Consider the following 70,292-nt stretch of genomic DNA (forward strand, 5'->3'; position numbering starts at 1 on the left):
GCTTCGCTCTTTTCTGTCAGCTTCACTGGCTGGCAAAGATAGGAGGGTGGAGTCAGGTGCCACTTGGAGCGAGTCATTCTTTATCTTTGTGAGTAAGACAATAGATGAGTCTGCTGATTGGATTTGGAAATCTGGACAGTGGGTGAGGACTGGATCCTCACCCACACAAAAAAACTTGTTTTTCAAGTATATTGTTTGAAATCATGCTGCAAAGTAAACTACATGGTTCTATGGGGTGGCAATGTCGGTTGGTGGTGAGTCCACTACTCGTTGAAATATCTCAAAACCAGTTGGATGGATGACGATGTAAGTTTGCACAGATTTCCACGGCCCTCAGAGGATGAATTTCACTGACTGAGGAGATCCCCTGACTTTGACTTTAGAACCACTAGCAGTCTAAAGTATTTACTTAACCTGTAAAATATCTCAACATTACTGCATAGATAAGCGCAAATTCAGACATTTCCAGCTCCCGAATGATAAATCCTTTGGCGATCATCTGACTTTTCTTCCAGCACCACCATGAGGTTGACTTATGTGATTTGAAGTAAAATTCCTCCCCTTCAAGGATAAATTGTAACTGACCCCAAAAAATGTTTTCCATTTAGAACCATTGTGAGGACAAACTATAACTTTCACCAAAACAATAACTATTGATATTCCCATCAGCCTTAGCTGTGCTTTGTGTTTCGTGATAATCAGGATATGTTAGCACGCTAACACACTAGACTAAGGTGATGAATATGAGAAACATTAAACCTAATAAACATCTCAAAGCATCACAAGCTGCTAGCACGGTGTGAGTTTCCTTGAATCTCCTTTCAGAAATGGACACATCCAAAAAAAAAAAAAAAATACATAGCATGACAAATTCCCCTCCTTTTCCATCAAGGAGATCATTTTGTTTTAATGACAGTTTGTCTGAGACAGCCTCCTGACAGCACGGCCATAAATCAACAGATCACACGTCTGCTTCTCTCTTCCTCACCTTACCCCGAAGACACTTTCCTCCCCTTCAAGAAGGTGAGTCATCTTCCACCAATCAAAGAGCAGCACAAATAATCACTCACCTCAAACCTCCCTCAATTTTTGATTTGCACGTTTGATAAATGGTGTCTTTTCCCTGCTTTAATTGCACGCTCTTTTCATCATAATTTTATGTTTGTTTCCTGTCGTTTTCGTGGAGATGGCCGCAAGCACAAGGGCTATAATTTCTACATCAAGGAAGTTGTTATGAATGACTAGCAGGTGGAATATAGACAGCAGAGTAGGTCGTTCACCGCTGAACTCACCTGGCAGGTGAATTTAGGAACTGATATTGACAAGCCATCACACTGAAGAGGCGGACGCTCACACATGCAGACACAGAAACACACACACACACACACACACACACAGTGGAAAGCACGAACGGGAGATAATTAGGGTAATTTCTGTTTGAAGTATTGTGCATTGCAATAAAAATAGAACAGATAAAAGATGAGACAATAATAGATCTAAAGAGGACCTTGACTGAATGTTGTTCCAACAAAGAGCATTTTGTTTGACACAATTCATATTGTCTACTAAACTGATATGCTCTTCCAACTTTATGAGACAGGGAGGAACATGATATAAAACAAAATATGCGAGACATGCATTATTTTCATGAACACTTCACACCACGACGTGCAGACCATTAATATTATTGCATTCTTCAGATTGACTGGAGTTTTTTTTAAGGAGGGAAAAATAAGGAATAAATCCGCTGATGATGAATTATGCCGTGTGTATTGATATATTCCTTCCTTATATAACATGCAAACTGTAGTATCTAAAGTGAAAGAATACTGAATTCAGGTCACAGCGCAGCAGGAAATCTTTCTTTTCATGTGAGATCCAGAGGGGTCACTCTTATGAACTCATTAGGAGAGAAATGCTAATGGAGCTCTGTTTTTTTCTCTCTCCGCTCCTTAATTCTATCTCTTTTCTCTGCACTTCAACGTTCCTGGTTATTTTAACAACCGTGGCGGCGAAACACCAAGCCTTGCTGGAGAATATAATGTATTTTGATGTCAAGAAAAAGTGTGTAAGGTGGTTGTGACAGCGTCGTCATTAGGGAGGCTGTCGTCCGCCACCTTGTCTTCAAGTCGCTAAACTAGAATTATTCTAGCATACAAAGCCTTGTCTTTATCCATGCTGGGTTGTTACTGAGTATCGTACAGCTGCAAAACCATAGTCATTAAAACTGGGTTGAAAAAGAAAATCTATATGCTCAGTGAAATATGTACATCCGTGTTGTATTCTAGTGAACAAATGACCCCTCCTCACTTTTCTGCAGCAGAGAGCGTTAAATAATAAATATCTCACTCACACAAGACTTCCACAAACTCTCTTTCCCTTTGCAAGGCCAGGATGTGCTATTTAGGTTATTCTGTCCAGGCTGTGCAGGAAACACAATCCAATTTATACCTTAATTTACTTTTTCACTCGTTCCTTTAGACGCCAATGGAAAACTGTAATAATTAACATTTGTAATAATAGGTTAAAAAAAAGAGTCAAATATGGGTGTTGTTTTATTTTTCATATGAATTACATAACATGTATACATTGAATATTATTTTTAAACTAAGTTTCAGTGTACAGAATACCTATTACCTTATCTGTGCTTCCTAAAAAAATGTAGTGTCTGTTGTTTTTTATTGCTCTATTTTCCAGAATGTCCACATGTTGATTGAACGCTTTGTCATGTTGATTTTAGCCTCATTGTCCCCGACTGCCCGTCTGAAGGAACTATGATTAATTCAGAAAAATCTACTTGTTTTTTTAGTATTGTTTTTTGCTATTTTTATAGTTCCATTTAATTTCACCAAAAAAGAAAATGGGCAGAATGGACAGAATAGTCCATAAAGAGTTATTAGACCAAATAAGGAGGTTTGTTTATTTTTCATATGGGACTATTTTGTTATTAATTTGTTTGCAAAAAGAAAAAAAACATTAATAGACAAGAAATGCACATCATGTTGTCTTGAATGGTGTCATTAATAATATTTGGGGACAGTTCTAAACTTAAAAAAACAGAAATTTTATTAAACTGCTGCATAGAAAGTATTGCCATCCCCAATCAATACATCTAATCAATCAAACCAGCTGTAAAACTTCAGCTGGAGCCTCATAGAGCACAAACAGATGTGGTTTAAAATCTTATTTATAATCAATTCTCATCGGAATAGGAAAAGTGATAATACGATGTAAAGTATGTTTTTGGAGCTGTTAAAGAAGGCCGAAGGTCTCAAACATACCATCAGGGTTAATCTCCTTAACAAAGTCGTATTTATTGTATTTTATAATATAGAGCAATGCCAATAAGCTAAAGCCAAAAATCAAACGTGAATGATTTAGTCTTGTGATGTATTCAATCTGTTTCATTTGTCACAGTTTGGATCTCTTCACCTCGGCCCTGCAGGCCTGCACTGTCTCTTTTTAGTATCTTAATAGGCCTACCAAAAATCGTTTTTTTCCAGATTCCCCTTTTCCTCCCAATTTTATGATTAAAACCATATCCAAGGTGAATGCTGTTAAAGACACAGAATAAAAATATATTTCAAGGGAATGAATTTGTTTCTAGCGTGGTTTTAGGGTGGTGGTGGATGAAGGTAGCATCATTTCAGATTGTGCCAAAAAAAAAGGGGCGGATAATTAAATTATAGAAGTACTGTAATGAAGCAGAACCGACACTTTGCACCATGTAGGAAGGGAAACAGCCAGAGTTTATACCTTGTATCACATTTTTCTTCTTCAATTTTTTTGGCTGGAAACAAGAAATATACTGTTGACGTTTTTTTCTTCTTCTTCTTTTATTGAAATGTTTGGTTGTTCGGGTCTGCCTGTGTGAAACATTTCTAATTAACGCTCTCTCTTTCAGTGCTGTATTTACGCGCGTGTCGGTGCCTGTGTCCCGCGTGCGTGCGTGCCTGTGTGTCGATGTGAGTGTGGGCGCGTGTGGGAGCGCGCGCTTTCCGCTATACTCTGGAATGCAGCCAGTCTCGGCTCTTTTGAATCCAGCCTCTGCTGCCTTTGATCTTTTTTTCTCTCGCTGTATCCTTACCCGGAAGAGAACCCCTTCTCTCTCTTTTTCTCTCTCTTTTTTTCCTCTCTCTCTCTCTCTCTCTCTCTCTCTCTCTCTCTCTCTCTCTCTCTCTCTCTCTCTCTCTCTCTCTCTCTCTCTCTCTCTCAGCTGGGATGAACGCACACGTGGAAATGTTGGCCCGGCTCCATACTCGGACCAAATTTAGTCATACAAAGGCGAGGGGGAGAGCGAGGAGGAGGAGGAGGAGGAGGGAGGAAAGGGTGGAAGAGGGAGGAGGTGGTGGTGTGGGGAAACCGGGCGGGGGGAGTCGGGGATGAAAGAGCCAGCCGCCGCAAGATCAAAGGGAGCCGCGGCTCCGCCCCGCTAACCCCACCTCCGCGCTTTATAAAGATCTGCCTCCCCATCCCAACTTTGATTCTCACGCAATCTTTCACTGCTCAGACTGACACAGAAAGCACAGCACTTCTACTGCTTTTTTTTTGTTTTGTTTATTTTCCTTTTCTCTTGAAATGTTTCTAGGCTCAAAGTTCAAGTTCTTCTTTTTCTTTTAATAATATTTCCATTGCTTTTTTTTGTTGTTTCATATTTGCTGTTATTAGTTTATTAAACAATGTACTTATTGTGTATTTCTTGAAATGCTTTATGGTTATGGTGTGCCAATCGTTACTGCCCAAACTGGGTATTTAGATATGCTGTGTTTGTGCTAATACTGAATAAAAATAGAACATGTGTCCTTTTCAGCATCTCTCCATAGATCAGATGTGTGTCTGAGACTTTATATAAATCGAGGTAGCTGCACGTGTAAAAGCTTTGGAACCCCATCAGTATTTCACATTTAGTCACATTGTGTTGTTGGATTGCAATAACAAAACATGCAATATTGGAAAATTGAAAGCACTAGAAAACTGAAAGCATGCCCATGGTATTGCAATACAAAGCAATTTAAAGAGGTAATAATAAAAAAAAAGCCCCCCCCCCCCTTCCCCTCTCTCTCTGCCCTCCCTAAATGTTGCGGAACACAAAAATAAATAAATAATAAATATATATGATTCTTTTACATTGATGGAAACGTTTACCCACATACACACATCTTACTCGTATTTTTAAAATGGAACAAACCCCAACATATCTGTTTTATTCTTCTAATGTGGAAACCAAGGTTGTTGGGTATTACTACAGAAAATAACACTATTGCCAATTCTTGCGTTCATATTAAATTTCACCTCTCCTGTGTCGGCCTAACAAGTTTCAGCTCGTCTTGTGTTTTTTTTTTCTCGTCTATTTTTCTGTTATACTTTTTGTTATTCATCATGATTGTTTTAACCCATCGCACAGCGCGTGTGTCAGCCTCGCCGCGTCTCTCCCCCCTTCTTCTTTTTTTTGTCTTCTTCTTTCCCTCCTGTCTGCCCATTTGTTGTGAGCTGTGTATAAATCTCTCTCTCAGGAGGAGTGTCAATCGGTGCGGTGTCAATCAGAGCTTCGGCTTCCCTTTCATCTCTCCTTCCTCCCAATGACTGGAGAGAGAGCGAGAGAGAGGAGGAGGAGGAGGAGGAGGGAGCACGGCTACATTACCAACACACACATACACACACTGGTTACATTACACTGTGGAAGCAGTGTGGGAGCAGTGGGAAGTCGGTCCACGGCGGGTTTTTTCCTCTCTACCTTCTTTTCTGATTGTTTTATGACTTCTGCTTTTATCCCTCCTGCGTCGAGGATGTATTTCGAAGCATGAAAGCGGCGTACTGCGTTGCTTGTTGTCTTGTCTGAGTGTTACGACTGTGTTTTCTTCCAGTTGCACATCCATCAGTTACCTTTTCACCTCAAGACGGTGTTTTGGTTTTGTTAGCCTACTTTTTTTTTTCTTCTTCTTCTTCTTCTTCTTCTTCTCTCCACTTTCAAGGACGACGCAACGCAGCTTCTTCACTGGACCACGGAGGAAATATTATTTATCACTTTTATAAATGCACTTTTTTTAAACGTTGAGGCATTTTTTTTTCTTTTTTCACTGGACCATATCCCTCGTCGGGTGTGTGTGTGTGTGTGTGTGTGTGTGTGTGTTGACTGAAACACTAGTGATGAGATTTTAACTCGTGGTTCGTCTTCCTTTTTGATCCCCCTCCCCACCCCCTCATGACATTGAGGCGTTCACTGGACTCGCATTCTGAGCCTTTACATCTGAAGTTTAGCATATCAAGTTGTCCGGGTCTGAGTTTTCGGTCCTTCCAGTTGAAACAGTCGAGGTGAGAGAGAGAGAAAGAGAGAGAGAGAGAGAAGGGACGCCGGCAGCAGCTCCTCCTGTTGCTCCGGTACAAACACACCGGCAGCGTGTTTGAAACGCCGCTTCCTCTCCGAGACGGAGACGCTCGCGCTCTCGGTTCGGGGGGATTTCTGTGGGACTTTTCCCCTCTGTAGTTTCGGACGGTGCTGGCGCGCGCGTGCGCGCGTGTGTCTGCGCGCGTGTGTTGTCTTTGGTTTTTCTTGGTGAAACAAACAAGAGTTTTTTGTTTTTTTTTTAAAAAAAAGAAAGAAAAATATCCCCCCAAAAATGCCACAGTTATCAGGCGGCGGCGGAGACCCGGAGCTGTGCGCGACGGACGAAATGATCCCGTTCAAAGACGAAGGAGACCCGCACAAGGAGCAGATCTTCGCCGAGCTCAGCCACTCGGAGGAGGAGGGAGACCTGGCGGACATCAAGTCGTCTCTGGTCAACGAGTCAGAGAGCAGCCCCAACAGCAACAGCCACGATGTGAGTACCGGTGGTGTGGTGAATGTTGAGGGAGAGAAGACGGTGGGTATTAAATGTGACCTCCATCAGAGAGGAGAAACAGCCCTGCATCCGGCCAGTAAACAAAGTTGTGTTGTGGTTTTAATCATTTAAAGACCGAGTGTTCATCACATGAATTACTCAGGGTTTACCTGAAGCTCACAGCATTAAAAGATGATGTGAGCTTTAAAGAGAATTTCCTCCTGTGAGACCTTGATCAGTTTCATAATGTGTTAAGCATCTTTATCATAAAGATTTATCTCAGATTATAGAAGGAAAAAAACAAGCTAAGTTTAGGTGCATTTATAGCCTTGACTGCACATTGCATTTTAATTGTATTCATCACGGTACCACTGCAGTCTCCAGACTCAGGTGCACCAGCTTCACCTCCAGAAACCTCCTCTGCATGTTACATCTTAACCACCCACTTTACATTTTTTTTAAAAAACATAATGTATCTTAATGTATACATGAATGTCTGTGGCAGTTATAGTTCATTAGTGTGTAGTAAAATATGGAAGCCAAAAACAAACTGTGAATATATAATTTAAGATGTAGGCATTGGGGCCTTGTGTGCTGCCAGTGACAAGTGGGCTAATAGATGTTTTTGCAGGGGTTCACGTTAACCTTCGGCAGCTGTTAACACCAGACTGATTGGCTTAAAAGCTATTGACAAACAAGATGATTCATTTATTTCAAGGGTCACAAAAGGACAACATCAACATTTTTTTTGTTACCAAGATGTGAATCTTTTTCTAACATCATTGTCGTATTTCATAATTGTCGTGCTCGTTTAACGGTACCCCAATTTATGTATTTTTGCATCCTTTGATGTTGAGAAAAATATTGAACACATGTACAGCTGCATTAGTTTTTCTCATCGCTTACCAATCAGATTATAAGGAGGCATCTAGAAGAAAATCTAAATAATTGTGTTGTGTAAATGCAAATAGAATCTTAATTGAAGAATTTAATAATGATGAATTTTTAATGTTTCCAAAAATGTTACTTTTTTCCTGTGCTTGCAAGATGCCATTTTATACACCCACATAAATACGCAGGGTAGTCATTCAACATCACAGTTTAAATTAACAATAATAATATATTCTGCATCCATCTACCCGTGCACCAACCTCAGGATGCAGGCTGCAGCTTCCCCATCACGCAGTTAGTCGCCTGTTTTTGTCATTAACCGCAATGTTAATGAAATTGTGGGCACATCCTGAACCAGACTGTACACATCCACCACCAAATGTCCTAGAGACACACGAGACAGAGGCTGAATGTTAATTAGGAATCCAGTGAAGCTCCCTCGCTCAGCTTGAAGCCATCCTGAGGGGTCTGAACTCTAAAAAGAGGTCCTCTTCCCAATTCTGATTCGGAAAAGAGAAAGGAAAACGGCTGTGCGAAAAGCAGGGGATTTTATTTCCGTCAAGCAAAAACTGTCTCCACCATTTTCTCTTTTCATGGGATGATTTTACTTCACTTTGAACAGAGGCTTTTAATTTCTAACATAAATACACATAAATTGAAAGTGGGCCTATGGTATTGAAAACAAGTTAATTTGTAAGCTCCTTAAGGACATGAAGCTTAATTAAGTGGTTCTTTTGAAGCTTTGATGCAGGCTGCTCCATCACCTCTCCAAAGATGGGTGTGTGAGAGTGTGTGTTTCTGTGTGTGAGAGTGTGTATATGTGTGTGTGAAAGCTTGTTCTGCTGTGGTGACGAGCAAAAGGGACGGTATTTGTCCCAGCAGTGTTTGTGGGTGTCTGACTGAATCAGCATGTTTTTTTGTTTGTGTGTAACTGTGTTTCAAGTCCATCTTAATTGATTCACCATCATTTCCATTTTATATTCTTTTTTTTTGTATTTACAGGCAGCTAGAATGTCCCAAATACAGCAAGATTCATATCATGAAAAACACAGAGACCATTTGGAGGAGGGTAAGTGACGCCGCCTCAATCAAGAGGTCATTATATCAGCATGCTTTATAGCTAGCATGCCATTTAGATGCAATACATCCTCAGAAGGATTCAACTGCAGCTTAGGAAGTTGAGGTTTCGAAGGAGAAGAAAAAAGTGCGACTTCATTTTCCCCCACACAGAAGTGATCAGTCACACTTGTGCACCGTTGATCCCCCCTCTTATCAGAGCCCCTGTTGTTTTTTGCTGCACTCAGACAGATAAGCTCAAATCCAAGTCTAGTCAGGACACGCTGTACCTCCATGGACACAGCTACCTGTTACCTACCTCGCAGATGAGGGCGCCCGCAGAACCAAAGACACTCCAAGAGGAGGATGAACATACACATTTCCGATTCATTTTACAGAATGATTATAAAGGAACAATCCGACAAAGGAAGAAAATAAAATAAAAAGCACTTTTCTGTCTCTTGTGTTCCTTATAATGCACCCCACCGCTCCCAATAAACTAGTTCCCCACATACATCAGCTCACTGGTCGCACTGTTGCAGGCAACATGTTGCTGCCGCTCGGGGCTCTTTGCTCTCTGGGTATTGTATTCTGACTTCGCGACTGCATGTCATCATTAGGGCTTTGAGGAGGAGTGTGTCTCCTCTTTGTTCCCCTTTCACTCCCCGAATAGGATCCCCTTAAACCAAACACTGGCTTTCCTCACAACAAGATCTGTGTTGCCATCAGGCTGTATACCAAAAACACTCCCAACCCCCCGGCCTTATTACTCCGCGCTCAGTTGAGTGGCGAGTGGCGCTGCATTGAGGCCTCTTGTATAAAGCTCCCCCTCTTAGGTCAAAGGCACAGTGGAACTGTTGGGGCGTCTCCTGTTTTGACACAGTCTGTATGTTCTTCTAATTGGTGCTAATTGGCACAGAGGGGCTCCATTGTTCCTCTGTATAATACGACCTCCTCTCCAAGACGGGAAGAAAGGGTGCAAACAAAAGGCCGAGGCGCAATGGGGCACGGGTTAAAGCGATCCACAGTGATATCATTACGGCTTCAAAAAGGGGCAGGAAGACTTTGTGTTGAGCGTTATTATTAATACCTGTCTGATTTATTGACTGAACAAATTTAGAATGTGTAGGATTTGTTTATGTGTTTGGAGCTCCGGTTTTGTGAGAAATACACATAGTTTTGATGTTGAACAATGTAAAAATGGCTTCATAGGAGCCTTTTGCAAACATGCAGTAAATTGTCACTTTTTTTAATTTTTTTATCAGCAAAACTCCATGAACTGTACAGTAAAGGGCATCCGTACCAGGGCTACCCGGGCTACATCATGATGAGCAACATGAACGACTCCTACATGAACAATGGCTCCCTCTCGCCGCCCATGCCCAGAACGGTCAGTACCAACTCATTTTCTTTTTTTGTGTAACAATTAACTTGAGCCTGAAAACTAACATGTCAAAACATCTTTTTGCTTGAGGCTGACGAAACAAAAATGAGCAAAATGCACAAAGGAATCGACCTTTCCCAATTTTGCGTGACAAGTATTTATAGTTGAAAATAAATAGCTGACACTTTTAATTAGGAGGGAGAAAACCTCTAGAGCCAGTGTTATTTGGCAGTAAAGTTGAGGCATGACATTTATTTTCTTTGGTGGGTTAAGGTTTCTGTTTTCTAGTTGGAAGTCGGTAAAGTCAAACTGAAAGTGCTGGTCTGAAACAACACATTTGCTTTGGCCATCAACACACTCTTGCACAAACCTGCGGGATGATGATAGACCTGCAGAGAGGTGACGTCATGATGCACCTGCTCAGGTTAAACGGAAGTTCAGGCTCTGTTTCGGATATCACTTGTCATGTAACAAACACACAGCGCGCAGACTGAGGACGAAGACAGAAAGCCACCTGTTGCTTTACCTGTCCACAGAGTCTCACGTCTAACACATCTGAGTTATGATCCTTTGTTTTCCATGTGAATTATGTAATACACATCAAATTAAATACCATTAAAGAGTCTCAGAAAATAATATTACGATACTTAATCAATTCAGTGCTTAATTAAATGATATGGTATTGTATAAATCTAATTTCTATTGACCCATAAAAAGAAGACATTGTTAGCGTTTGCTGCTTTTAAGCTTCTGAACTAAAAGCATTTGCTTATATTTCATTTTCTGATTAGAACTGTTCCGTAGAAGAAAAAAAAAAGATTTTCAGATAACTCTGATAACTTGTTATGTATCTGCATTGTTCATTTTTTAAATGTTTGATACCAAACATTTGTTAAAGAATAGTTAGATAAGGCTGATAAAAATATTCTTCGTAGCTGCAGCACAACATGAGGTTAACGAAAGGTTAATTTTTCATGGCCTCTTTTTTTAAATATAAAAAAATAAAAATAGGGTGATTATTGCTTACAAAAAGCTCTTGGGTCAAAATGCATGCAGTGCAATATATTACCAACTAAACATTTCATATTAACGAATCGGTTGCTATCAATTCAGTGTTATAACAGAACATTTAGTTTGGAACAATTTCATGAGGAAAAAAAAATCTTTGTTCTGACCAATATCATTAATCTGAAATTATTAACTGGGGATTCAAAGTAATGAAATAATTAATTAATAAAAGACAGCTTTTCAGATAAAATGTATTGACTGATCAACTAACAAACTTAAACCTCACATTATAATATCAATATAAAAAAAAATAAACCCAATGTTCATAATGTTTGTGTGGCGGAGTATCTTTGTACAATATTTTCCCAGAAGTACCAGCATTGTTGACGCCGTCTCCTTAACAACAATACGTGACTCTTGGATACTGAACGCCTGTCATACTTTCCAGAAGATTAACAGACGGGATATACAGTATTTCTCATCTTGTTAAAATCTTAAGTGATGCATGTCTACATGACCCGAGTAAGCCCTCTAATTAGCCCAGCATGACTGAGGAGGCCTAAAGGCAACACTGCGTCTCCGAGGCTGCTCTGCACTGGAGTTTATAGTACCGTCAAGGGGCGGTGTGTGTTGTTGCAGATATTGTCCCTGTAATGGTATCAATTTCAGGCCAGCTGCAGGTCTCTCACTGGCGGCTTCCTGTGTCTGTCCCGTTTGCAAATTTCTCCTCTCAAGGCAGACATGAAGTGCAGGGCACATCGGCAGCTGTCCAGTCTAATCTGCTTCTGTCCGAGTCCTCGTATCGCACTTGTGGTTTTGATTCCTTCATACAGGAAACACTCACACAACTTCTGGGTCGTTTGTGCTTTTGCAGCTCACACGCGTTAGTTTCATCAGGGTAAAGTTGTGAAATGTGAGCGCCGCGCTATTGTAAGAATGGGCTCTCGGAGGCAGATGTGATTGTTGGGGGCAGATGCCACATGCTGTGTGTAAAGGAACTTCATTCACACGCAACTCTATCACGGGATGGTGTTAAAATTGCATTGCTTTGCCTCTGCCAGAGTTGGAGAGGGTGAAAGTACACAACATTGTCGCGTAAACGGGATTACCTCATGATTTGCCCTCGTCAGTTGACAAATAGAGTTGTTGATGAAAAGCGGGGTAGGATGCTTTTCAAATTCTCCGTTTATGGCTTGTTTTCTGGTCCATTTTTATCGGTTATTGCATTGTACGCAGCGAAAATCTCGTAGCAAAATCTGCGTGGAGACCAGCTGACGGTATGAGAGGAAATTACCCCTCACTGCAGATGAATCAGGCCAGGCAGTTAGACAGCATACTAACTGCCAAAACTTTTAAAGCCCCGCTTTCATTTCATTTACCATGGCTGCTTTTTTTTTTTTTTTTTTTTTCACCCAATCTCCCCCCTCGCCCTTTCTTCAATAAAACGGTAGTCATTTTATATACGTTTCTCTCACTTATCCAATAAAAAGAGCCCCGGCTTGGTGGAGGGATCACGGAACATGAGTCTTCTGGCTTTCTCACTGATGTCAGCTCGCTGCGTCTGCTGCCGGCCACCGCAGCCACAGTATCTGCAGGCCTGGGATCGGTTTTCACTGAGATCAAAGGCACATTCTCCCTTTCATTCTCTTCCATCCCCAGCTCCACTGCCACCACCCCCACCCAGCCCCCAATCCCAGTAGTTTAGATTGATTTCCATTGACCATGACATTCCTGCACATGCCGTCCAGTCATGATGGAGCTGTTGGGAGTAGCTGATTGTCAGCAGATTTTAGGGCTTCTAGCTTGATCGGTCGCCTCCACCGCGAGAGCTGAGACTCTGGTGTCAAGACGCCTAATGGTGTTCAGTTGCGTATTCACGTTGACCACTTCAAAGAGTCGGCGGTGTGCTATGGATACCCTCATGTTTACGTAATCGTATAGCTGCTTTAGGATGTGGAGTCTGCGGGGTATCCAGAGCATAAAGTGGAATGATTTGGAGAGTTCATCTCACGAGGTAAATCTTTTTCTTTGGAAGGAGCAAAAAGGAGCATTGTGTGTTCACTGAACATGATGCTTGTGAGTTGTGCTTTAAAGTAACTTTGGGTTTATATGCACACAAAAAGAGAGTTTATGTTAAAGCAGATAATTGGGATCTATTTTTTTTTGTGTTTTACTGAGTTTAAATTATGTTCGGGGTTAATGCAAAAGAAAAAAGGGTTACTGTTACTCTCTCACAGCATTTTCAGATCTATCAGATACAACAACGAGACCTGTCTATGTGTTATATATGTCTTTGTTAGATATGTTGATGCTTGAAGATCGGAAAGGATCGTTTTCTCTCTGGCCTCTGTGTCTTTGTGATTGTTTATACTGACAAGTGAACTTGCTTCTACAATGGTGGTCGGAATCATCATAATACCCGATAACGGTATTTAGATAATGGTTGCTCAGTATAACTCTTCAGATCATTTAGGATGTCATCACTTCAGGCTGTATGTGTGGAAGAAGAGAAGTTCAGTGCTTTGGTGGCCTTTTTCTTATCCTTCAAATAAGTGTCCTGCAGCCTCTCAAACTCAAGCCAGGATGTGGAAATGACAGCTTCTAAATAAAGATCAACAAGCTTGTGATGGCCAGTACATATTTTTAAATGAGCTGAAATCTATTTTCAGATTCTGTTGTCACATCAGTGTTCAAATGTTTTTTTTTGGTTAAAATCACAAAAAGCCCTGTTTTACATCTCTGAGTTGAAAGAAACCCCACAACCTCTCAGCTCCTGACATCTTACCGAAACCTTCAAAATAAACTTGAATGCGTGGTTGACGAGATAAAGACACAACTGCCTGTTCATGTTTGTGAGACGTTGACAGTGCAGCGATGTGCTCCAAGGTGTGTCACCTGACTGCGAGGATGTGCTGGTGATCTACAGCTGTGTTGCAAAACTCTCATGGTCTTGAGCAACAGCTTGAGGAAAGGAACGGATAGAATCGCTGAATTCTTTTTTTTTTTAAAGCCTAGTTTTGCTGCTATGGTGGGGGGAGTTAAGAGAGCTCCCTCTCCTTTTTTTTCCCTTTGGACCCTCAATTGCAGATCCTCATGGCGAGAAGGAGGGTGTGTGGAGGGGGTGAAGCGCTGTACTTTCCTTTGATGTAGTGAGAACGTGACGGATCTGCTAGCCAGTGTCTCGCAGCGTGGAATCACTAACCCAGGCTTACCTAACGGGATTTGGTAGGACCGCTCTGGTGTCCCTCAGTGCCATGTGTGTCCTGAGCTCATGCCCCCAGCACTACCGTGGAAGATCCCTGTTAAAGAGAACACTACATTTACCAGCAGCCCTCCATGTCCACACATAATGTTCTAGATGACAGCTTATGGCACCTTGTGTAGTTTTTCCTAGTCTCACGTGATGTATGAAGGTTGCCAGAGCTGATTGCAGCATTTTGTCTTTACGTAGCTGGACTATGATCATCTGATCATTTACTTTAGTGCAGTACTGTTTATCTAAAAAAAAAAAGAGTCTAAAACTAAACTAAGTTAAATATGATGATATGATCATATATAATTGCCTCATATAATCCCGGACATCAAATCCATACATATCAAAGAGTCCCGCTGACATTGATGTCATCTGCTGTGCAGCTCTATCGAACAGCGAAATGTGTGTGTGTGTGTGTGTGTGTGCACATGAAGGACAGCAGCAGGGACCTCACACAGAAGAAACACTTGGCGTCTCAGAGTCTTTGTAGTGCCGCTGGCGCTGGGTCGTGGTGTTTTATAAACAGCACCATTAACGCCAAGGTCTCCTCTCGTCCTTCGCTGTATGGTGATGCTGGTTGACACATTGACTCCATATGCACGGTGCTAATGACGCCATGTGGCTGCAATCACCTTATCAGTGTGTTTCATCTCGTGAAATGGAGCTCAGCAGAGTGATTGTCTACCAGGACTAAGAGATATGCATTGTTGTTTCAGATGAGAGCCACAAATATGACAAATGAGGTCTAAGTTTCTGGATTTATTTTTCTTGCTAGTCTGAGTCCATGCTGAGTGATGTGAGCAGGTAGGTTTATGCTCAGATATTATCAGATACATCTGCCATAAGAATAAAAGCAAAGATGAAACGCGATAAACAAAGTTCAAATGAAGAGGTCAAAGTGCTGAAAATGTGTGTGTTTCCATATGTGTGTGAGAAAGGCAATCAGGGGTGTCATGGTTGTGAGCATGACGTGCAGATGCACGCTTAGCCCCAGTTGAAGTTTATTTTGGGCATGTGTTACTTCTCAAAGCGAAGCACTCATAGATGATGGCACTTTCTTCGCTCCCCGTCCTCCCACTGAGTTGGATGGAGCTTAACCAATCAAGCAGCGCTGCCTGGAGCCAGCCAGTCAGGCTTCCATGGACAGGCCGCCGCTCAAGCCCACAACACCTGCTCAGAGGACTTCACTCTTCACCAGCAGCCTGCCACTGATCTCCAGGGGTCAGTGGACGGGCTCGCCAAGGTTATCCCTGTTGCCCAATTCTGTTTGAATGGCCTGGGTGTGAACTTCCTGTCAGGGCGGATCAAAAAAGGAGACTAGAGGGCGGTGTATGGAGCGCGACTGACGTAACTGTTGGTGATGTTATGACTACGCTTAGTTAAGTTATATGGGATGGTGGTGAAGTGGTTGTCACTTGACAACATGTGTTGTTGTTTGTTATCGCCCGAAAATGTGTCGAATGCCCCTACGGCGCACGTTTGATTAACTGCTCGGGTCAACCTCTGATCTTCGATTGACGCGTGTCAGTAGTCCCTCAAAGACGATCACAGTCTCCTCGCTGTTCCCCGACACGGTCATGAAATGAGTAAAAACATGAATAGCTTTATTGACTTCATCCCAACAGTTCGTAGGTCCATATAGAGGCGAGCAGTGTTCCAGCTAGTAAACGGCAGCAAGGGGAACAATAGGACCACAGGAGTGAAACATGGGTGCAAATCCAGCCGGCTGTGTCCAGACTTCAGAGAAGCTCAAACAGCCCTCACTTTGTCCAGCTAAGAAACAGAGCTATGATCAATAGCTGCTCTGTTTTGTATGAAGTCGGCCAGTCTCTGGCGCGCTCTTTGCCTCCCTCCTTGTCTTTGCTGTTCCATATTTTTCAGAAGCTCATTATTTCTTTCTGTGGGTGTGAGTGCTAAAGAGACTCACATGCAATGTGCATCTGACAGCGCTAAAATATTAATGGTCCCCAGTGTCGGAGGTTGGTAGAGGGCCTACATAGTTGCAGTACAAAGGGTGCCTTCTCGCCACCAGGCTTTATTAACAAAGCTGTTAAATGAATGGATGTCTATAGCTTTCTTCTTGCCGCCTTTTGTGTTTTTTAGGGCGCTAAACATCATCAAATCACTTTCTCTTTGTGTAACAATTTGCAACACATACACCAAACGGGTGTTCCATGGAGACTCAAACATGCACACAAATGCATCGTGTAAGAGCTACACTCCACTGTTGCGCTTTCTGCAGAGAGGAGGGCTTTGCCATCCGTTGATGTTGTGTGGTCTCGGCCATAAAAAAAAAACAAAAAAAAAACACAGTTCTTTGACGGTGAAAAAAGCCTGTCTTTAATTTTTGGGAAACCCATAAAAGTTTGTCGCTCCTTTCATATTGGCTGCAGAATTGAAAACAAATGCTACATTCTCCCCTCCTCTCCTTTGAACTGGCCAATTATGGAGTTGTGAAAATAAAAATCAGTCTGTAGATCTCTTTACCCCCCCCCTTTCTCTCTCTCTCTCTCTCTCTCTCTCTCTCTCTCTCTCTCTCTCTCTCTCTCTCTCTCTCTCTCTCACACTCTTTCTTCCTCAGTCACTTTCTTTTTTTTTTTTTTTCCGCCTCCCCCTTGTTTTTGAAGAAACCGAGGGGGATCACTGATGTCAAAGTCAAAACCAAGAGCATTAAGAAAACTGGCGAAATGCAATACAGCTGCAATCCGACATGACGCTAGAAAATAGGGCTGAGGAGCAGAAAGCCTCTCTCCCGTATTCCCAGGGCGCGCAACTGCTCCCGGCCTTGGCTTTGATCTCTTCAAAGCCTCCTGCCTCCTACTAGATGGAGAGTCTTGGCTGCCGCTCGTGAGCGCTGGAGAGAGGCAGGAAGGGAGGTGGGGGTATTTTTTTGGGGGGGGGCGGGCGGGGGAGCCGTCGTCTTTTCCTTTCCAGGGCTAAAATCAATCACGGTGCCGAGGCAATTATGTGTAATTCAACCCCAGCCAGATTAGTGACTCCTGTTACCTGAGCGACCGGAGCTCTGTAATCTGTGAGACACACCGGCCTCACCGGCAAAGGAGTAGCCAGGAACAGGCCGGGGCACTTGAGGGAAAGGAGGGGATTGAGGGGCGAAGGGAGAGGTGCTGAAAAGCGGGCTGCCATGCTGCCGTCCAGCAGAGCAGAAAATCTGAGTACAATAGAGTGATTACACTTGCAGATGTAGCCGCGTTTATGACGACGTGGATACGGAGAACAGAAAGAATGACGAGCGCTGATGGCCACGGAGCTTGATAGTTAGTGTGCTAACTAGCCAGGCCTCTTTTGTGTCGAAACATGTGGGTAACGTCCCCACCGCTGTGCTTCCAGTCCTCCCCCACCATCCGCCACCCTGTCCCCCCTCCAGTGCCATATCTCTATCCCTCATGCCCTCCATGAGGGCTCCGAAATGCAAGCTTGGCTAAGGCTCCTGCCCCAGGCGCCCAATTTACTATGGCTGGAGAAAAACTCAGTGGCCCCAAGTCACAGAGGAAAACAGCAGAGCTGAATGTTGCTCTTTCCCTGCTGCTGCAGTTCGTCTGATCTGTGCAACTGTTTCAGTGTCTTAACACACAGCAGTGTAACAATTTACACCCTTCTGTTTTTTTATGTGGCTTACTGAGAAGATTTATCCCAATTATGTTTGCTCCTAGTTTAGGCAAATCTAGAACGTGGTAGGAGTTTGATGCTCATGACTAATACCACTTAGCGTACGTTATGAGATTATTTATTTGTATGACTTTTTAGGCCTCTGATATTTTCATGTGGGGTTAAAACCAGTGCTTGGAAGGAGGGCAGAGGGCAAAGGATGAAGTGCTATTCCACAATATTGATATTTAATTGTAAATATATAATTACCTTGGCTGTTATTCTTCCCTGTGCTCAGTCTGTATGCGCTGATGTCACAGGGATGAGAACAAGGCTTTGTTTTTCCCCCTCAGCAGTCACTTGATGCAGGATGATGAAACCTACAAAGATATCTAGCAAGAATGTGTTTGTTCATCTGATGAGCTCGTCTAGCGCTCCATGTTTCTTTTGATCATTGGACTACTCGGTCGGTGATTGAAGGCACTTATTTCCCTTATGGGATGTACTCATTGAATAAATTACATATATCGTCCTGTAATAGAACGTAGATGATCAGGACCTTGATGTCTGCGATAGTTTTAACAAGGCAGGCTGACAGGCGAGTGGAGCTGACTCTAAAAATATAAAGGTCACGCCGAATGGATTATGTGGAATCAATGGAGCCACCGTCCAGCGCAGCAGGAGCCCTTAAATCCACTAGCAGCCATAACCCCTCGGCTCAGGGGCCAGGTGACGCTTTTCATGTCCTCCAATGGAGAGACATCACAGAGGCATCCTCCACTTTGAGCTGCCCGTCATCAAACAATGCATCAAAACATCAAATCAATCCACCCCCACTGTATCTGTCTTTTGATATGAAAGATGGGGGGAATGGAAGCGCCCACTGCTCCCCCTCCCGCACCCACCACCAACACCACAAATCTACATCTACCGCTACTGAAGCAACGATAGAGTGAAAAGGTTGTGCTTGTTTGAAAAGTGTAACAGTAGTAATCTGACCTAGGGTCACAAATCCACACCGGGACAGTTTTACATGGGTCCATTTTATGAAAGGGTGAAAACAGGTTATTGCAGTCTCTTGGATTACAACTCTGGGATTACTAGAGCCAGCACTACCATGTATATATCGGTTATTCAAGCTGTACTTAAATTCTGCTGCCTGTGATTGCAAAGACGTGTGTGAACATGGTTGAACACAACTTGACATGTTATTCTCATGAGGGCACAGTGAAGGAACGACACATGCTAACTGTAGAGTTATATAGCAATTATCTGAAGGGCTCAGGACTTCTTCCTACACTATCATAAAATCCTACATTTTACATGCCTTGGTTTAAGATTTCAAGTTACAGAAAAATACATTAATGATATACATTCATGGTGGCCGAGTATTGCAGCCGACTTTTAGTATTTCCTAAAATATACTGTTTAATATATTTGATATTGGGATTAATGAATATCAGATTTTTTTCCAATGACTCAGAAAGTCTATATTACTAATAATTTCCCCAGATCCAAAACTTATATATTATCATTGCTTGTTTTACGTGTCACATTTTTTTTTAAGCCCGGGGATATATTTTAAGCTCAGGCCCTTCAATCTAACATTGCTTCTTCATAGTCAAATGAGATTGAATTAAAACGTATGAGCAGTCCACAATGAATATATCTATTATAGAGTTGAATTACAACCACGGTGTGTTCATTGTATGGCCTACCATTCTGTTTTGTAGCATCAGGTGCACAAGTGTGCCCTGCAATGTTGCCGTAACCATATGCCCTGAGCCTGAGGAGCCCCCTTTGTGCTTATGAAATGTACTATTACCATTTGTTTAGAGGTATCAAGGGATAAGCAGACGTTGTCCGTTGCCATGTTGTACACGGTGATTGTTTTGTTTGTATTAAAGCCCCCCGAAAACCCTGCCGCAGATCTAATTGACGGGGCTGAGTTTTCATGTGACCGTTCAGATCCTCGGAGAGGTTCTTGAAGTGTTCGCTGCTTCTCTGGGGGATGGAGAAAAGCCATTTGTTCGGAGGGGGATCAGATTTGAATAGCTTTGTGCTTTTCATTCAGATCGTAACAGGGGCGTGTGCGCCTGGCTGGAAAGAAACCCTAAAATGTGTGGTTTCATTAATGACTAATTCCAGGCTGAAAGGCAGTTGTTGGTAGTCTTTACCAGTTAATCCCTTAAAACGTGGAATCACACCCAAACAGTGGGCTGCTGGTTTTGTTGTACGGCCTCTAATGTGAATGAGCCGAAAAGTGTTTTACAACCATGAATGCCTCTTAGCATTATAACCAGGAGCGAAACGTTGCATGATTTGTTACTATGGCTATAGGTAACCAAGACAATCTTGGTCCACTGAAAGTCCACCGCCACTTCAATTAATCGATTGGTCGATAAGGGAGGGGGGGATAATCGGCACATTATGTCTCGATTAACGCACTTGGCCACCATCTGCACTCTACCTAGTAGCCTCCATGGACATATATACATTAAATACAAAATATATATCCAAAATTATATTATTATTTTTTTTTCTAATTTAATGATAATAATAGATTTAAAGTTGACCAGCACAAACCAGTCCAGATTAATTGAATGTCCAAATAGAATAAGCCATCTCGAGGGGATCCAGTTATATTATAATCAAACGATTACATTATTTATTGGACCAAACCTATTGAAATATGACAAATCTGATATGTTCACACTTAAAGCCTACATCGGCCACACCCTCCCGTCCCAATAAGAGAGCCGATACGCCCCGCCCAACCCCCAAAAATATGCATTGATCACCTGATCCTGAATCGCTACAGTAGCACATATGTCAGGACTGAGAGACGGAGACAGAGACACTGAGGACTATGGTTTACTCTGAGGCGCTCCTCGAAGGTCCTCCTGAGGGGATCCACAGCTGCCACAGCTGGAGCGATCGAGGGCTCTCTTCCTCCCCCACCAACAGTAGTGGGAATATCTACACTAAGTATTTGTTAAAATTATTTGTGAAAATGTTATTCTTTGATGTTGAATAGCAACAAAACAAGGAGCCTAACACTTGAAGAAAGACATGAATTATCTGCCTCTCTCTCTCTCTCTCTCTCTCTCTCTCTCTCTCTCTCTCTCTCTCTCTCTCTCTCTCTCTCTCACACACACACACACACACACACACACACACACACACACACGCACGCACACGTTGCTCCCGCCCCGAAAAGAATGGATTATGAATGAATGAATGGACTTGCTTGTTAATGTAACACAAGCGATTGTCCAACCGATGAGAATTAAGTCAGACAAGAGCATATCGAGCAACCGACCAGAGGGTGTCGGCGCCATTTGTAACAAAATGAAAAACACAGCTTTGTCTGGCAGCTTGTCTAATTATGTAAAAAGGTTATTTTGGAAGTGAAGGGAGACCGAAACATGAAGAGCTTGAAGCGCAATCCTTCATTGAGGTGGCAAGAGCATCGACCATGTGACTACAGGGTCAAAGGTTCAGATCAAGGCCTGTACACAGGTGTCAGGACACCTGAGGCCACAGGGCTCCTTGTGACCCTCAGTTTTCAAAGCATTACATAAATCTAGACATTTAACCCTATCACAAGAAGTTTGTGTTCTGTTGACACATTTTTCTGTGCATTCAATTTTTTCTTCCATCAAGCCGTCATCCGATGTTTTTATTCTTCCTATTATTGCTCGTTGTGTTGGTGAAACACTGTGCAACTATCTCAGTGAAATACACAAGGAAAAGTAGGTCAATACTCTCTACAGCTCAGGCAGAGCCAGCTCTCGTTCAAATCACCTTCCTATCCACATTTTTTGAAGTGTGTGCCATTGAAAACCTTCCCCACGAAAACAGCCTGCTGCTGTCTGCCTTCGTCCAGCTCTCCCCGGCTAGCTTGCAGTGCTAATATTTACCCCTTCCTTTCCGAAGATGTAATGTGCAATGTTGCATGGGAGCTCGTCGGGGCTTAGAGAGAAGAGTACTGTCTCTAGCTCTCGTCTCCACAGGTAGAGACACACAAAGACCCCCACCAGACTCTATTTTCCCCCTCAACGCTGAGCTCCCAAATCCAAACTGACAGCCATTCATGCCCAGAATACCTGGGCGAAAGCTGAGGGGGGGAAACACTATCTAGGTGTAGCAGGCAAATCCGCTCTTGTTCGACGGATCTATGAAGCTCCTGCATAAGGCAACTCATCAGCACTTTTTCCCCATTCTGCGCTGTATTTTCTCTCCCTCTTTCTCCGCGTCCCTGGTATTGTGCCGAGGCTAAGGTTTTAGCGCGCCTGCCACACAAAGTTAGCTTGTGCTGCGATTTTATTTGTGTACATCTCTCAGGGCCTTCGAGTGTTGTTGTTGAATGTGGATGTTGGCACCATCGTGCTGCCTGGCATGAATGTAGCTACTCAGCAGACCAGAGCTGGCTTCTAATGATAAATCATGCAGTGTGTTAATGCAGCAGCAGGGTTGCTATAAATAGTCGCTGGAGAGGGATGACGATTGATTCAGGAAGAAAAATAAAACCAGCTCCAAACATTTCCAGCTTGTGATCAGCTTTATGGGCTGAGTTCAAACGTCGGTCCCCACGATTCGCATGTACTGGTTTCAAACACACAGCTGATCAAGTAAATGGTGCAATGACGCAACTAAAGGTCGCTAGGCTTCGTGACTCAGATTCTATTACATTGACAGTATCCAGATATGCCAGCTAAACCAGATATACCAGAAAGCTGTGACTTTGGTGCCACAGGTGCTGAGAAATGACACAGTTTTGGTGTCATCTAAGGTGCTGTTAAAGGATTTTCAGTTAAGCTGACTCTCCAGATCCAAGCGAAGTGATGGAGCTGCAGAGAGCAGCCATGTTCTTTGTAGGGGTATAGATGCCTAGTGGGTGCTCAAGTGTGTGTGCGGTCTGCCCTATTGTGTATGTGTTTGCGTGTGCGCTCGCAGGCCTGCTGACAGTGGCACTTCAGCAGAATGTTTGCCCTTTCCTCAGTCCTTTGATGTGACCAGGTCCTGCTGTGATAATGAGCCCTGTGCCCCGCCGCAAGGTGAACATCCTGCAGTTCGCCCAGGGCTCTGCCAGAGCAGCGGCCCAACCCCCACCACTCCTCTGCCATACACAAATGCACACACACACACACACATGCACATGCACACACTCTGCTAATACAACAGTGGAGGAGCAGACCATCACTTAACCCGTCAGAGCTGATCGACTGCCACACAGTGCTTGGATAGTGTAAAAATGACGACGATCCATCATGTGGTACAGAAGCATTCAAAACCTGTACGTATATGCACATCATGGCCGGGCAATATAGCGGACTGTGGTGATTGATATCATATGAAAATATGGAAGTATGTATGCAGAATTATAAAGAAATAATCATTCATATTTTTGAAGTATGGAAAGAAAAGGTCTGTTGGTAGTTTATATTTTTCCTCTTGGCAGTAAATCCTGTTAAAAGACCAAAACCGACAATGGATTGATCCTGCTAACATGTATCTTCTGTGTAGCTAAAGTCTTTATCTTCTGTATCTTTGCCATAAACTCTTTATTGAGTCAAACAAGAAGTTGAAGGTTGCATTCACACGAGATCCAGCGGTGCGGCAAAAACACCGGTCCCCCCAATAATTTAAATTGTTTTTGTACAAATCTTGGAGAAACTCGACTCAACATCACGCTGCGGTGGCCACTCCCATAATTGGCCATCCAGTTCTGTTCACCAAGGACACAAATGACGTCAAAGTTTTTGCAGTCAATGGGCCATCAGCTATACTTCCACACGGCCGCACAACCCTGTGGCGAATCCTGGACACTTCTGATCTGGTGTAAATTCAGCTTAAATGACAAAGCAGCAGAAAACCATACTGATGAACGTGATGGCTTCATTAAGATGAACATGGGCACTGCAGTCCAACATAAACTGTTCTGCTGCCATAAATAAACATGTTTTTTTTTAATTTGACGGAAAATATAGTCACCAGCAAATACGCTGTAAAATAAAAGTTTATATTGTTGACCCTTTATAAAGATTAACATCTTCAATACTAACACATTTTGACTGAGAGCCACAAACATTTGTAGGATGAAGTTATTGAGAAAAAGACCAGCATGTTGCTGGTTTTGGTCTCTGCATGGGATTTGTTGACAATTAGAAAAATCCTTTAACTATGTTGCACTGATATGTATTGCATCAGTGAAAACACCTCAAATTATTATGTTTTTTTTTCCACATAAAAACTATAGTTATTTTGTGAAACAATAACGCCATATTCGACTTTATACAAGCTGCAAGATGATTTCACAACAATTCCATATACAAAATTACTAAAATCTTATCCAACTCTCTACTGCAGCTTCCAGCCTTCACAATCTTTTTAAAGCCTGAACTCTTTGAGAACAAACCCAATGTCATAGTGATTTGCTGTTCCTACTTAACTTGCTGTGGCTTGACAGCGAAGAAAAATAGCAACTGGATCATTTCTAATGTTCTGTTGCTCTTCCCCCAGTTTTTTAATAGCTCTGCGACATATAGAAATTAAGAGTTGAACACTTTAAAAAGCGGATAAAGTCTTTTCATCTAGAGCAAGGCATATTTCACACAAATTATCTCCTTTGCACATCCAGTATGAGAGCTAGCGTGATTGGTTTGCTTGGAGCACACGCTCTTCATGCCAACTGAAGGATGATGGGTAATCCACCTCGTCCTATTCCCTTGTGCTTGGTGGTAGAAGGAAAGAAGACAGTCAGCTGTTAATAGCTGCTTTGTGTGCTTTGTGTTCACATGGCGCATGTATGGGTTAACTTCATTAAGCGTGTGGTTATTGCAGTCTCTGATCTCTTCCCTGTGTACCGTGACCCTATTTTACAGCATGTCTATATAGCATAGTGGAGTTGTGTGTGGATTCCATTTTAATACGGAGGCATGCGTCGGTCATGTGTGGTTAATGTGAAGTGTTTGACATGTGGCTTGTGTGGGCGTATCGGTGGTATATAGGACAGCGTGACAAATGTCCCAGCATGATAAATTTGTGCTGCAACTTATCTTTTAAAACCATAACATTGCATATGTGGAACATGCCTATTTTGGTCAGCTAGCAAACACCGTCCTGCTTCTAGTTTGCGAATCATATTTCATGATGATTTGTACTTTTATTCCCATATTTACCAACTCGCCTTGGACATCAGTGTCACAGCTTCTGTTCAACCTTTGGACTCTGAGTAGCAGTAGTGAAATGTCTGATTGAAAAAAAGGAAGAGGAGAGAGGGAGAGATTAGGAGAGAGTTATCACAGATGTAAATGTCTCTCTAGGGTAGGATTTTCCTGTTATTCGTAGCCTCCTCCGCTCCTGTCCCTGTGGTTGGCTTCGCTTGTTCGTCTCATTACCCCGGGCGCGTGGCGCTCCTTCGCTTGCTGGCGGCCCAGCTTTCTTCTTCATTAATTGGGTTTCGTTGCATTAAGCCCCCTGGCCAAGGGGCCATCCTGCCAATAAAACATTCCATTTTTAGCACTCCACTTGAAGCTGGTGGGGTTCAACCCGCTCTGTGAATGGTAATTGGTTATTTATTTAAGCTTCCTCAGGTTGGTCTCCACTGATTTTGGTAAAGGGGGAGAGGAGGAGGGCTCTACAATGATCACATTGTCAGAGGATACAGTAGCCAAAGATTGTATTTAAACAGCCAGAGGTGGGCGTGCTCTCTCCCAGTGATTCACAGTTATTTTAAACCATTCCCTCAGGTGATGGCAATCATCATTTTATTGGAAATTTAAAGCAAACTCTTGATGGAACTGGTTGTAATCACAGGACAATGATTCTTTTTTTCTGTTAACATCCTGGGCAGAAAATCCTGTCAGTAGGTGAGGTTGTGTTTTGGGGTGAAATGGGCTTCTTAGTGAAAAGATTTAGCAGCATGGGAATCCATAGCCACCACTTGAGCTGCCATCTCCCCAGCTGTTTGTGAAACACCTCATATGGTTTTCACACACTTGATTGTAGCTGCAGGCGCGAAGAGTCCTCATTGCATATAAATTACAGAAGTGGGAAGTGATTATTATAAAATTCCCGCTTTCCCTTTTTTCCACTCCTCTCTGCAAAAGTGGTATAATTGAGTAGAGTACAAATGCCGTGCTGTGTGAGGAGAGAGAGGGAGAGAGAGAGAGACGCTAAAAAAGGCAATATTGCAGAGATAGTTATGCATATACCGCACATACGCATGTACAAACAGACACACACACACACTCGTGCTCCGAAACCACGGCAGGATGCAGGTGGAGTCTGACAGAACACAAGTTCCGAGACTCAGGCGTGCCGTCAGAAAAATCCTCCCTCCGAAAAAACAATAAAGAAACAAAAAAAAGAAAGGTCCCATATCCCTTCCCCACCCCCATTTACAGACTGCACGCCAAGTCACTGGCTCCCCGTACTGAAACACACTGGAGTGTCTTCTCCGTGGAGGGCTTCCTGCCAGCTCCAGTTCCGCACAATGAATTTCTCTTAAAACCACATCTGAGGGGTTCTTTAGAAGGGCCGGCCAAGCCTGGATATGAAATTCCAAATGGAACGTTTTCTTTTCAATCCTCACCGCCTCTCCTCTTTCACTCTCCCTGAAAAATATGAATAGAAAGATCCTAAGCCTATTATTTCTCCTATACAATAAAAGGGACCTCCAATATGGCCGCCCTCCATCACAACATCACTGCTGCTGCCGCTGCTGCTGCTGCCGCCGCTAAGGGCATTTAGAGTCGGGATGGGGGATGAGAGGGGGTTAAATTGCAGCAAAGTGCCGTGACACTCACGGTTGTGGTCACCTGAGTGTCTCCAACTACTTCCTCCAGGAAATTGGTAAAAGGGTGTCCTGCTTTTTATGTGTAGACTTGCCAAGAGCTGCATAGTGGAAGCAGCAAGCCAACAAGTCTTCACCTGGAGGAAGTGAAATGGTGGCTCCATGACGACTGTTGGCACCGTAACGTACCAGTGTGACTATTTCGCTTCACCCCGATAGATTTCTCGCCATCATACGAATGTTTAGAGAGATGTAAAGATGTAAGAAGCCTGAAAAACAATGCATTGCTTTTCCTTTCCTCCGAGAGTAAACCATGGTTAGTTGTGCCATGCAGTTTATGTAAATGTGAACCCAAACAGCCATAAACTGTGTATTGGTCACAGTGGCCTGCAGGTTTTTCTCTGGTGGATTTTTTTGCCATTATGGAGGCAGTTTATTAAGCAGTTGAGAAAAATGTGATATGACAGCTGTAACTGGGAAAAGCACAAAAGAGGGCTTCTCCTCAACGGCGGAAGCCTCTAGCCTTCTTGGATGCTAAGTAGTCAATCACCTTTCTTTTTTTTGCGGTATTGTAGTTTGTGTGTGTGTGTGAACAAGTATGATAGACAAACTTTTGTTTCTGCAAGCTTTTTCTTTATTTTCTATCTGCTACAAGTTGGAGAAAACTTCCAGCTAAGATGGTAATCCCTTAGGTTCTTATCTCATTCCCACAGGATAACAAATGGGAGTGGACAGGCGTAAAATAATATGGGCGAGAATGCTATCATTTAGCCCCTGGTGTAGGCTTGTCCCTGCCACCCCTCCTAGTCCTCCTTTAGGTTAGCATCCCTTGCTAATAAGCCCTCCCCTCTGTAGGATGAGGTCTGACACTCCCACAGTCGCAGATTATCCCGTCACCTTTGACTCTTGTTGACAGGGGTCAAAGAACCTCACTCACCTAGGCTAATGTGAAAAGCCTCTGCATTATGGCTGAATTAGTTGCCCTTATTTGAGGACAGTGTGTTCTCAAATGCCACAATGTGGACTGTGATAGATGGTGGCACATGAAGGCTCTTATCAAGAGAGCAACTGAGAGAGAAATTGGCCCTGGGAGATGAGATCCTCATCCTGATCAAAGGAATCTGATGCGGATGATGCGTCATGTGGTTGAGGATATCTTTCTCGGTACACACACACGCACGCACATCCACGCACACAGCACACATACTGCCCTTTTGTGTTCCTAGTTAGGATGTTCCCAGAAGGTGGAGAGAGGGAGAGGCGGCTCTTAAGTGCAGGCCGGTGCCAGTCTGCGAGAGGTTCAGCAGAAAACACACATTCCAGCCACCGTTGTGTCCAAGGAGTTTTCTGTCTGTATGTGTGTGTGGTAGGAGTGTTGGGACCGGGCGAGGAGGGGCACCAATCACCACTTAGTACTGCAGGAATGTCACCTTGGCTGACACCTCGCTCGGACAACGAAGCGAGAGCTTATAGAGAGCAGTCCCGTGATTGGATCGCCTCCTCAGAAATCTATGCTCCTACTAAATTTAGACGAGTATCTCCAATAACATTATTTATCAGGTGACCGTTCCTTTGAGAGCATCTGATCAAAATCTCATGGAGCTCTTTCATTCAAAGCTCACGGGAGCCCTTTGGTGTCTCACCCAACAGCGAACTAACGTCTCTCCGATTAGCCACATTACCTGTGGAGGTGATATTTTGACTCCAGCTCTGCCCTGGGCTCAGATTGTGAATAGTAGATTTAGCATGGCTAAGCATTGCCATGTGTTCATTGCCGCTGAAGCATGTAAGCGCTCTTGGATGGGGGGGGGGTCGGGGCCGGGGATTTTTTTTGGGCCTGGCTCGGTCTATTTTAGTTGTTGGAGGCAGGTCTCTCTGAGTCAGCCGGTGATGGGGGGGGGGGGGGGGGGTGTTGTGCTCAGGACACTCCTGACGTGATTACCCCTGCATTAAGTACCACTGCAGACATCTGTCTCACTAGCGCTCTCTGTCCGCAGCCAACCCCTCCTCCTCCTCCTCCTCTTCCTCCTCCTCCTCCATCCCTCATCCCTCCTTCCCCCGGCTCTTGCTCTGTAATGAACTCCCCTTATTCACCAGCTAATGACTGCCTTTGATCTCCCGCCGAAGACCTCTGCTCTAACTCTACCCGGCGAATCTTTCTTTTCTCTCCCCTCCCTTTGCTCTACCCCCTCGCTCGCTCTTATTCGCTGCAGCTCTGTTTCTCTCTTTTGCTGTCTCAAACATACTGGTGCACCTCTTTGACTTGTTTTTCCTCCCTCCTTCAGGGAGTGTGGGGGTTTAGGTCATGCTGACCCCGGCAAAACAAAGTTTTTAAGGTGCTGCTGCTAAAAAATGAAGAAAAAGTTTTGTAGTTGTACCTTCTCGCCATACTATTAAGCTTCATCCTCATCGACATGGAGGCAGACCACCCGCACTAGACTATGTTCCGCACCAGTCGCCAGATCATGTGGTAGCGAACAGGGCCAAATTGTGCATGGAGCGATGCAGCTGAAGCTCATGTATACTGTCAGCCCTTTTTATATTGTTTAAAATGTTATTTTGCTCCACAGTCCAACAAAGTCCCCGTGGTGCAGCCGTCCCATGCAGTCCACCCGCTCACCCCACTGATCACGTACAGTGACGAGCACTTCGCCCCAGGTCCTCACCCGCAGGATGTCAACAACAAACAAGGTAAAGACCAAGCCAACCGATCACGACAACACACACACACACACACACACACACACACACACACACACACACACACACACACACAGCCTGTACAACATGCAGGAGGCTGCAGGGTCTCAGGAATACAACTTTACAAATGATCCGTGTTTTCAAATATTCTGGACGTTCTTTTCCTCCTTTTGCTTTATAAATAGTAGTGACAATGTTTTCAAAATAGACACACAAAAAAATCCATTTTCTCATTGGAAATATTTCAGTAAGAAAAATAGGGACTATTAATTAAAGATGCACAGATTCAGCTTTTCCCCCCCAGGAGACTGAGCTCAGGGTTTACACCCGTACCAATCTGATACCGGTGATGTCTTTTACTTTAATTTAAATACGTAGAACTCATTGGGATCGTTTTTTATCTATCATAACAAGAGGCCAGGGACTCCGGTCGGACCAAAAACATAATATTCCTTCAGTCATACCAGGCTGCCAACTGTTACTGGAAACAGTGAATAATAAACATCGAAGAAGAATCTGTATTTTATGAAATGGTTCCCATGAAGGCCGAAACCTTATCCGCTTAAGTAAATCAGTATCTGTGCCGGATATATCCACATCTTAATTCATGGTAAGTGTCTGTGAGAACAACAGTAAACAACTTCATTTGACTGGCATAGGTTAAAAAAGTAATCATTTTGTGATTCTGTTTGCTCCTATTAAAAGATGTCATGTTGTATTGACAGAATAATGGGCTATATTCCCTATCACCTCCTAGAAGGGCTTTATTGACAGGACCACATTTTCTCCACATGCATAGTTACATTTTATCAGAACTGGCATTCAGAAGTCCTGAAGTCGTTTCATTTACAGATTCACTGCACACTGAAACTAATTTTATTTCTATTTAAACATCCCTTTGTGCCAACACTGTCAGGAATCAATAGAGACAAACAGACCAAGATGTGTCACAGCAAAATCAAAGTCATCCATCAGCTCTTCACATAAACTTATTTGAAGCATCCTGCGGGACGGCGCGCTGAGCTCTGCTGCCCTCTCCTTCTGCACTCGCTGCCTCTCAGTAACAACATCAAGCTGCAGCTCTGACAGCTGCAGAGGAGCTCCTCGGCAGTTTGGACGAGCTCCTCAGCCCCGCACAGCTGGAGATTTTGGCAGCTTCTCACAAATGCGAAAAGATGTGAGCCCTGCCATAGTTTTGTCCCACACCTTTTCTCTTCTCGTGGCTTTCTTCTCCTGCGGCTGCCAGTTGAAAAGGAGGAGAGGGATCAGACAGGATGTAGGCGATGATGAAGATGATGATGATGCTTGGGAGGTTCTGAGGGACCGACTATAAATAACAAAGTAGAACTGAGCACTGGAGTACACAGCGTAGTGAGATGAAGGGACAGACATATGCACTGTGCTCCACATATGCCAGAGGAATCGTGCATCAGACACATTTTTATTAAATACTTTTCGAAAGGAAGCAGGAAAGAATGGTGTTGACATGGAATTGAGCAATAAATAGTTTGAACGCACATGCATGCTTTTGATTCCCGAGATTTGTTGTCATGTAGTACAATTCATGAAGTAATGTCATCCATTTTACTGTTTGTGTTGGTCTTGCCGGTCCATCGAGATCCACTGCGTTTCTGACAAACACTGAGGAGCAGAAAAGACCCCTGGAGGTCTTTTTCTTTTTTTGATCTTTACTCCCGCAGCCCAACAGAAATCCATGTCCAAGCGATCCAGTTTGCAGCAGAATTTGCTGCAAATGATTTCCCCAGGCATATTCATGTGTGTATACCAGTCGAGTTAAGCTGAAGATGCTTAAAACGAAATCTCTCTTATTCTCTTTCTTGCTGTCCCTCTCTCTCTCTCTCCCTCTCGCTCTCTCTCTCTTTCTCTGTCTGTCTTTCTCGCTCTCTCATATCGACCAATTGCTGCTGTGCCTTCCTTAGTGGGCTCAGACTTTGATCTGCTCGTTAATTATGAAAAACAATCATGGATTTTCTCATTATGAGCTCTAATATGCACAGGGCCGCAATGCAATGGAAGGAAGGTCGAGCGGAAGGGGGGGCCTTTGAACATTCAACACTTAAACCTTCCATGTATACTGTTTGAAAAATGAACATAACATGGGAACGCTCATTTGAATTTACATTATTTCCAGGTTTTACGATGGAAAGCGTGTTAGTGTTGATTGTTTTGAGAGGAAATGAAGCCGTGTTGGGCGTCAACGGGAACATGTGAACAGGGGAGTGGGTAATTAGGCACCTTCGGGGTGTGAGTGACAAGGTTAACACGCTTGGGCTCTCTCCGCCTCCCTCACCGCCTCACCCCTTGCCTCCTTCCCTTCTGCCCTCAGGAGGGCCCTCAGGAGTGTTAGGTGGTGGATTAGTTGGCAGGGGGTAGTGCTATGCGTGCTATGAATCCAACGTTGCAACATTGGCTTTGGAGATATAAGCCCCCCGTTCGCCCTGCCTCTCCGAGGAGAGAGGCCCCTTCAGACCACAGCCTGGAGAGAGAAAGAAGAGAAAAGATAGAGGCAAGGAGAAAAGGCTGGCTCCAGCAGGGATTAGAAGATGGCGCTAATCTGGAGGCATTTGGCCTCTTTTCTTTGTGTGTGTGTGTGTGTGTGTGTGTGTGTGTGTGTGTGTGTGTGTGTGTGTGTGTGTTTGAGCACACATGTCGGCTCATTGCACTTGTATGTGTGTGAACAGCATTTCCTGATACCTACAGACTGTCAGTCTCGCTCTGTTCTAAAATAATACAAAACAAATAGTTGTCTCTCAAGAGGACATGAGTTGCTTTAGATTTAGCGAAATATGAATCATTTTACGGCCCCGGTCCCAGTTAAGTCTTTCTGCAAAAAAAAGGACCCCTCGACCTTGAAGCCTAGCAGGAGCTGACGAGCTGGAGATGGAGGAGCTTAGTCCTGAAGATCCACCGACAGTTAGTCCAAGTCAATCCCGTGTCTACTGGGAAAGCTGCAGCCTCTGCCACAAAGAGGAAGCCTCAATTAACCAGCTTAAAGATGCTGCGACACACTGGAAGGACTCTCGCTAAGCAGGGAAAATATGATCCTTTTCTTACTGGTTGATAATGTGAGGTCAAGAAACGTGTTCAAGCCCCGACATTGCGCGCTGCCCTTGACTCGCAGTGAAGCAGGATGGGGAGGTGGGAAGGAGTAATGGCTTTTCAAGGATAAAATCCTAACCCAAGGTCAATGAAATTACACAATACAGTTGGCAAAGTCGTGACTTGAATCATAATTGGCTCAAAGAATATGTTAACAAGACCTGGCAAAGCATTCAATGCAAATTGTTGGTACTTTCTGCTGTTAGTATAGGATCTTTTATATAGTTTATCGTTTTTCAGTCATGCTCATCCTCTTCAAATGTTCTTTGTCATGTGTTTTTAATAACCCTTATTAAGGCCACAAATGGAAACACAATGATCTCACGATACATTTGTGCCTTATTCTACAGGAGCTGCTGTATTTCTGCCACCTTTAACTTTGCGTCTCTGTGTTTCAGGCACATTTCCTTTGGCACTTAGATCCACGGGACGTAGATGTACGAGTAAAAAATGAACCTGAATACTTTCTAACAGTTGTGTGCCATTGTTGTGTGTCTAGGAATGCAGAGGCATCATCCCGGACCAGACATGTCCAACTTCTACTCTCTGTCTCCTGGAGGAGTCGGGCAGCTCACGCCACCACTGGGATGGTGAGTCAGACAGACCAAAGCAAAAGCATGCGCAGTTGATTCACATAAACAAGGAGCAATTACAATCCCGTCTCTTCCCATCAGATGCACACTGACACTGTGCTAGCTCTAATGGAGAAATGCTGGCCTGCAGCAGCAGCAGCAGCAGCAGCAGCAGCCGATACAGGGAGGTCTGCTTCTGGCTGTTCCTGCTGCGGCTTCAGCCACACCGCTCCTCTGTGTGCCCAGCACATGTCAAACACATCACCGCATACATGCCCCGGCATAACCATATGGCTGCTTAGCCCCCATCAAAGCTTTCTGGAAGCATTCCTCTCTCTGCATCCTTGTCACTGCCATTCCTGTACTTTTCCCTCTCTTGTTCTCAACATATCTTACCCTCTTCCTTCTTCCTCTCTATCTCTTTATCTGTCAGCATGATGTTTGTAAAGACGGGGCTTCAGGCATACATTGAGTGAAGCCAGATGGAAGGTGTAGGATCAGGCGACAGTTGAAGCTCGTGCACTTCAGCTCTCCTCCTCCTCCTCCTCCTCCTCCTCCTCCTCCTCTTCTTCCTCCTCCTCCTATCTGGTTTAGGGTCTAGTTTTGTTTTAGGAACTTTGTTCTAATTTATGAACTGTTCTTGCTGAGGAACCAAATTGTGTCTCGATGGTCATACAACAACCATATACTGAAGGGGCATTGTGTTTGCAGTACTAAACATTGCTGAATCACAAGAATCTTTGTTTCCATATTGAAAACCAGCCAACCAGTTGATTGAAACACGACCACAGCAGAAGTTAGTGTTGAAACAAATGGAAACCGACATGAACCCACTGATGACAACGAACACAATCTACTATTTATTATTTCAGAAGAAGGGTCTCAAAACGTTTGAGCCAGGAAAGAAAAGCATGTCTAAAAACGCCCCTCTGTTAAGCAGTTCTGAAAATTTCGACAGATTTTTAAGAAAGAACTAAAGTCAGTTCCTCGTATTTTTCTCGATTTTCATTTTCTCGAAGGAGAGAAAGCTCAAGCACGACTCTCCAAAATATGAGTCTGTGGATATTACAATAGCCCTGAGTGCAAAACAAACCATTAGTGCCCAACTTTTAAATAGTGATCCCTGAATATGAAGCAGTGTCACCGTGACCCTCTGCTCTTATATTGCAGGACATATAAAAATCTAATATTGAAAGCTAAAATAACTGTACACACAATCTACTACAGTCAGTGACGACTCCCCACCACCGTCTTTTTTGGCTGAATTCATTTTTACAATATTCAGCATTTATCGTCAATAAAATAAACATGTGTTGATGGATCTCTTCCCTTTGTTTGTGTACGCTGTTGCGAGTGTGCACCTCCTGTCACGCGGCAGTCCGGGGACCCTTTCCCCGTGCTACTGTCCTTCTTGGTCCTCCTTAATGAATCCAAGCCTGCTGTCTGCTGTTATTGCAGGTTCTCACACCACATGGTGCCCGGCCCCCAAGGTCCCCACGCCACAGGGATCCCCCACCCGGCTATCGTCAACCCACAGGTCAAACACGAGCCTCTGCACGAAACAGACATCATGCACATGTGAGTCCTGCAAACACAAAGTACCTTCATTGAACACCCTCACACACTTTTTTTTTTTTTCGTAAAACAACTTCCAAGTATTGGTGCTCTCCACCACTACAGCAGGTAGTTTTGCTGAACAAGCCCTATGTCAGAGCCTTGTTCTCGTTCCCTTGATGTGATCAGATAAGCGGCGAGGGCCCGTGCTCTACTGATAACAGGCCTATGCTTCATTTGTCCTCAGGGATCACAACACACTTAGCACTCAGCAACAGATACAGGTCCTAGATTAGTGCTCGGATGAAATGAATTCACATCCCCAGTGTGTGCAGTGGGAAGTGCTGTGAGCACCCTAAAGTGGTTATCACTGATATTTCCATTATTCATGGCCATCCCAGCACCAAGACTTTACTAGTATCAAAAAGGTTGTTAGAAAGTAAGTCAGGAGAGGAAGCAGAGTGTTTTTGAGTGTGAGCATTTGGCTTTAAGCGTTTGGCAATGTGCGGTGGACAAGAAGGTTTGGTTGCCATTACTGGTGAAGTAATCTCTCCGTCTGTGCAACTGCACATGATTAAAGAGGCCGGGGCCCATTGCGTGCCTCGCCATTGGCTAAGAGCAACCAGACACTCGCTGCTTTTGTCGCTATAACGCCACCACAATTTCCCTCCTCTGCTGCTTTGCGTTTTCATTCTCTCGTTTTTTTTTTTTTCAAACTAATTTGTCTCCTCCTCTTCTTTACCTCCATCTATGTTGTTGTTGTTGTTGTTGTTGTCTTTACAGGAAACCCCAGCACGAACAGAGAAAGGAGCAGGAGCCCAAAAGACCGCACATCAAGAAGCCGCTAAACGCCTTCATGCTCTACATGAAAGAAATGCGTGCGAATGTGGTCGCCGAGTGCACGCTGAAGGAGAGCGCTGCCATCAATCAAATTCTGGGACGAAGGGTAGGTGAAATAGTCTGTGGACACTGATGAACCGATCCCGGTCTCTTTGTCGCTGTGGTTGATTTTTTTTTTTTGATGGAGTTAAAGCACCGAGAGATCACAGTTCAATCTGTGGGTCTAACGAGCCGCCATGCACTGACTTCCCAGGCCCAATTAGTTTAAAAAGTACAAAGCTCCCTCTCTATTAACATACAGTCTTTTATGAACTAGTTGTGATTATTGTCATAATGATTGCCGCTCGCCAATTACTTCCCTCTCTGCAGCACGGATACAGACGTGCCTATCTAGCTGACATTTAATCAAATTGGCTTTAATAAAATATGCCTGGATAATGGCACGGTTGGAAATGACAAAATTTGTTCCTTTTGAGGATTGGGAAAAGAGTGGAACCACACAGCCATGTTAAAAGCCTTAACGAATAGGCCTCGTGGTTGAGGCAGCCAGCCACAGCAAAGCCTAGTTTGTGGCCTGCATCGGGTAATTGCTCGCTGACATAGTTTGAATAAAAAACGCTTCTAAATTGGAACCAGTGTTTTGATATGAAATCAAAGTTTCCCCACCCCTTCTCTTCTCTGCCTCCCTCTGACTCTGCTGCATGCTAATCTCTTCATCATGTGTCCCCCTTTTTCTTTCTCTCTTTCATCCCGCTTTTCTTTTTTCTACACCAAATGTTTGGAAGTTGAATAGAAGTTTTTTTTTTTTATTATTATTTTGACCAAAACACCAACACACTTCTCTCTCTACAGAGAACATGCAATTGCATGCCAGTAATTGACTGTCTGCAATTCCCCCCCCCCCCCCCCCCCCCTTCTAATCTCCTTTGTACTGAAACAGTGGCATGCTTTATCTCGGGAAGAGCAAGCTAAGTATTATGAGCTAGCCCGCAAGGAACGGCAGCTCCACATGCAGCTCTACCCAGGCTGGTCCGCTCGAGATAATTATGTAAGTATCAACAGAACAGATTGGCAGAGGTGCGCGTGCGTGTGTGTATGTTGATTTATGTTGTTTGTTTACGTCAGCGTTACATGACTTGTTCTTTAGACGGCACACAGTAGTCACACACACACACACACACACACACTAATTCACACCAGTCGGCTCCATGCTAATGGGGTCCATTTGTGGACCCTTTTGTCCCCGCCTGATGTGTAATTCATAAAACTGTGATTCTATTACCATCGGCAGTAAAAGGATTGTAGCGCCATGGACATTATCATTGCCACAAAGAGTGAAAACTGCCTGGTAATGGTTATGCCAGTCTTTGATGTTCCATATCAGCATGGAGCTTTGGATGTAAAAAGCACCTGTTAGACTGAGTGGAGGAGGCCGAATCGTACATACAGCATTCAGCAGCAGCAACCTTTTCTCCTCCAGCTGCCCATTTTGTTTGTGAACGTGGGAGGTTCAGCTGCATTTAAGACGCAGCCTGTTTATTTGGTGTATCTCACGCTGCGCATGTCTACGTGCTTGTGTATGGGCTTGGAAGTTGTCAAATCTGTCTCTGAGTATGTGGCGTGTATGAATTTGTGAGAGAGAGCACCAGCCTTTATTAAAAGTGTGGCTCCGGCACTCACGTTCACTCCACCACCAAAGTGCTTTGTGGTGTTTATCTGCCTCCCCTCGGACACCGACAGCATCCCCCCTCTTTCTGCCTCCACTGCTCCACCGCCAAAATGCCTCGCTGAGGGGGGAGACAGTTTTACAGCTCTGCTACAGTTCCAGATACACAGCATCAGCTAGTGACAGTCAGCCCAGTTCCCATTTAATTTCCAGCTTTGTTAGTACAAACATATTTTGACGGGTAGGAAAAAAAAAGAAAAGAGGAGAGAAATGGCGTTCTACTTGGCACACCGGAGAGATAAAGGGAAGCGTATGTTGAACGCAAAACATTTCTTACAAGTACATTTTGTATCCCTGAGAGTGCTATTCTATGACCCCTCCCACAAATAACAAACCTTCAGCCGTACACAGGCAGCACATCATGCCTGGAAACACCCAAAATAAGTCAGGCACTGGCATGGACTAGAGCGTGTGGCATTCACAGTTTTGCTGTGTATCCCCTCTCTCATCCTTTCTCTCACCCACTCTCACTTAGTCCGTCTTCTTCCCTGTCTGCCGCAGCAGTAGAAGGCAGATTAGCTCATGAATAAGTGGATTAGCAGACTTTGCAGCAGGAAACCAAAGTGCTGCTCATATTTGACTAGAACGACTCGATGCTGCTATCTATACCTATAGTCTCCCCCCTGGGGATTTAGCATAAGCTATAAATCCTTACACACTCCCACCACCTCGCTGGAAAAAGAGTGGCACTCTTAACAGTCATTGAGATAGACTAGCTTAATTACAGTGAGCCTTTTTAATTGCACTTCATGTTAATATTTGTCATTAGAGGGACTTCAAAGGAAGTGAAAATGTGACACAGACGGGTCACAGCAGCGGGACGAGCCGCCGCCGTTCTGTTAGTGGTCACAATTCTAAAAAAGGGCCTAAACATGTTTGAAATTAAGTCATTTTAAAGCAGCTGAGAGCAGGCAGAGCACACTTAACAGCAGCTCACGCTCTTGGTGGGCGCGTCCCCGCTCAGCGTGGCAGTTTGCGGTGGAGTCCGGAGTCCAGGGGATGCTGGTTGGATGCCCAGCAGGGGATGAGTAAACATGGCAGTCAGCAGCAGGATATCAGAGTGGTCTAGTGAGCGTGAGTGCTGGAGCCACACTTTATGTGTTCCTCTGTATATTTTTTAGGGAAAGAAGAAGAAGCGGAAGAGGGAGAAGATGCAGGAATCAGCCCCAGGTAAGCACTGATCCCTTCAGTTCCCTTCTCTGTGTTGTTTTTTCTTTTTTTTTTGTCTGTTGTCTGTTGCATTTTGAAGTCGTGAGTTACACCATCCTTCCATAGACAACGCGTCATATTTAACACCATGCTGCATTTGTACAAATGCAGTCACACATTTGTACAAATTCGCACAGAAATCTGATCTAATCTCCTCTCATCGCCTATAAAACTGTAGTTTTATAATAGTAGAGGTCTACACTCACACTAACTACCCACATCCCGGCTTCAGTAGACTGGCTTGGTTCTGTGAAGGCAGCATTAGCGTCCTTCACTCGTTTTTTTTCATGGGTCGTCTTTGTACAAAACCCACCACCCATTTGTCCACTGCTCTCCCTCATCCCCGTCTTCACAAATTACACCTACTTTGGGATTAGTCTGTCCTTTCTATACGACTACTTACCAACTCCGGGCTTTGCACTATTTGTTTGCCTGCTGCACTACAGTGTGTCTTTCTGCTGACCTTGTTTAGCTGCGCTTACGAGCCTCCTCTCAGCACTGCTACTCTAATCCATTGAGAATTACATTTTAAGTAAAATGTTAGTATTCCTTTTTTGGGGGGGGATGGGGGGAGGGGTCTGTACACGTAAAGATCTATACCGTCCAGACACCTCAAATTTTATTTTAAAAAGATGCCATTTTCTGCAGGTACAGGCCAGAGAATGAAAACGGCGTACATCTGAGAATATGGTAAGACAAACCCTCTCTCCCCTCCCTGTCTGATCAGTTCAATATATGTCAAGTGTTTTTTTTAAACTGCTAAACACTGACTTGAGAATAGGTACTCACAGACTAATCCTGAAAAGGTCCACCCTAACCTTGCCATAGTCATTGTGTCAGTGATGTTAAGGCCCGAGGAGGGATTGTGCTTTGTGTGTGTGTCTGTGTGTGTGTGTGTGGTTTGCTCAATGGCCTCAGCACAATACCCATTGGATTTTCTTTGTGTTTGTGTGTGTGTGCAAACAAGCATGTGTGTGTTTGTTGAATGGGTCAATCCAATGTTTTTTCTTATTTTGAGCACTGGTTGGATTCAAGGACAGATGTTGTGTGAGCAGTTTGTGGCTTATTTCTCCTCCATCATGCGTAAGGGAAATGTCCAAATAAAAAGAGGTTTGGAAAGCTATGGCTTAATAAATCAGACAGCTCACCCACTCAGTGTTTTCTAAACACGGACCAAATAATACATCTGAAAACACTTTTACTTGCCCAGAAGAGGGTTTTTTTAACTGCCGCTGGAGTCGAAGACGTCAGCGCTCAGTCCCATATGGACTACATGTGTTGTCTCCCTCTGCATCTTTGTGGGGCGGAGCGTTTTCAGCAGCTTTTTTTGGCAGGAACTTAATGAGATGCTATACCTTAACAAGATTTCATGGTATCTGGGGTTTCGGGGTGTGTATAATGCCTTCATAACAAAGGCATTGGGTCGTCTTTTTTTTTCACATGTGAATGATATGCTGGGATATATTGATTTAGATGAAATGTCAAACCCGCACTGAACTGTCACCTATCCTTTTTTTTTGATAAAAGAAGGATTAACGTTCTCAATATGTGGCAACGGCAACTCTATTTATAGTCATACTTACTCTCTCTGGATCTTTTTGCTTTCCATCTCCCTCCTGGAGGTGGGGGGTGGTAGCATCCTGTTGTTCCGCTCCCTTTCGGCAGCAGAAAAAGCCAGGCAGATGTGACAAATCTGGTCTTACGTCAAAATCACCCCAACCAGACAAAGGTTTTCCACTTGATCGATTCCTGACCCGATTGGCTCTCCCCGAAACCAAAATTGGGCCGTTTTTTTTGTTTTTTTTCTCTTCTCCTTTTTTTTCTTCGCCACATTCGTTTTCCAAAGCTCAGAAAGAGAGAGAGAGAGAGAGAGAGAGAGAGAGAGAGAGAGAGAGAGAGAGAGAGAGAGGGAGAGCGGGCTCTAAAAAGCACTTTATCTCTGATCCAATAATTAGCAGCGCCTAGCCGCAGCGGGATGGACACCCTTGCTGATTCTCAGTGACAGCCTTAAACTAATATGCATAATACCAAGGATACTGCCACAACTCCCCAAGCCCTCAATTTATGCAGATCCCAAAGAGCTGGATTGAGGTTAGCTCGGCGTAGACGCCAAAAAACATTTTTAAATGAACTCGTTTGTCTATTTCTTTTCATCTGCCCTCGCCTCTACCCCGCCTGTCTCTCCACCGTATAAAAAAAAAACAAACCTGAAAGGACATCTGTTAATGAGTAAATTCGGAGACAAAACTTCAACACCTTTTTGTTTGACACACAGTGAACATTCACTGCGTTTGATTTTATTTATAGTGCTCGTACAGTCACAATGAAGATTATTCAGCAGAACAAAGTGAAATGCTCCCGTCTAGGCAGATTTTATGAAGGGGGAAAAAAAAAACACTTAATACAACTTCATATTAACATATTTTATGGCTTCTGCTGAGTTTTTCTGCCTGTGAGGCAAACCAGGAGTTGAGCAGCCGAGCAGTGTTTTATGGCATGATGTTGGTTGTCTTTGTTATCTTTAGCATGTCAAACACTGGGCCCCGCCACGCAGCTGGCTCTCACCACAGTGGAACAGCACTCTGAGAAGTCATTACTCCGACAATGTGAAACTAGGGTTTCCGTCTCTTCCCATCATCACCCCGGGCCCCAGCACCCCTTTTTTTTTTTACACCGAGTGCAGTTTCACTCCTCCTTCGCTCACCGTTTCCGCACACTTCTTTATTTAGTTTCCCTCTCTCTCACTTCCACTCACACTGTTAGCCTTTTGTCTGACTAAGCCCGCTGATTCACAGCCTTTTGAGATAGTTATCGAGCCGAGAGACATACATGCCCTCGAGGGTTTCTCCCATTTCAGCCACTGCAAAAAAAAAAATTCACAAGGGATGGGGGAGACGCTTTAAACAAAGGTGGCCTTTTAATCTGGCTTGTGAGGGAGTCGGAGTCGCAAACACTTGCAAACTGTCATAAAAGTTCATTTGAGTCATCTCGCTCGGACCCTTATGAAGGTGCTCTTTTGTTGATTTGCCCTAATGCTTGTGCAAGAGGCTGCCATTTTTAATCACATGATCCAAGATCTATTTTTTTAAATCATGCTTCACAATTGGTAAAGTCTGGTAAGTGCAGCAAGGGTCACTTCTAACCTCACGTCCTGGTCCAGAGACATGAAAGGAAATGGGGAGCTTTGTTGGCCTCTCTCTCTCTCTCTCTCTCTCTCTCTCTCTCTCTCTCTCTCTCTCTCTCTCTCTCTCTCTCTCCCTCTCTCCCTTTCTCTCTCTCTCTCTGTCGCGCCCCGGCTCTGCTCCCTCTGATGTGTGCACGCAGCCCAGAAGTCAGCTGTCAGAAGACTTTGATGAGCGACGAGGGAGGAAGAGGAGAGAGGAGGGCATGAGTATGTGAGGGAAAAAGGGAGCGTAAGAAAAAGGCCAAAAGAAAATCCCTCATTCTCTCGAGTTCTCAGTTTACCCAATCTCTCTCAACTGCCACTCATCCTTCAGTCTCCATCTCCCATTTCTTTCCCCTTTCTCTCTCTGTATTTGTTGCCTCTCATCTTCTCCCTCTCACAGACCCTCATCTCTCGCTGCACATTTCTCTCTCTCTCTCTCTCTCTCTCTCTCTCTCTCTCTTTCTCTCTCTCGCTCGCACATCTGAGCAGCCAGCCACACACTCCGCCTGCAATTAGGCAAGATTCAGCGTCTGCCTCCATTTCCCGAGTCGTTTCAATTTGGCACCGAGCCTCGAGGCCACTGCGGCACAGCCCAGTGCCTCCACACCCCGCCTTATTAGTGACCTGGGATAATTGGGGAAGGAATCCGGATTGCAAAACAGACTCTGGGTCTCGCTTTGAGCAGGGCACAGGAGATGAGAGGATGTTTTTAAAACTGCACTTCTTCATACACACACATAAAAATATATATATATATATGAGTGGGAGGTGGGGGAGAGAGAATTACGCTTAAATCAGAGCGACCCCCCAGCTAATGTTTCTGCGGGTAGGAAATAGAATCGGAAATGTTCATCCCCACAGTCCTCCCGTTCGCTCACTCTCCCTGACCTCCACAAAGCCAGCTCTGTGAAGGAAAAGGACCCTCTCAGCACTTAGTGTTTGGACTTCCAGAGGGTGGCAGTATGTCAAACTCCATGTAATTCAAGTATGTGGTTTTAGCTTAGAAGTACAAATCTTTTACACTGACATGGTTGTCTTATCCTGGCCTGGCAACCTTATGTGACACTTCAGAGGGAGGTATAACCCTCTTAAAGGCCTTTGTTTACATGTGAGAAGTGCAGCTATAGTGCTCCCATTGTTTAGACTGGGGCTTGAAATGTGTTTTGATTGAGTCACGGGCCTATTGTGTTTTGGTTTGGTCAGCTGCAGTAACAGTATGAGGGTCCAGTCTCTTGGCTTTTTGTGATGTCTTCTCCATTTCCTCTCTCTCTCTCTCTCTCTCTCTCTCTCTCTCTGTACCTCTTTACCCCCCCTCCACCCCCGTCTCGCCCTCCTTCAAATTCACCCCCATGGCTCCTCGAGGCACGCCAGCGCTTTTTGAAAGAGGCGGAGATATGTGACCTCATAAGACGCACCCCTTGTGAAATGCTTATCTCTGAATTAAAGGCCCCCAGGTAACACAGGGACATGGACTTTGGAACTGAAAGAATCAGTATTTATTTTAGTTTGGCTCATTCTAGCCATTGTTAAAGACATTTCTTTTTTCTTTCGATCATTTTCGGCCTCTTCACTTCCCTCTTTTTTTGCTCCTCCGTCTCCTGCTCCTCTCCTCTATCCTGACGGAGGATGTGAGTGGCGGTGGAGGCCTTTGAAGCGAGACCACAGCAGAGGCAGCAGTAATTGTGCCGGCTCTTTGAATGTGCAGCAACCCCCCCCACACACACACACACCCCACCATCCTCCTCTCCCGTCATCCCCCGGCCTGCAGCGGCTCAGACTGAGCTGTTCGAGGGCACACAGCCAGATTTCAGTTGCCCGGGCCCCCAGCGATGCCGCCTTAGATGTGGGCAACGCCCCTCCTCCTCCCTCCTGTACTCCCATAGTCTCACCCACGCATGCCTGAGGTTTGGGGTTTGGGTGACTCCCCCTCCCCGCTCCCCTTTTGACCACAACCAGACCCCACCCTTCCCTTCTCTCCAATAGTTCACACGGACACCGTCTTCCTTCTTCCTTCTCCTCACCCTCTTGGTTTCAGCTCCTCCTGACTTGCTAGTTTCTGATAGCCCCTGTGGAAAAGAGATATCCCCTGAGCCTGCCTTTTGATTGGAGGTTAAACATTTCAAAGTCTTTTTTTTTCTCATTTTTTTTTTAAGAGGATTTCTTTTATGTGTTATGTCCCGGAGCGGAGGAACGTGCTGACAGTGCAGAGCGTTTACATTGCTTTGTCTTCCAGGTGCGATTTTTTTTTTTGTTGTATTTATTGCCTTGCTCATTTTATTCTCCCCTCGTGTCTTTAAGAGCGGTGCTGCTACAGATGTATTTCGAGGAGACTCCTTTTGAAACGGTGTCACCAGAGCCAGCTGTATGTTCCAGGCCACGGTCACTGCCGTGCCAAGACACGCCACCGCACAAGACTTTAATCTAAATGTGTGGACAATTATACTTACCAGAGCTCACGAGGCTGTTCGTCTGAGCCGGACTGAGCTGACCTCAGTGGAGGCTGGAACAAAGTTATGGCACCTTTTGTTTTCTGGATCTCAGGTTGAAATTCAAAAGGGAAGCGGCGTCGTCTGCATTCATGTCCTCATCGGATTAGAAAGATACTGACAGAAAAAGTTGGTTCTGTTTATGACTAAAGCCATGACACTCATCAGTGATGTTTGTAACTCATGTGAATTGTACTGCATCTATTGATTTGTAAATGATCAGAAAATGAATTGATAGTTGTACAAGTATGTACAACATTTTTGGTTGTTTACTGGTGGTCAATCAAAGCCCTTTGTTGCTTTGAGTGTTGGGAAATTGTGATGGCATTTTTCTCAATCTTCAGACAAAACAATCAAATTATAAATGTGTGAGCAAGTTCACTGATGAAAAGAATTATTTGCATCACTACTTGTGAGTATGATTTCTAAGTTAGTAAACACATTGTTGCTCCCTAACAGATAACGGTTTATTACAATTTCGGGTTATTTTCCTACATTTTGGTAAATTGCCGAGACGTGATAACTTTCCTTTTTACCTTCAAATCAATGGTCTTTCAAGTGCCGTCACTGTTCCAAGTTAAGTTAACTACGATGTTATAATAACGGGGAAAAAAAGATGGCCAAATCTACAAAAATAGGTTGTAATTAACCCGATTTGTCTTTCAAGATGACTCCGACATGTCTTTACTTGCATTGCTCTCTATCTCCAGTCTTTCCCCCTTCGTTTGTCCTCCAAATCCCCTCCTCTCGTCGCTGCCATGGTAAAGTCTGCGTCTCAGCCTGTGCTGGAGACACCTCTCTCCACTTGGCTTATTTTTAGAGTAATTTGTCTGCAGTGTTTTCCTTTTTAATGGCACCAAAAGCAGAGAGAGAGAGAGAGAGAGAGAGAGAGAGAGAGAGAGAGAGAGAGCTGAGGAGGTGGGTGGGTCGGTGGGCTTGGAGGTTAGAGGGCTATAAGGCAGGCGGGCCCCAGCTGCGGCCTCTTTGATTTGGCCTGGGAGGTGAAAGCGGCGATTGAGACGTGAGGTTGTGCCAGTTATCTTAACCTCCCACACTTCAAAAGCTGGGCGAGAACTTGTCCAACCCCCCCCCTCCCCCCCACACCGCCTCTCACCCGCCATCCTCCCTCCCGCTGTCCCGTAGCGGGAAAGGAATTGGGGGAGAGAGAGAGAGGGGGCAGACTAAACCTTCACTAGCCCTCTGAACAGAGGAGCGTTTCATTTCCTGCAAAAAAGTCTAGCCGGCATTCCTGAGCGCTAATGTAGGAGGAGGAGGAGGATGAGGAGGAGGAGGAGGGGGAGGGGTCAAGTTGCTCCTGAATCCCAGTGTTTGTGTCGGCTGGACCTTGTGAAGAGCTGGCCTGGTGCCCCCTGCAACCAACCGCCACGCAAGTACACATCCCTGCTGTTACCACCAACCTTTTTTTTTTTTTTACACACACATACACACACACGTACATGCACACACTTCTCGCCCGCAGCCCTTCAGGCCTCTTCCCCGGACAGGAAGGCCAAAGCTTTTCATGTCTGTGGGGGAAGGAAAAATGCTCCCCAGGAAACAGGGTGCAGTGCGGGCGTGCGGGCCCGCTTTGAGATCCTGGGATGAAAAGGGAGAGGGCGGCGGAGGTAAATAAAAGCGACAGGGGCTCTCTCTCTCTCTCTCTTTCTCCCAGAGCGCTGCGCTCCTTTCAGGCTCTACTTTGTGCAGTTTGTGGTCAGCTCTCCTTGGGAAAGGTGTCCTCTGTCCCGTTCCCTTTTATCCACATGTGGTAAAGCCGTCTGCAGGGTGGTGTGTGTGTGTGTGTGTGTGTGTGTGTGTGTGTTAGGGCTTTTCAAGTGTTAAGATGCAGCGAGCAGCATGGATCAGCTGACTTCTCTCCTACAAAAACACACTCTTGGCTTTGCCACAAGAGAAAAGCAAACGAATACCGCTTCATTCCCTTTTTCCGTCTTCACAAAACATCCATCTTTTTAGTCGCAGGAGGCATCCATCCACCTCTATCTCTGCCTCTCCACTTTGATCACAGATTCTATTTGATGCTGCTCGGGTCTAAAATAACTCTCCTTGGCTTGTCAATAACTGAAGCTAACTCTGTTATGTTAGCCCGCGCCCAGATCATGATGAGGAAAAGAGCACTTTTGCAGCATGACAAACAATTTCCCATCAGGGAAAAAGGTGCCAATTCTGTGAGCGCCCTGTGAAGTGGGTTGAGCAGTCAGGTAACATTTTTACACCGCGACGTCAGCCCGCACCTGAGCCGCGTTAGTTTCAGCTCACCAATTACAAACACAGTTCCATGAACTCCGCGAGTTGAACTGGGTCACCGCGGAGATCCTCCCGTGTGCAGAGTATTTCCTCGTCTTTGTTTTCCCATCGCCCACCTGCAGCGGCAGCCAAAATGTCAACCAGAAGCTACACAATCGAGTGCTCGCCTTGACAGAGCGAGAGGAGGGATGAGTCAGCCAGGGCAGGGCAAAGAAGAGCGTAGCACTGCCAGCTGGGTCACGGCAACCCCCCCCCCCCCCTTCCCCATGTCAGACTACATCAAAGCTAGACCGGCCCACATCCTGTCACTGACCTGTGACCCCTCTGTAGTGCCGCGCTTTGGCTCAACACAGCTGCAAAGGCTTTCATTCAATCAGCTGTAACACCGCGAAGATATAAATAATGATTGGCTATGGTAATGCCAGGTAACGTGTCCCTCCCTGAACCCGGGGAGGCATGCCTGCCTGGTGAGACACTTTCGAGTCACTCTGAGTCATCTTGATATGTCTGGTTTGGGTTAATGTGTTGTGAATGTGACCATTGTTTTGGTGTAAGTTACTGATGTGCTTCTCATTTTTTTTCCTTTTGTTGGTATACAAGCGCAGTGAGTGACTTCATAGTTGGGTTGATTTTTTTTTTTAAAGTGTTTTCTTTTGTCCCCGTCTTTGTGTTGTTTTTCTCTCCAGGAGGGAAACGGAACAATTTCTCCACATGCAAAGCGAAGGCAGCAGCTACGGGCCCTCTGCTAGAGATGGAGGCCTGTTAGATTCCAAGAAGACCCTAAAATCTCCAAACTCAAGCCTCCAGTTCTCAGAGGACCCCCCCCCCACCCCCTTCCCACCCTTTCACCCATCTCTCCCGACCTCACCTAAACCCGACCCCCCCCCCCCCCCCCTTCTGCAACACAGTCACATGCCACCACCGCCACCCAAACCCCTTCACCGTTGGACCCGACTCCCGTCCTGAAGGCGCCCTGCTGTAGAGACACTGAACTGAACAAGACAATCATGATTAGTAGGAGCACCCTCACGCAACCACATTCTCTCACTGGGAACAAAAAAAAAAACAACCCCACATCAATTTGACGTCTGTGTTTTGTCAGGTTCCTTTCACAATCAGCTTTACTGCAATCCAGAGGCACGGCACTGCAAAACCGCAGCAATTTTGATGTGCGCACAAACTTCTCCACTGCACTGCCCAAACACTCCAAACACCTGCCTCTACGTAACTGTAAGTTATTTGTCACCTCGGTTCCTTTGTATAGTTCATTAGGCCGACATTCGCTCCCTGAACACCCCTCCTCCCTCCCCCACGCTCTCTCCCTGGATTTTTGAGACCATTTGGGGTTTTGCCCAACCGACCAAACACCTCTTTTTAGACTGCACTAAGGAAGCCGGAGGAATCTCATCTTGTCTACGAAACGTCCTCAAGACGCTATTTTAGTTTGTTGCTGACCAGTTGGTGCAAAAAAGGATCAATGTTTTCATTTGCTTTTCATTTTAGACTGAATTTGATTTTGAATGCTTTTTTTTTGTATTTTGAACCCTTGTTTGAATTTCTTGGTGTATATTTTAGTGATTTTGGTTTTTTTTTAAATATTGTTTTTTCTTTTTTTTTATATAGTGGTATATATGAAAATAAGCTTTGGACACAGGAAAGCCATTTTTCTTGTTGAAGCATCTTGCAGAAAATTGAAACTTATGGCTTCTTTTGATAACTATTTGTAACAAATAGTGACCTCGAGTCTTGCTCAGATGTAAAATAATGCTCAGTATGTGTACTTTTTAAAACTGTCAGGATATGTCAATTTTCTTGGTATTTTTGCAGGCAACATTAGGACAAAGGCGAGAGTAATGGCTCAGAGGCCTATATTTTATTGTTCTAAAACATGACAAATGAAGCAGATATATATATTTACCCCAGCACTTGGCAGTCTTTCTTTTATTGCAATGGACCTTTGTCTTTTCTCTCTGGTAGCTAATAGTGTGGTCTTTAGCCATGTTGTTTATTCCATGCAAGCATCTCTGTAACATTATGATTTTAATGCTCTCTTTTAGTATTACTTGATGAATTCCTTTTTTTTTTTATTATCATATTTCGGGTCACTGTCATCTTGGTATAGCATTTTGCTTCCCAAGTGGTCATATTTGAACTGTTTCAACATGTTTTTTTGTTTTTTTGTAAGAAAAATAAAAAGGCACCATTGGCTCATCTGATCACTTGTGTGGTGGAACGACCAGAGCTGGAAGTGCCAGATGTAGCAGTCTGTGTGTCATCCTTGGAGATTATAATGTATTGATGCATATATGCGATGTGAAGCAGGTAAAACACATCGGATATAACATATTTTAGTCTTTGTGGAAACTTTAAGCTTATCTTAAAAACTCAAATCACACAACGCTTGTGACTACATTCAAACTGTATTATTGTGATAAAGAAACAAAAGAGAGATCACACCAGTATAAACATCTCTCTCAATTGGATCAATTTGAAAGGTTGAGATTTAGTTTCTCCTGTCAATGTAAATATTGTCTTTAGACTTCAAATAATGTAAAAAAAACTCTTAATTAAGATAAGTAAGAAACTAGTTGTATTAAAAGTGCAAAGATCAAAGGAAAACTGTATCTAAAGGCAAATCAGAGTTGTGCCTCTTGTGGATATGATTTCAAGTAAAACAGCACCACCTTGTGTTCCTGTTGAGTAACAGGCTCATTTAAAGAGGTTTAATATTCCCAAACGCGCGTGACAAATGATTTATTCTATGCATTAATATTTACATTGAGTAAATAAAAGGTTAAGTTAAATAAATAGTTCAGATACAGTCGTGGCCCTCGTCTCAGAGTACTTTTGCTTTTTACTTCACTTTGATGTTTTGAGCTAAAGTGTGCAAAATGATGTACATGCAAAAAAGAAGAAAACTCTAATCACTCGTGCGAACACACAGCGCGCCTGCACAAGTATATAACGGTATAGTGGCGGAAGTATTTTAAATAATAAGATTTGGGCAGAAATGCATGTGTGAGAAGTAAGCATAGAACTGTTTAATTTAAAAAAGACTTTGGTAACGGTTGATATCATTTTTCTTAATAAACCTGGAACCCATTTACTTCATTTCTTCAAGGACTTACTCCCTTTATCGTGGTGGCATGCGAGAAGATTTACTTTAAACTCGGTGAGTAATTGATAAACAAATGGTTTAATTTGAAGCAATATCAGACAATGCGCTATCATTGAACGCAATGTATTTTTATATTATTTCAAATTAAGCAGCAACCTCGCCAACGCAAAAGTGCCAAAACTGCAGTTTTTTACTTGCTCGAATGGCCACAGGAGGCCGTCTCCAACTTCACAGCAGAAATAAACATGTTAATGTTAATAAAATGGTTTGTCTCTACAGCTAATCTCCCCTTTCCTGACCACTGACCAGAGGCTCAATTTCATACAAGTCTGCTGTGTAAATAATATAAAGACTTCAAGTCATGCCTCATTAAGGGAACGTCGCTTTGAGTGACAGGTGGGTGAAAAGGAAGCGGCTTGTGCTTTAGGGTGAATAACAATATGCACAAATACTATGTTCTAAATTGATTTTGGGAGATATACACTTTTATTCGTCTAATGTTGAACAGATAAACCTTACTTAGCTTCAGAAAACCAAGAGCTGGCGGTAATGCGCCAAGATGAGAAGCAATGTGCTGGGAAAGGCAGCGAAGAAGAAGACTAACCATACATTGATAAATGTCCCCTAAACGTCCTTGCAGATGTTTTATGTGTAAGGAAACACAGTGAACACATCTGTTACAGCTCATGGATGAAAACAACACACTTTGCTCAGCACAGCTAGGTCACATGTTATTGTTGTTGTACCACCAATATTGATTTAACTGATAACAGACAAGTATTTGGGAAAAATATTTGAAATCAGATTTAATCTCTTCATTAAAAAAAGATGTAATCCAGTACACGTCTATAAGAAAATAGACGGCCTTTATTATAGAAGGCACTTTTTCTATTTCTCTTTCTAATCAGTCCGTGTTGGGTGGCTTCCTTTCTGTAGTTCGGACTCGTTTCACAGCAGCAGCGAGAGTAAATCACTTGTACTTGTAGAATCCTTCTCCCGTCTTTTTGCCCAATTTGCCCTCTGCAACCAACTTGTTGAGCAGCTCACTCTGGGCAAAGCTCGGGTTCTCAGGATTCGCTGCAGACCAATCTAAAGATATACAATAACAAAAACAAGTTAATGAAGTGTTTTAGATTTGACATATCAGTCCTTTTGAATCAGCTGTTTCTCCATTGCAGCAGTTCAAGAAGATCCCAGCTGATCACACTCATATCTAGTGGTTGAGGAAGTATTATTTCATTAAGGAAAAGTACTATAATATAATATAATACATCAGATTATTTGACAGGATTTGACTAACATTGTAGACTGAGTTGGAGCTTATTTTTTTGGTATCTTTGAATTGTTTTAATTATAGACTAATCTCCTCCATGAAGTGATGGAGGAATGTCTTTTTTATATTTATCTTGTTTATTGTGTATAAGTACGAGGAGCCAAGTGAAACCGGAGTCAAAGTCCATGTATGTGTAAACCTCACATGGAATCATGGGAACCCTTTACATCTGCACAAAGTGGCCAAAAATGACACTTTGACAATGTTTTGAAATTATTAAAATATTTCAAAAGGAAAAGCAACACATGTTTTAAGCTGGAACTTGACTTAAAACAACTTTTAAAATAGTTAGCAATTAGCTTTACGAGAACATTTTCATGTGTTTTCATTAAAAAAAATCTTACATACTTCAAATTTGTACTTAATTAAAAGCACTAAGTAACAATCCACTCCCACAGATTATATCATGCTTATATTTCCCACTGTGTTACTCACAATCCATGATGAACTTCATCGTATCTAGTCCTACGTAGTCGGCGAGCTCGAGGGGTCCCATCGGATAACCACACCCAAGTTTCATGGCAATATCAATGTCCTCTTTGGATCCGTGACCTGAGGGAGAAAAAAGACAAACCAAGTCAGAACCATACAAAGATACAGAATTCAATCAAAAACTAGAAAAGTAAACTAAAGGATACTGAATTAGAACCTCAATATTTAATGCCATTTAAAACCCAGATTAGCTCAGAAAGTAAAGCGAGGATATTTTCACATCCAACTCTGTTAATTGAGGGTTTATTTTGATCATTGTTGAAGCAGTGGAGCGACTAGCTAAGACAGTTTGGGTGAGTTTTACTTTGTGTTTAAGTTTAAATGAAGTGTGTTTTGGGAAAAGAAGATATCTAAGCTCTTCTGAATTTGGTAAATCGGAGAGAAACTTGTATTCAAAAGATGAACAATTGTATTTTTCTGTTTATAAGGAATTTGACCATTCTTACTTTTCTTCTTTGTATCTTGAGTAACAATAGACACACGTTACTGTTTTACTATTGACATAATACACAGGCGCACACGCAGGTATACACACCTCTCTCATACATTCGGACGGCCTCTATGATGTAAGGAAGAAGGAGGCGGTTGACAATGAATCCCGGCGTGTCCTGAAAAAGGAAATGGTGGATGCTGCTAAGTGGGCGGTCAACAGACAACAGGTGTAGTGACATGAGGCAGCAAATCTTACCTTGCAGGACACCGCTGTTTTCCCCAGTATTTTGCTGAAGTTCAGGAGAGAATCGAGAGTCTCTTGGCTTGTTGCTGAGGTTGCAATGACCTGTAAAAAAGGTTGGTACGTAAGCAACTTGGATTCTAATTAAGTGTTAGGAGCAATATACAGGTGTCTCTGGCCTGGGATTTGAACAGGACAACATCTGGTTCCCAAGCCAAGTCTCTATGGACTGAGCTACTGGCACAGAGTGTGAAGGGAGCTTTATATTGACCACACAGACATGCGCGTGGAAAAACTCATTTCCTCTAGTTTAGTGTCGGTAAGAAAGTGAGTAAGCACATTTTGTAACTGCAGTGGCGGATGACCAATAGAGGGAGGTGGTGTTGCTCATCCAGCTTAGTGGTCATTTGCAGTCACCCTAATTAATACATTTTAAATATTTGAAATATGCCAATAAATTAGTTTTAAGAATTTTGAAATGACTTCAAATGCTATGCAATACATTGGCTGTAAAAAAATATTTGTTATCAATATTAAGGACACACATTGCAGCAGCTTGAACTCTTCTTCCAAGCCTCGTGGAACACAACTACATACAACAGTAGGTGTAGTATTAGACATTACAAGCCCCACCGGCACAGTCCAGTAAGAACGCAAGAAAAACGAGTGGCCAAACAAGATGACTAGACAGCTAAACTTTTGGATGTCGCCACTTCCTTTCATAGACTATTTTATAGCTGTAACTATGACAGAATGAGTAGGCCTTTAAGCAGAAAAGAGGGATATGACAACCAGATCAAAACAATATTTCTATTGTGTTTATAAAAAAAAGGAATTAATGTTAAAAAAAAAAAAAACTGTTTCAAGGTCTGTTTTGTTCTTTCGAGGATCATTCTGCCTGTTGAGAAAAGTGTGAACGCTTAAGCAAAACTTAGCTGCTGGATAGATGGCGTTTACTTTTCTAATTCTCTGATCGCTGAATGAATTTGAATTCAAATAAAAGTCCTTGACAGTTAGAGTCAAAGCTTACTGCAAAAAGGAAGATGACAATTTTCCGTGTAAGCAGAAGCCCCCAAGGCCTGTAACTTCATCCAGGAAAATAATCTTACAGCCTCTCACTTCCTGCATTTGTATTTTCTCAGACAGGCGCAACACACTAAACTGTCCCGGTGTGCTCTTAAGAAAATGAATCCACATTATTTTGGACATACTGGATACATTTCCATTTCATTACTAATCCAAGGATGCATATCTATGTGTAAATGATCTTTTCTTTCATCCCCCTGGATTGCCTTCGCCATGCACATGGTTTATAACAACCATTTTTAGAAACCTTCTGCAGGAAAATAAACGGCGATACCTCTACAAGCTTCATCACAGGGACTGGGTTAAAGAAGTGAAGGCCAGCGAATCTATCCAGCCTGTTGGTGGAGCTGCCGATGTCAGTGATGGACAGGGAGGATGTGTTGCTGGCAAAGATTGTGTGTCTGGAAAAAAAAGTGTGCAGAAAAACAGAAGCATACATAAAATATAATATAGACAGCAGTTAATAATAAAGGCAGATGTGCCATTCAGAACCTAGCATTTTATTTCCCTTTACAAAAGCCACCAAATACCGTGCCAACTTCTGTCTCCGATCAAAACTTGATCTTAGATTTAGAAATGAACGTTAGCAGTATTGAGGTTCGAATCTAAATTACATAGCTAAACAAATAACACAAAAACAGAACAATGCTCACGCTGGTGCCACTTTGTCAAGCCCACTGAAGAGATCCTGCTTGATTTTCATATTTTCCACTATGGCCTCCACCACAAGATCTGAGGCCTTGACTACAGAGGCAGCATCAGTCGAGGTTGACACGTTCTTCAGAGCTTTCTGGATGAACTCTTCACCCGCCTGAAACAAAGCACAATGCAGGACCTCCCATTAATTTATCATATTTCACTCTCATACTTTTGCGTTTTCTTTTTTTTATCTGGAAAGCTGATGTCTCACCTCTGGCTTGTCAGAAAACTTCTTCTTGACCACTCTTTTGAGGTTCCCTTCAATTCCTCTGATGGCCTTTTTCAGGACCTCGTCATTTGTGTCTACGAGCGTCACCGAGTGTCCAGTTGACGCAGCAACCTTTCAGAAAGAATTTTAGGTCAAAATCACTACAAACACAGTTTGTGCAGACAAAAAATGAAATATATATTTTTTAATAATATGTATGTTTTATTTATTGTAATATATATATATATATATATATATATATATATATATATATATATATATATATATATATATATATATTAGTATTTCGACAAAAGTAGGCACCACATGTGAAGTCAGATTTGTCTTTGTATAGGAAACGCTAAACAGTGTATATTGTGAGATGTATATATAGTATGTATATAATATACTGTACTTGGGAACATGGCTCAAATGGCGAGCGACCTCTTGCGGCCAAATGTGCATCCTTCAGTTCATCGAAGTTGAGTCTTGTCTCGTTACGTCACACCTCAGGTAACAACTGAGTTTAATAAATGGCAACTTAACTATTTCAAAACACAACTTCCTTATGGGATCAACGCGTGTCTGTGCTGTGAGACAAGACACATATTCACCCTCAACGAAATGTGTTACAGCTACAGGCTTTTATTTTGAAAGGCTATACGATATGTCACATCATGCAGGTTTGTACAACTTTCACGCCACACAAAAGGTGCATTGTTGAAAGAGTTGTTTTTAGGGAGGACACTTTAAGGAAGAATAGCAACGAGTTAGATTATCAAATGCACGTCTGCGCAGCTGCCAAGAGCAGCCGCTTCACGAACTATAATGAAGCTACTCGCTAGCTAAGTGGCTAAACGTGGAGCAGAGGCACACTGCGTCGCTCACCTGTGCAATTCCTGCCCCCATCTGTCCACTTCCGATGATCGTGACATGTTTAATAACGACGTTCCTCAATGCCGAGGACGACAAACCTCTGCAGATCTGATGAGTGAAGAACGCCATGATGTGTCAACCTGCTGCGGGACGATGAGACGTAACGAAGCAGCAGGAAGGTCAGGCTGTCACGTGATCACGTCGCACGACGACCTTTCACACAGATATGTACTCCCGAGTAAATGGACACAAATGTTCCTTCGTTACTTAGTGTTGCATGTCGAAAACTACACGAATATTTAGAATCTGCAATACAGAATGTAAAAGTACTCCATAGAAGTAAAAGTACTTAATTCAAAATGTTAACTTAAAGAGGTAAGTATTATCAACAAAACGTACTTAAAGTATCGAATGTAAATACTTGTTCAAAATAAATGAAAATCCTGTAACAGTGTTTAGAACATTATATTATTACGTTTTTAAATGGTTTATCAAATGCATGTAATCACATTTTAATGTTGTAGTTTGTCATTAATGTAACCACTTGGTAGTATGGCACTAAGTCATAATCATACAAGCATACCACGTGTCTTATGTAAAAGTAACAAGTAACTTTAAGTGCCAAATAAATATACTGAATCAGAATGCATTCAACCAGGATTTCGGACTGGAAAGAGCCAGGACATGGGTCGTTTTGGGGTGACTCTTGCTTTACTTTTCACCCGTTCTCGAACGTATTATGTTGGTTCAAACTCAACTTAAACTGTTGGAATTCAAGTTGTATGTTTTTTTCAATAACAAAGTTTCTAGCGTTGTGCCAAGTATTCCTTCATGTTCGGTTAAAAAAATGGACTCGTGTTTTTCACAGGGTTACAATACATGAATATAAAATGTCAACAATTTAAGAGAAAAACATTGGAGAGTAAATTAATTGAACAAAAATACATAAACAGTACACAATAAATTGGGTTAGTTATTGTTAAACTCTTTATTGATGCATTGTTAAAAATCTATTCATCAAATGAGCAAGGAAAATATATTTTTTAACGTAAAACTCTTTTTGACCATAATACCCTAATACAGTGGTTCTCCACCTTTTTTTGAAATAAAATACTTTTTGGTTGAATAAAAGATACACAGCAATACACACCGCTGTGTCATCAATGTCTGATTTAATGTAGAATATATACAATTATCTTTACTACATTACATTTTATTTAGCTTTTATCCAAAGCGACTTACAGTAAGTGCATTCAATCATGAGTACAAACTCAGAACAACAAGAATCAGGGAAGTACAATTTCTTCAATAAAGTCAAACTTCAAAGTGCGATCAGTAAGAGACATTAAAGTGCTACTAATGCCTTACGTTCCTTATTCAAGTTGTAGTCGAAAAAGATGTTATGAATTTACAAAATAAAATTCTTTTGAATATGTATTAAATAACATTTTTTAAAGGATTTATATATATATATATAAATCCTTATATATATATATATATATATATATATATATATATATATATATATATATATCCTTATATATATATATATATATATATATATATATATATATAAATCCTTATATATATATATATATATATATATATATATATATATATATATATATATATTTAAAATCTCACGTACCCCCTTGGAGTGCCTTCACGTACCCCCAGGGGTACATGTACCACCATTTAAGATCCATTGCCCTATTAAACATGTGTGCTAATCTCTCAGTGGCATGGATCATACAACTGGCCTTACTTATTACTTGATTATCAAGTGTGTGGATATAAGAAAATATGATACCAAAATAAAATAAAAAAATGTAAAAAAGAACCAAGACATACTAGAGGGATTATATCTAGCGGCTGGCCTGGGAACGCCTCATGGTCCCCTACAATGAGCTGAAAAAGTGTAGCGGGTGAGAGGGAAGACTGGGTCGGCCTGCTGGGACAAGCGACCCGACCCCGGATAAATAGCTAAAAAATGGATGGATGGATAGCCAAATAAGCTACATTCCAATAAAAAAAAATAAAAAAAAATCCTATCATGGACTGTTTATACTGTCTTGTTTACTATTGTTGGTAAATGTATTTTACTTAGAGAATCGGTTGGAACCAAATATTCCAGTCTTTCATCTCCGAGGGCTCACACACACATTGTATGGGCAGGGAGCCAGCGTCAGGCCGAATCGTCCGTTCAGCGTAGGAGGAGGCGTTCCCTCTGGCAGATTGAATCTGAAGGCCTGCAGTAAACTGGTAACCGTCAGGAACAGCTCCATCTTTGCCAGCTGTTCACCCATGCACACCCTGCGACCTGAAAGATAGGGGATTAATCATTAGCACATGGGGCACGGACAATTAAGATGCATTCATAGATCAGTGATTCTTTTGGCAGAAACAAGGCAGGAATAGTTTACCAATCCCGAATGGTATGAAGCACTCTTTCCTGAGTAACTTTCCCTCCTCGTCCAAGAAGCGTGCTGGGTTGAAACTGTCGGGCTCGTCCCATACTGTTGGGTCTCTATGGACAGACCACAGGTTGGGCACGATAACTGTTCCTTTCGGAATAGTGTAGCCTCTGAACTCTGGAAAGAAAAGAGGGAAAACACACTAAAAAGCCATCACTTTAGCAAATCAGATGTGAACTTAATTTAGCTCTGTAAATATTTTGTGTTATCCCTGAGATGCAATCACTATCTCAGACTCGGAAACATGACCAGTTGATTGTTAGCAGAGGATTCATGCTTTACCTGTTGTCTCGGAGGCCATGTGAGGAATAGCCAGAGGGACCGCGACAGTCAGTCTCTGCACCTCCATGATGGTGGCTTCAGTAAAAGGCAAACTTCCCTTGTCAGTCAAAGACGGGATCCGCTGTGTGCCCACCACTTCATCGATCTCCATCTGGACCTTGTCTGAAATCCAAACAACGCGAAAAAACCTTGAGCAAGTAATTCTTGAATGATTAATGAAGTCCGCTTTTAAGTACAATAAAGTTATGGCTTTGGGGCACTTCGGCCAGTTCGAAGTGCTAGAAAGATGCATGCTTTGATGTGACGGTCAATGTCTGTTGAGAAAAAAAACGTATTTCCTCTAATTGTATACTGTCTCATGACCGATGACTTCGATACAGAAAGCTCAGTTTTGGAGTCAAGCGATCTGATATATGTGTATGTTTTGGACTGAAGACAAAACACATCATTGTTGTTCTTAAGGCTTAACAACGTGTCTATGGGATGATGGGAGGAAGGTTCATGATCAGTGCAAGACGTTATGAGACCTTCTGTGATTGTGTGTTTAAGAGGTAACTCTCAGAACGAGCGGCGAGCAGACTTTGATATGCAATTAGTGAAGTAACACATTGTATCGCTGGCTCTGCTCCTTCTTTGCAAAGAATACATTTAAAAAAAGTTAAGTTTTATAACAATGTTGTTGTGCAATAGTTGGAGAAGTGGTTAAATGAACAATCAAACATTTTGTTGTCCTTAAATCAGGAAGTGTTCCGAGGTGGGGGTTCCCGCAGCAGATGACAAAAACCACCAAAGGAGTTTCACTTTAAGTAGAAATAATAATATATGTGATTTCTATACTCCTAAAGAAACATTTCACATACGATTCTACAAGAAAAACAGTATCTACAAATATTGAACCTCTACAATCTTGTATAACTAAAAACTATATTTTTAACCATTTAATTATTTATGGTTTTGAAATCATGAATACATTTTATCTCAAATGTAGTAAAATATCTTTAATTATGATTTGTGTGCATAACATTAGTTGTTCTACTCTAAATTCATTATGGAAATTGTGCAAAAGTTCCATTGGAAATCTGCCAGGAGAACTTTGAGCCGAGGTCATTTTCTTGTTGACCCCTAGAAAGTGATCATTGCTTTTGTACTTGAGAACTTTATCCAAATTGGACAGAATCCAATTGGACATAGCTCCACAGCAATTTTGGAAGTTACTTTTACACAAGAAAACTACACATCATTTCACAAGGTAATATAAGCGGTCTGAAAAGGACTTGTGCTACTTGTACCTTGGATATCAGGGTGGAGGACCATGTAGAGCAGAATCCACAAAACTGAGTTTGCGGTGGTGTCAGTGCCGGCAATGAAGAGATCTCCTATTATATAAAAGAGATAGTCTTCTGTAAAGCTGCTGTTCTTCTCTCCAGCAGCTTGCTGAGCAGACATCTCCATCAAGTACATGTCCACTAGATCCCTCGGGTGGTCCGGGTCTAAGGTTTCCCGATGCTTGACAATAATCTTCTTCAGAAATGCTGTGATGTCTCCTTCCACCTGACGCAACTCCTTGAACACCCCAAAAGGCAAGTAGTACAGCAGTGGGAAGATGTTGATGAGCACCGCGGGGCTGTTCACGCAGATCTCCAGCCCACGATCCATCAGGTCCAGCAGGTTGCGGAACTCGCGGTCCTCGTGGTGGAAACGCTGTCCCAGGATCAGCGAGCAGATGACGTTTGACACTGCGTGGCTAATTAGCGGTGCCAGGTCCACGCCGGTGGCAGCAGACGTCCTACTCAGCTGCAGCAGCTCCGTCTTGACGGTAGCCAGGCCTTCCTGGATGCAAGGCTCCAAGCTCAGTTTCCCCAGGCCAAAGTTGCGGAGGGTGGTGTGGCAAAACTTGCGCTGCTTTCTCCACACTGGGCCATAAGGTGCAAAGACTATTCCTAAAGTTCAATTTAACCAGAAAAAAAAACATGTTATACATATGTTGTTAGTTTCTTCCAGACTCATCAAACTCAATACAACACTGCCTTTTAATATCTAGTTACAATTGTCAGAATCAGACCCATGAGACGTATGATTTCACAAACAAGAAATTTGTCATGGCGGGTGGTGTATAACATTAAACAATAAGCAAGAAATAGGAGCATAAATACATTAACAATAGAATATACAATTAAAATAAAGTGCACAAACAAAACAGATGACTGGACTTTGAACAAGTGTAATTTGAAAGTGACAAGTGTCTTTAAAAATTAAGTATGTAGAGATGTCAGTAGGCTCCTATTATTAAACTACTATTACTCCTGTCTTATTACACCATAGTTACACCATGTATTCTAGCTCAATGTATCTAATAAATTAGCTTTTTATCCATCAACATGAAGAAGCTGAGAATCAATACATCATTCCTGGACTAAAACAGTTTACCTTTGCGTTTGGTCATGATGGTGACAGCGGGGATATCCGGTCTGTCGGAGAACACCTCGGGGTGGTTTGAAAGCGCATCCTTGACCATCTCGTATCCGTTCAGCACCACCGTCAACTGGCTCCCTACAAAAATGCTGAATATGTTTCCATAAACTTCGGCTCGTTCCGTCAAAGCAACCATCGAGTTTTTGTCGGCGCTGTCACATTTCTGTCCAAACCTCTGCCGGATGGAAGAGGGGACGAGGAAGAAGCCGAAGTTGCCGACTAGCGGCCACGGCGTCGGTCCTGGCGGGATGTTTGCGAGGTCCCGTCGTTTCTGACGAACATAAAGTAAACAAAGCACGAGCAGGAACACGAGCAGCGCCACAGTGTCGCCCTGTGACGGTGCAGCGCTGCTCACAAGCTCCAGCCATGACAGCGACACCATGGAGTCAAAGTTGACCTCAGTGGGCTGACAATGCTGTCCCAAGTTTAGGAGCAGTTACAACGTCAACAATAGAATAACGGCGCAGCTCGTGCGCTTCCTGGTGTGTCGTGAAACAGCAAGGACAAACGTTGCACCGTTGACGGCTCCCTATTGGCTGACAGCGCTGGGACCCGTTGTGATTGGTGCACTTCGACAGTGACGACATCAGATGTATCAGCCAATGCCAGGCAAGGCAGGTTCATTTACACAGACAGGTTAGATACATCAGGATCAGATTCAGCTTTATTGGCCTGGCCATGTGTGTTTACACATACATGGAATTTGCCTCACGCAGCTCTCATTGTACATACACATACACTACCGTTCAAAAGTTTAGAAATGCCCTTATTTTCAAAGGAAAGCACTGATTTTAAATGAAGATAACATTACATTAATCAGAAATAAACTTTATACATTGTTAATCTGGTAAATTACTATTCTAGGTGGAAACGTCTGGTTTTTAATGAAATATCTACATAGGTGTATAGAGGCCCATTTCCATCACTCCAGTGTTCCAATGGTACATTGTGTTTGCTAATCACCTCCACTTTTAGGCCGTTCTTCTTCAGAAAGACAGTGATCTGAGTTTGTTTTTATTTGACACAATAAGGTTCTGGTTCATCCAGACATTTATATTTGTTTATTGGAGTATGGTCAGTCGATAAAAGCTAAGTATCATCTGCGAATCCTGTATAGAAAATGCATTATCTTGCCTGTTAAAAGCAAAACCCCATGGTGCGTCAGTGGCCCTTTCATTTATGTTTGTTTTTTATTCATTAGACAATTGGCCACGACAGCCATGATAAACAACATGACATGCCCAACATGCCCTTTGTGACAAATACTTTGAATAGTATTGAAGGAGTTATTTAACCACATTATTTCTTGTCGCTTATTAAAAATCATCCACGGTTAAAAGGATTTATTTCATATAAAAGTTGTCTAAAACAAGCAGTTGTTATATACAGCATAATGACATCATTCGTTGAATAAAAAAATCACACTGAAGTCTTAGAATAGTTAAACTTTAATACAACATTACAATGTTTAGACTACAACTATGGATATACACATATAAGGCTACTAAAATGAATGAAAAAGGAATAATAAAATTTAAAAAAACAACAGCAAATATATCAAGACTGGTAATGGCATCTGTGGTACACCTACTGATCTTTAACACACTAAGGCACCTTGTGACTTGAGCACATTGTTATCATATTGAGGTAAACCCCGTCAACACATACATTATAAAAGAGTTACAGTAGCATATCCAAAACCAAGTCTTGCAAAACAAACCTGCAAGTCTGTTGCAACAAATTGTTCATTAATGTCTGAAGGTCTGTGAAGCCGAGTTACAAAAACAATGAGGACTTTGCAGTTGTTTCTCTCTTAAATAAATTACAGCTACAGAGAACACACAAAGACGATACAATTATCCTTCATTTTTGCAGAGATATTTCTTTCATTGCTATCCATTTGGTATCATTACGGTCCAGTAGACCGGGCAATCGGGGTCGTGTCACTCCTCTCTTGTGCTCTGCACCATTGAGTACTTCTTGCATGGGCTCTTAAGGCAAGCCGGAGGCCAGCTGAAGGGCCAACTGTAGGAGCACGGCACCGAGGTTTGGACGTTCCTCTCCATGAAGTTGAACAGTGGGTTCCACCAGGTGTTGGTGAGGTAGTTGTTCGGCGAGCATTTCAGAGTCTGTCAAGAAAATAAAAGTTAACCTTCGGAATAACATCAGTAATAATACATCTTAAAGTGTTGCTGATGGACAGACCAAACACCTTTTGTCATAACGTGACTTGTTTATCTGATTTAAACATTGCTTTTGGTGCAATTGCATGTGACAAATGTTTCATAGCCATGTTGCAAAAATGAAGCATATGCACCTTTTTTTGTTATAGTTGTCTTAGTGGTTGAGGAGTGTAAAAGCTATACTAAGAAGGTCTAATTTTTTTTTTTTACCAATATAAGGATTGGACCTTTTTTTTCTAGTCTTTCTTAAAACAATACTCACATGCCAATGTACAATAGAGATAGGTGACATAATTGTATTCTAAGGTTTATCTGAAATTAATATGAAACCTCAGTGCTCAAGTGCCTTTTTCTAATTGTTCATTACGTTATCCATCAGTTATGTCATTATGCTTTTCATTAGAATGTCGTCTTTTTCGTGGCTTTCTTTGTTTTTCTAATGCTCCCTTGTATAACCTAGTTAATCTATATGTTGCAATTGCAAAGAAACAAAATGCATTTTTGTTTACAACATACATAGCTACTAAAATAATCAGATTAGGAACTGAAAAACCTATTACAATTATGGTTGTGATTTATGTGTGGACATGTTAACCATATGATTTAAATATCTCTTGAAAAATGATTTGGCTTGCTATGCTACTATCAACAGTCTAGTCTTTGGCCAGTAGAGGGAGTAAGTCACCTTGTTTAGAAGCCACATGATGCCTGACTGAAATGATATCCAGTTCTGACACATTCTGACACACAGCTTAAAAATATAATTGTACTTAGTCTAAATATATAATCACATGTAGTAGATAGATCATTTCATCTGTAATATATTACTGTGCTGACTCTGAGGTGGTATACACTTGAGGTAAATGCTGTGACTACACAGCCACTCATCACCAGCTGACAGTAAAGCGCTCCATTCATTATGATTGATGTGTAACAAGGTTCCACAACAATCATCACCCAGCGTAAAGCTCTGTGTTCAGACCTGTAAGTTGGCCATGGTGTGGTACCACCAGAAGAGGCGGGAGGTGATGAAATAGGCCACGACCACATCCACGCTGTAGTGCTCATGTGCCACTAAGATGCACACCACACCCACGGCGCTCAGCAGCCAGCACATCAGATGGTACCACCAAAACGACCGTGGAGAGTCTTCAGAGAGAGGGAAGGAGAGACAAGAGTGTTGGAAATATTCATGGCAACATACATTTGTGGTTGCAAAGCACAAACCAACTGAATGGAAATGAAAATGGCAGGTACAATGTTGTTGCAGTACGTTTCTGAACACAATCACTACATAAAGTTACAAAATAATTGTGCACTGCTGACATTTTGATGTGCTTTTATGTTAGCAAACTCGGTTTCCAGCTTAGAATTCTGACTTGAATGACTGTTTCACCTTTTTTTTTTTATTTCAATGGATTGCAGCATAAACTGCAAACACAGCTGGAATGTTTAATTTAAAAAAATGGCCTATATATGTTTTAACTTGACGTCCCAAACATATAGAAATCTCGATAGCTCAATTAAAGGCACAGTTTCTGAAACAGGCTGTATCTATAACTCCATGAATGAAGCATTTTTAAACATTTACAGTAATAATATAGATCTTAAACCTGCTTTAAAATGAAAAGACATGGGACAGAGAAGCAATAACAGTGGCAACACATGTCAGTTATTTCATCTTTATTGTTCGTAGAAGGTCAACGTGTGGCTGAATGATTAAATACTTTGGGCTACTTCGGCTGAGAGTGGAAACAGACAATGTAATGCATATATTATTCATGGTAATTCACATAAATTATTTAAACCAAAGCAAACAAACAAGTGATGATTTGAGTACTCACATTCCTTGATGAATAGGTAGGTGAGGGTGAGCATAACAGTGTGTCCACTGTAGAGGAAGTCTCCACACAAGAGCTGGGAGTTTGTGATGGACAGACCGCCACCGGAAATCAGCCCCAGAATTCGCTGGATTTTTGCCTGTGAGTCTCCGTAAAGCTGATGGAGAACAGGAAATAACCAGAGCAAAGCAGAAAAACACTGGATCAGTGACAACATTATCGAATATTCAGCCACGAAGCTTTAGTTATCAAGTTATCGATAATGAACTAATAAACACATTTTAGAGAAAAGACAAAAAAATTCCATCACAAATTCAAGAGTCGAACAAATAAAAAAATACATGTATTTTCTGATCCAACACATCAAAAGTAAAAAAAAAAAACTGATGCCAATTTTGTCAAACTGCACTGACTAGCTGTTTCCCTGTTTCCAAATGTACACTATACTACGCTATCCAGCTGCTGGCTGAGTATTTTCTAAATTGTCTGTCATTTTTTTTGTTAAAGTAGAATTGACAAAGACAAGAAACATGTTGTCAAAATAAAGAGTATTTAAAGTATTACGAACAAGGTTTTTTGTTACAGACTAGTATCATAAACTACACATGATCACATATTATCTTGTGCTTCTGCTGCTCGGATTACTGTTGATAACTCAGTTCTTACAAGTAGCTGAAGGCTACAATGTCCAAAACATTTCAAATTCTCGAGTAACACAACTCCTAAACTCCTCGGATCCTTTTGCACAACACAAACCACCAAACAACAGCTTGGAGCAGATGTTTGTGATCAAACACTGATGCACCTCCAGTACTGTTGGTGTCCTGAGGCGGTAAAAAGTCAAAATGGCTTTTTTTATAGCCGCCTCACTTGTGTTGTTGTGCAAAATGAATCCCAGAGGGTGCACGAGAGTACACGCTTGAGTAACGACAGCTGATGCCCACTCTGATGTTTGCATGCTTCTCACCTTAGGAGCACAAGTCATATGCATGCCCGGCACAGGCAGTGTGGTGATGTACATGGTGACACAGCGATACAAGTACAGGGTGCCAATGAGGAAGAAGAACCGCCTGCATGCTATTGATCTGCAAAGAGAGATTATAAGCGCCTCAATAAAGTGAGTGCAGATATACTACCACAAAACTGTTAACTATTTATTTGGGTAAATAATCAATCTTCCCTATTGTATATAACCTTCCCTGCAGTGAAATTACATTTCCACTTCACTTTTTTGACAGACAATATAGCCTGGTGTTATTCTGTAATTACATTTCTTTTCAATAGTTTTTGACAACAATGGAGGTCTATATCAGACTTTTGCTGACCAGACAATACTTATTATGAGGATCAGTTCACTGTTGGTTTTGGTCTCTGGAATTACAGGATTTGTTGACTTTAACTCTAGAACTATCCCGCTTAAAGAAAACAAAGCGTACAATGTATGGTACCAAAGGTTCTTACCTGTATTTGAAGAAGAACAACTGGATCATCCAAATGACCAGCAGCACCATGCCATTGATCTCTGTGACTGTAAATGCCCATTTGACCCTGTCAATATAGTCAAAAAACTTATCAGGAAGAGGCGGGCTGCTTTCTTTCGGTGGGACCCTCTCGTGGACAATAGTGATGACGACTGTCGTCAGGACCAAGTTAAAGCCAGCATAAAAGATGGCCAGTGCTGTCTTCATCCACTCCATGGGCAGACGATTGACCTTGGACTCTGGCACGGAAATCTTGACGTAGTCATTGTGCCTCCCTATGCCTTTCCGAAAGCCCCTTTTCGTATCCTCTCCACCAGGCGTGTGGACAGGACAGTTTTTACCGTTGCTGGGCGCAGCATCACCCTCCATTCCTGGGTTCAGATTATCAGCGGCTCTCGCATCCACAAGCTCCTGTGATGCCATGGGTGCCTGCTTTGTCCATCCACAGGCAGCGCTCCACTGGGTTGAGGCTTTTTAGCTGCCATAAGAGAAAACAAAAGGCTTAAAAATGGACAAACTCTCAGGTTTGGAAAGCACAAGCACACTCTTGTCATTTGCAAAAGATAGACGGTAAGCAGGTTTTAATGATGTCAAATCAAAGTGATGTTAAACAGGGATGAGATGAACCCTGGTTTACTTTTATTTGCCTCTTCCTTTACAAAGTAATTATCCAAAGCATGCGAGGGAGCTTTTATTGATCCACAGTTATTGATTCCAACATCTGAAATGTCCATTTTAGACTGGAAAACTATTTTGGAGTTTATAACAGCCAAGTAGACTAATGTTTCCTTCCCTGGACATTCACCAGAACCACTGGGACGGTTTTCTGTTTGGAGGTTCAGTCAGACTTTTATTTTGGTCCTTTCAAAGTCTGTCCGCCTCATTGCTTTAATTTTCAGACTTTGTCCTCAACAAGCAGTTGCTATGGTCACTTCAGCGGTTTTCATGGTCAAACATCGTCAGTTGCCACACAATAATTTCATGCTCATTATAAAAGTTTCAAGCTATATGAATGCTAAACTTACGAAAACTAAATCAAAATAAACTTCTTGACATTGAAAGTCAATTATTGACATTTGAAACAATGTCACCACCAACACCATGTTCAATTTAGCTGATCTGGAGCTTTTGATCATATGGATGAATAAACACGCCAAACTCCATCTGCTGAGTAAGACCGTGTGATTCAATTGAAAGCTCCATGTACTACTAGGGATTGTGTGGTAAAAAGACTGTTATATCACCCCTCCTTTCACCCCCCATCCTTTCCCCCCAGGCAAAATTAACACTAAACTAAAGTAAGATATAATGAAATAATGCGTGGATTGTTTGAAGCCAGAAGTGAATGGTTTGTAATGACCCTCAGAAGACAAAGTTACTGCAATGTTTGTTGTTGAGCTCTTTCCAGTTAATGACTTGAGAGAGCACTACAGCAATGACCATTTTCCTTCTTTCGTGTCTAAAAGCCTTCTAGTCCCTTTAACAGCTCCATTAATGGATTTGAGGATTATGCTATCAGCCCTGAAATGCATCACAATAAATGTCATCTGGGATACATGCAGAATGGTATCCTTACTTGGAGGCGAACTTGGCACAGGGGGGAAAAAGAGGGGATAAATGCGGTGTATGGGTGGACACTAGAGAGCTGCTGAAAGTATCAGTTTCCTAAGAATCAATTTTCAGGGAATTATTATGACAGTGGAGAAATGATTATTGTAGAATGCCCTCTGACTAACCCGCGGCAGATTCGAGCTATGTTATGCAACTGATGGATGGCTACAAAACATAAAGTCTGACAGACTTTGAGGGAGTTAAAGGGGTCATAAAGTATAGAAATAGAGTCTAAGACGGCAAATAAGATCAACAAGAGCAGACTAACAAAAGGAGCCAATTACATTGCCCTTACAGTGCCCTTCTGTTATTAGTGATATTATGTTGCAGCTCTGTGGTTGATTATAATGTGAATTGTTAACCTCGACGTCAAAGACATTTATGTATTCATGTGGTCACTTTGCTTCTGATCTACCAAAGTGTCTCATTAAACGGCTCAGTTTGAACTTTAAGATGTCTGTCGATAGAATATAAACATCAGAGAGACAGACTGTGGTGACAATGTCATCTAGTAACAAATCCTGCTGCTGCTCCATAGACTGTGATTCATGAAACACTATGACAGCACATGACATCAGCAACTGATGATGTCAGATGATGCTGGGTGTCGTGAGCGGTGGTGGTTTGGGTAGCAGTAGCTCAGTCTGCAGGGACTCGGAAGCCAGAGGGTTTACCAAGTCCCTGCAGGGACCAGTTTGCCTCCTTACTGCGAGGGTCGCCTGGAGCAAGGCACCAAACCCCGCAAACTGCTTCCTGGGCATTGAACAGTACCTGACACTTCCAATACTAGGATGGGTGAAACTTGATTTACGTTAACACCAGACACTTTCAACTAGAGAGGGTGGGGAAACACTGCAGTTCAGCCTGACTTTCCGTTTTTTTTTTAGGTATGGGGAAAACTTGGTTTATGGTTTGGGAAATATGAAGGCCAGAGTTAAGAAAAACAACTTTGTGATTATTCATGAAAAATCAGTCCTAACTCAACATTGCATTCGTTTAAAAGCTCTAGAAAAAGCTAATAAGCAGACTTTAGAGTTGGGACACTTTCTTCAAACTACTCTTTATAAAGTCTTACAAAGGTCAAGAAGGAACTTTTATGTTCTACTTCGCAAAGGTTACTAAAAGATTGTGGTCGTCTGTGGTGTCAAAATCAGAAAATGTGCATGAAAGTATTCATTCACACAGCTACATGAGGAAAACAAAAGGATATTCCGGTTGTTGTAAGTATTTCAGTAAATAGCCAATGCTGTTGTTGTGATTGGTGAGGACAGTCTCTAAGTGATTACACTCAGATTTTTATGATGTAGGGCATGTAATTATTGACTTTACTGTCCAAAATTGTTGGAGAGGCATAATACTTTCTGTGCGTTTTTCCTTTTGATCAACCTGCAATAGTTTAAGTCATATATTGTCATGTATCATCCACGATGGGAGATATGTATTTTCCAGCGTTCACTGTGAATCTGCTGTACATGGGACATCAGTGTGTCTTCATTCGGCCAGTTTTCCAGTCTGTACCTCCCCAGTGTACAGTTCACTGTGTTTTCCCACCAGCTGGAGTACCCAGCACTAAAGGGATGGGTGGTGATGGAAAACTGGCATAAAAACCTATTCCACATGGTCACAGGCCGTAATGGATAACTTGGCTGCTTCCACTCGCTCAAGCTATTTCAAGAAAAGCCACCCAGTTGCCTTGAAGACTGTATTTTACTCCAGGGGAACCAAGGCTTTGACTCCATTTCGGGACCTTCATAATAACATGGTACTATTGCTGTCCACTCATTTTGTTCTTTACATCATGTGGATTGTCTTTATCAAAGGGAAGATTAAAATACACCAGAGGTGGCCCAGCCCCTTAAGGACTGTTGACACAGAGAGGAGTTGGCTCCATATGTTTAAAAATGCATGGCTGTAAATCAAGCATGGAAACGTCGTGTTCCGCAGAACAATCATGTTTGCATTTTATTTTTGTTTCCCACATATCAAATTGGAAAATACTCTCTCAGCGCATAAGGCTCTTTATACATTAAAATCATAGGGTTATGTATTATATTATTGGATTGTTGATACTGATGCACTATTATCTTTCACTGTTGCAGCTTTTTCATGTGGAGCTAATGATAATAACTAATTACTTTATATAAATAACTAAGTACTTTATGCAGTAAATTAGTTTGACCTCATATTATATAAACTCGTCATATGTTATTTACATGAACTCTTAATGTCCACAGTGTTTATAGCTGTCGACTATAGTGTGGTATTTGTGTGAAGAAGCATGGAATGAAAATAAGTAAAGTATGAGTATGTCAAAATTGAGTAAATGTTCCTTATTCGTTTTTTTTTTACCACTAATTAGTAATAGTAGTTGTTGTCGTAGTAGAAGTAGTAGTAGTAGTAGTAGTAGTAGTAGTAGTAGTAGTAGTAGTAGTAGTAGTAGTAGTAGTAGTAGAAGATGGTTATATTAAATGTAGTATTAGTAGATGTATGCTTAGTAGATGTTGACAACACAGCAGCAGCAACTAACAATACTGCATATTAATTTAGCAATACAAACAAATAAAGTAAACTACAGAGAGCCAATGTTTGAAAACATGTGGGAATACAACAATGATATTGACTTCCTGTACTGATGCACGACTATAACTTATTGTAAAACACTAGTTGACTGTGTGAAGCTTTTTTTTTATCAAAACACACAAAGTGATATTTTGTGCTGACAGTAATAATACAGTTAGTTTAGTTTCCCAAACAATATCCACTTTTATAGCGTACAAGCCAAAATTGTCCAACTGAGCATGGAGCCACCCCTATTCCTCTGGGTGCCATAACCACATGCAGTAATGTCAGGGTCAGGACTGGGTGTCTCCTATGCATCCCAGTTATTACAGGACAGCAGTCTGCCACATGTGGTGTGTGCAGCACAGCCAGTTTTGAAGTTTACTTTTGGGGTGTAGCACAGTGGCCCCACAGACTGTGTTAAATACCATGTTCCATAAGAGGCTACTG

The 70,292-nt window shown here is 42.6% G+C and overlaps 4 protein-coding genes across 11 annotated transcripts in view; 1 reads left to right on the plus strand and 3 right to left on the minus strand.

Annotated features, from left to right (window-relative positions):
- Positions 1-5,678: 5,678 nt before the first annotated feature.
- Positions 5,679-47,337, plus strand: lef1 (lymphoid enhancer-binding factor 1). 7 transcript variants are annotated; one of them, XM_068588811.1, is made up of 11 exons: positions 5,679-6,818; positions 8,712-8,778; positions 10,031-10,155; positions 29,387-29,507; positions 33,136-33,226; positions 34,667-34,786; positions 35,546-35,708; positions 36,543-36,650; positions 38,450-38,498; positions 39,186-39,227; positions 47,141-47,229. In XM_068588811.1, the coding sequence occupies exons 1-10, from the start codon at positions 6,618-6,620 to the stop codon at positions 39,218-39,220; spliced, it is 1,080 nt and encodes a 359-aa protein (XP_068444912.1). In that variant the 5' UTR covers positions 5,679-6,617; the 3' UTR covers positions 39,221-39,227; positions 47,141-47,229. The 7 variants fall into 7 exon arrangements, with proteins under 7 accessions (XP_068444912.1, XP_068444913.1, XP_068444914.1 ...); XM_068588812.1 differs by having other exon boundaries at positions 38,456-38,498; XM_068588813.1 differs by having other exon boundaries at positions 38,459-38,498.
- Positions 47,338-50,352: 3,015 nt separating this feature from the next.
- Positions 50,353-55,113, minus strand: hadh (hydroxyacyl-CoA dehydrogenase). The gene is made up of 8 exons (XM_068588933.1): positions 54,952-55,113; positions 54,067-54,195; positions 53,810-53,967; positions 53,431-53,557; positions 52,086-52,175; positions 51,933-52,005; positions 51,341-51,457; positions 50,353-50,661 (listed from the first exon to the last, which is right to left on the minus strand). Exons 1-8 carry the CDS (start codon positions 55,066-55,068, stop codon positions 50,543-50,545), a joined length of 930 nt encoding a protein of 309 aa, XP_068445034.1. The 5' UTR covers positions 55,069-55,113; the 3' UTR covers positions 50,353-50,542.
- A 1,427-nt stretch (positions 55,114-56,540) lies between these two features.
- Positions 56,541-60,620, minus strand: cyp2u1 (cytochrome P450, family 2, subfamily U, polypeptide 1). Its single transcript, XM_068588626.1, has 5 exons — positions 60,123-60,620; positions 58,985-59,635; positions 57,696-57,857; positions 57,363-57,530; positions 56,541-57,259 (listed from the first exon to the last, which is right to left on the minus strand). Exons 1-5 carry the CDS (start codon positions 60,547-60,549, stop codon positions 57,078-57,080), a joined length of 1,590 nt encoding a protein of 529 aa, XP_068444727.1. The 5' UTR covers positions 60,550-60,620; the 3' UTR covers positions 56,541-57,077.
- Positions 60,621-61,599: 979 nt separating this feature from the next.
- Positions 61,600-70,292, minus strand: part of sgms2a (sphingomyelin synthase 2a) — a 10,173-nt gene continuing 1,480 nt past the window's right edge. For both annotated transcript variants that reach the window (XM_068588628.1, XM_068588627.1), the window contains 5 exons: positions 65,653-66,150; positions 65,159-65,276; positions 64,195-64,348; positions 63,333-63,499; positions 61,600-62,296 (listed from right to left, as the gene is read on the minus strand). In XM_068588628.1, coding sequence (XP_068444729.1) covers positions 62,111-62,296; positions 63,333-63,499; positions 64,195-64,348; positions 65,159-65,276; positions 65,653-66,095 — 1,068 coding nt within the window. In that variant the 5' untranslated portion in view covers positions 66,096-66,150 and the 3' untranslated portion in view covers positions 61,600-62,110. The remainder of the gene's footprint in view (positions 62,297-63,332; positions 63,500-64,194; positions 64,349-65,158; positions 65,277-65,652; positions 66,151-70,292) is intronic.

Source organism: Clinocottus analis, unplaced genomic scaffold (genome assembly GCF_023055335.1).
Source record: "Clinocottus analis isolate CAN_PGR_092001 unplaced genomic scaffold, fCliAna1.0.p SCAF_22, whole genome shotgun sequence".
In the NCBI taxonomy this organism is placed as follows: Eukaryota; Metazoa; Chordata; class Actinopteri; order Perciformes; family Cottidae; genus Clinocottus; species Clinocottus analis.

Excerpts from the sequence above, each read along its gene's own strand:
- cyp2u1 (XM_068588626.1), bottom strand. The coding sequence starts at position 60,549 with ATGGTGTCGCTGTCATGGCTGGAGCTTGTGAGCAGCGCTGCACCGTCA. Across the intron at positions 57,858-58,984 it reads CCTCCACCCTGATATCCAAG|ACAAGGTCCAGATGGAGATC; the intron begins GTACAAGTAGCA and ends TTTGGATTTCAG. Across the intron at positions 57,260-57,362 it reads CTTCATACCATTCGGGATTG|GTCGCAGGGTGTGCATGGGT; the intron begins GTAAACTATTCC and ends CCTATCTTTCAG.
- lef1 (XM_068588808.1), top strand. The coding sequence starts at position 6,618 with ATGCCACAGTTATCAGGCGGCGGCGGAGACCCGGAGCTGTGCGCGACG. Across the intron at positions 33,227-34,666 it reads CTCACGCCACCACTGGGATG|GTTCTCACACCACATGGTGC; the intron begins GTGAGTCAGACA and ends CTGTTATTGCAG. Across the intron at positions 34,787-35,545 it reads GAAACAGACATCATGCACAT|GAAACCCCAGCACGAACAGA; the intron begins GTGAGTCCTGCA and ends TTGTCTTTACAG.
- hadh (XM_068588933.1), bottom strand. The coding sequence starts at position 55,068 with ATGGCGTTCTTCACTCATCAGATCTGCAGAGGTTTGTCGTCCTCGGCA. Across the intron at positions 54,196-54,951 it reads TGGGGGCAGGAATTGCACAG|GTTGCTGCGTCAACTGGACA; the intron begins GTGAGCGACGCA and ends TCTTTCTGAAAG. Across the intron at positions 50,662-51,340 it reads GATGAAGTTCATCATGGATT|ATTGGTCTGCAGCGAATCCT; the intron begins GTGAGTAACACA and ends GTATATCTTTAG.